At 35.9% G+C, this 71555-nt stretch overlaps 5 protein-coding genes across 6 annotated transcripts in view; 4 read left to right on the forward strand and 1 right to left on the reverse strand.

Moving 5' to 3' along the window:
- The first annotated feature begins 3368 nt into the window (after nucleotides 1-3368).
- LOC143468660 (sialate O-acetylesterase-like) lies at nucleotides 3369-7383 on the forward strand. Its single transcript, XM_076965992.1, has 8 exons — nucleotides 3369-3529; nucleotides 3632-3966; nucleotides 4150-4288; nucleotides 4374-4557; nucleotides 4680-4783; nucleotides 4855-4988; nucleotides 5151-5492; nucleotides 6660-7383. Exons 1-8 carry the CDS (start codon nucleotides 3463-3465, stop codon nucleotides 6909-6911), a joined length of 1557 nt encoding a protein of 518 aa, XP_076822107.1. The 5' UTR covers nucleotides 3369-3462; the 3' UTR covers nucleotides 6912-7383.
- Nucleotides 7384-10960: 3577 nt separating this feature from the next.
- LOC143468659 (nucleoporin NUP188-like) lies at nucleotides 10961-29877 on the forward strand. Of its 2 annotated transcripts, XM_076965991.1 has the most exons (37): nucleotides 10961-11110; nucleotides 11220-11348; nucleotides 11618-11705; nucleotides 11849-12000; nucleotides 12363-12429; nucleotides 12588-12713; nucleotides 15213-15339; nucleotides 15536-15666; nucleotides 15839-15976; nucleotides 16069-16185; nucleotides 16313-16453; nucleotides 16546-16674; nucleotides 16832-16961; nucleotides 17146-17270; nucleotides 18279-18472; nucleotides 18549-18765; nucleotides 18917-19112; nucleotides 19418-19605; nucleotides 21400-21553; nucleotides 21686-21836; nucleotides 21977-22130; nucleotides 22341-22496; nucleotides 23084-23179; nucleotides 23482-23625; nucleotides 24342-24509; nucleotides 24688-24812; nucleotides 24968-25074; nucleotides 25291-25385; nucleotides 25611-25761; nucleotides 25989-26140; nucleotides 26611-26730; nucleotides 26882-27097; nucleotides 27733-27822; nucleotides 27997-28132; nucleotides 28643-28761; nucleotides 28912-29073; nucleotides 29498-29877. In XM_076965991.1, the coding sequence occupies exons 1-37, from the start codon at nucleotides 11073-11075 to the stop codon at nucleotides 29669-29671; spliced, it is 5103 nt and encodes a 1700-aa protein (XP_076822106.1). In that variant the 5' UTR covers nucleotides 10961-11072; the 3' UTR covers nucleotides 29672-29877. The 2 variants fall into 2 exon arrangements, 1 of the variants encoding a protein (XP_076822106.1); XR_013119013.1 differs by lacking the exons at nucleotides 27733-27822; nucleotides 27997-28132; nucleotides 28643-28761; nucleotides 28912-29073; nucleotides 29498-29877 and having other exon boundaries at nucleotides 26501-26730; nucleotides 26882-27020.
- A 1557-nt stretch (nucleotides 29878-31434) lies between these two features.
- On the forward strand, nucleotides 31435-35834 carry LOC143469070 (sperm-associated antigen 6). The gene is made up of 10 exons (XM_076966628.1): nucleotides 31435-31583; nucleotides 31781-31876; nucleotides 32479-32645; nucleotides 33223-33406; nucleotides 33609-33814; nucleotides 33900-34073; nucleotides 34162-34314; nucleotides 34466-34657; nucleotides 34834-34950; nucleotides 35040-35834. The coding sequence occupies exons 1-10, from the start codon at nucleotides 31559-31561 to the stop codon at nucleotides 35250-35252; spliced, it is 1527 nt and encodes a 508-aa protein (XP_076822743.1). The 5' UTR covers nucleotides 31435-31558; the 3' UTR covers nucleotides 35253-35834.
- Nucleotides 35818-52620, reverse strand: LOC143469069 (syndetin-like). Its single transcript, XM_076966627.1, has 22 exons — nucleotides 52476-52620; nucleotides 45949-46119; nucleotides 45728-45853; nucleotides 45575-45645; nucleotides 45032-45185; nucleotides 44775-44879; nucleotides 44160-44279; nucleotides 43820-43954; nucleotides 43583-43706; nucleotides 41811-41979; nucleotides 41456-41672; nucleotides 41119-41298; nucleotides 40182-40282; nucleotides 39938-40009; nucleotides 39738-39852; nucleotides 38953-39063; nucleotides 38738-38841; nucleotides 38564-38660; nucleotides 37604-37803; nucleotides 37357-37437; nucleotides 36731-36829; nucleotides 35818-36610 (listed from the first exon to the last, which is right to left on the reverse strand). The coding sequence occupies exons 1-22, from the start codon at nucleotides 52524-52526 to the stop codon at nucleotides 36382-36384; spliced, it is 2832 nt and encodes a 943-aa protein (XP_076822742.1). The 5' UTR covers nucleotides 52527-52620; the 3' UTR covers nucleotides 35818-36381.
- Nucleotides 52621-66307: 13687 nt separating this feature from the next.
- The window catches only part of LOC143469129 (proliferation-associated protein 2G4-like), a 5284-nt gene continuing 36 nt past the window's right edge, over nucleotides 66308-71555 (forward strand). The window contains exons 1-9 of the mRNA XM_076966703.1: nucleotides 66308-66498; nucleotides 66658-66786; nucleotides 66879-66987; nucleotides 67061-67223; nucleotides 70097-70239; nucleotides 70318-70478; nucleotides 70716-70862; nucleotides 70956-71083; nucleotides 71207-71555. The exon at nucleotides 71207-71555 is cut by the window's right edge and continues 36 nt beyond it. Of these exons, the coding sequence (XP_076822818.1) occupies nucleotides 66405-66498; nucleotides 66658-66786; nucleotides 66879-66987; nucleotides 67061-67223; nucleotides 70097-70239; nucleotides 70318-70478; nucleotides 70716-70862; nucleotides 70956-71083; nucleotides 71207-71323 (1191 nt within the window). The 5' untranslated portion in view covers nucleotides 66308-66404 and the 3' untranslated portion in view covers nucleotides 71324-71555. The remainder of the gene's footprint in view (nucleotides 66499-66657; nucleotides 66787-66878; nucleotides 66988-67060; nucleotides 67224-70096; nucleotides 70240-70317; nucleotides 70479-70715; nucleotides 70863-70955; nucleotides 71084-71206) is intronic.

Raw genomic sequence — 71555 nt, forward strand, 5'->3', positions numbered from 1 at the left:
AATCAAAAGAAATAAAGTATTTGTCACTGCCAGGCCGTCTCACGTTTCAAATAAAGCTAGTTTTGTAAATACATCGTCAAATAAATGTACGTAGCGATTGTAATAATTTATACAATTATACTTGGCGTTTTAGTAAGCGATTATGTGTTTTTTAACTAGAAACGCGCATATTATTAAGACTAAAACTCTCTTTGGTTAATCATGTCATTCAAACGTTTAATTCCTAAACCGACATACTTGACCCAGTTTCCTAATGTTGTAAGTGGCGTCATAAATTTAGAGTGTACGAGTTTAGATGGTAAGCTTAATTGTTATCTTGAATATGGTCGTTTCGTAATAAAGTGACTGCACATGATATTGATCAGATATTGTTACGCTTAATTATTTCGTAAAAATACCATGGTGGCTGATATATTATATAGTAAAATAAAATACAATTCGCAAAAATACGATTATGCTACCTTAGCAATGGTAATTGTAGTAGCATTCGTATAGCTTGCAGCGTTTTTGTGATCCTTAAGTTATAAACAGCTCTCATTTTGCATTTACTGCTACCAATATTATCTGCTAGTTTTTATAGTTATTTTCTGGCAATTTTTTTCCAACTTTAAACCACTTTCTTTAAAAAGTTTCACCAAAGTTACATGGTTGATCATAGTACAGCATAACTTAGCTTGTACAAACTAACCATAACGAAATAAGTAGAATTATGGCCCACAGAGTCCCTTTCTCCGCTATAGGAAAGGTTTGTGACTATATTACTATAAGGGCATATTATAGTGTACAGATAAAATGCAGTGTAGAATTCTTGTTTTCGGAAATCTGCTTTGCGATGCATTGCATTGTTTGTCGATGACTTCCTGTTTTCCGTTTTAAGTCGTAACATAATTGTCGTGCCTGCCTATCCTGCGTGCTTTATTATTATTCACAGTTGTTCAATGCATACAGTTTACTAAGAAAATCGCTGTAACATGGAACACTTTATGCTGTTGCTGTGCCAATGTTTTGTCTAAATGTATTTGTTCAAAGAACTTCAAAATAATCAGTATATACAGTTGTCATTCTTGTGTAATCATTGTTGACTTTGTAATGGAATGATTGGTTATTGTTGTTGAACTTGATTGTTCTAGTCACTCCAATACAATTTGCGATTGTCTGAATGTTTATAGCGCTCGATGATCCATGAGCCTCAAGGTCGTTGATTGCTTTATCAACCCTAGACTCGATTGTTCAGCTAAAAGCTGATTGTCTTGTGAAGCCGACAAGCAAAGTTGTCTAACTTAACACTGAGCTTCTCTTAAATTGTACTCTTCAGTAGTTTGCACAAATATGTTGATTGTATAAACTGATTATATTGTTTCTTCTTTAAACGATTACAAATTGACAGAACATTGGCACATCAACAGCATTTCATTCAACAGTTAATGTTATAGCATTGAGACTTAGCTATATTCAACTGTATTGTGTTACTGGTTGCTGGTAACTTCTAACGCGACTGTACGACTTTTTACAGCAGGCCAAAATACATATGAAAAAAGGCATGACGAAATATGATCGCATAAGTTGCAGCGGCAATCAGGAAACTGTCGTGACGTAGAGTTAAACTTTACTGATACTACACTTAAGGACGACAATTCTATGTTTTACACAATTTTATATTACATTAATTCATAATATTATCACAACTTCAATTTGAAGAAGTTCAGTGTTAAGATAGACAACTTTGTTGTCATCTTCACAAGACAATAATTCGTTAAGGTGAACAATTAAGTCTGAGGGTGAGAAAAGCAGACAACGACCTTATGAGACTCATGTATCATCACCCGCAATAAACAATTCAACAAGTACTTTTAATCGACATGTAGGCTTTATTTATTGTTCGCTTAGCAGGCCTACTCATTACAACTGTTTTTTTCTTTCATCATAGACCTACTGTGTCGTAAACAATTGTAAATATTGATACGTGATTAAATGTCACAAATATTGTCACTTCACTTTATAGCTGCAATTATCAACGAAATGGTAAATCGTGCATTAGTGATTGGATTGTTATAAATATCAGATTTGCAATAAACAAAATTGTCAAGATAGATAAATTTTAGTTTTGATGCCAGAGAATATGCTCTTTGAAATAAGATTTCTATGTCATTGCTCAACTTGTATAAAATATAGTTAATCAGTAGGGCAACCAGTTTTTTGACCTAAAAAGTTTAAATTTTGACCTTATTTTGAAAAACGCTATACTGATAGTCTCTACACTGTCAACAGCAACTTTCTAATCTAAAGCTGCGTTTAAAATTGACAAAACGCTTTTCTAGTGTTGACTTTTTTTCGTTTCTGCATATTAAGATTGACAACTTGCAGTTTCAAATGCAATGCCTTCACATCGTGACGTCACCAGACGCGCTAAAAGGCCTTCCCTCTCTTTGTGGCTTTGGTTCTAAGTATAATTTGGGGCACTGGAATTGTTTGCGGTACAAGAAAAGATAAAAACGGAAGAATAATATTACAAAATGGTTACAAAATTAAAAGTTTAATAGATTTTGACCTAAAACGAAGACCTAAAGAAACAATTTGACCGTATTTTGACCTAACGTAACATTTTGATTTTATTTGACCAAATAACTTCTATACCACACGTCGTACAAAGCTGAAATTTGTTTTGTGCTTGTTTGATAGCATTCTGAGCAGGTTAAAAAAAATTGACCATATTGACTTTTGGTTGCCCCATTAATCAGCTTCTAGCCAACATTCAACGACTTTGCTCATTGACCCGTGAAAAGTGCAAACAACGGTTTAGAGCGGGCAGAAGTCAGAAGTTTACGAGGCCAACGTTGATCGAAGTGAGTTTAAATTTTAGTATTTGTCAGAGAATAGCCTAGGTGAGTAGGTGTGTATAAGTCGGATCTGGCACAGAAGTGTATAGCCAAATGACCTTCACAATTTGGGTAGCAGGGGCCTAGTATATAAATAGGCTACATCATGCGGTTGTGTACTTCTGCAGTAGAACGAATTTTAGATTTGATGGGTATGCGATTTGTGAAGGAAGATTTGTGTTGGATGTTTGAAATCAATTCAACATTTTGCCCGGCTCTGATCATTTTTGTTTGATTAATCACTTCCTTAACTACTTCCTGATATTATGCTTCTCTGAATCAGTTGTCGACAATCAAGGCATTTTTACGAGTACATTTTGTCTTCATCTCAGCAGTTTAGATTTTCAAGTTTAACATAATGAAATTTGAATTATCGATCCGTAGCTATTATTTTTCTCATTGTGTTTGAGAAAAATGAAACCTCAAGTATTTTAGCAGATAAATTAAAACAGTTGTTTTTCCACTAGAAATTTAAATTTTTTGAATTGGCAATGTTAATCCTGTGGAATTAATACTTCTTGTTTTAGTTTAAAGCGAGCATGTAGGACTTAACACACAATAACGAATTATTGCTACCAATAAGAAGATGATTTTCATAAAAGTTTCTTTTGTTTCTTTGCTCTGTTTTGTGCAATCTCATGCATCAAGTCAAGGTGGGTGGAAGTTCTGCGATGGTTTCCACAAAACTTACAATTTCATTTAAGTTGGAATGTTTTTCGTAAACTCATTGAATTCTCATGTATTTCTGGTTTCAGCCAATGGCAATTTCTCATTTGCCTCGTATTTTCAAGAGGATATGATTCTTCAAATGAAGCCACACCAAGCTCAATTGTGGGGGTACGGCACAGTAGGGGCTGTCGTTAATGTTTCTTTGAATCAAGATGTTTACTCAACGAGGGTCAAAGCAGGCCACGATGGACAGGGGGTGTGGTTGGTGGCTATTCGACCACACGATGCCGGTGGACCTGTTACGTTTCAAGCGGTGCAGGACGACCACGGTCTGCTCAGCTGGATACTTCTTAAAAATGTTTTGTTTGGCGACGTTTGGATTTGCGGTGGACAGAGCAACATGCAGTTCACCATGTCAATGGTAAGCATAAACGTCTTATTGTATACCTGCGTGTGTGTTTGACCCTGTCTAATAAAAGCAGTAAAATCTATTGACTGGTTAATCAGTGACAGACACTCCGAGGTCTCTGACGGTTCATTAAACGAGAATTTCCACGTTAATTGCAATGCCATAATAATCATCTAACAAGAATGTTTTGAAAAGGTTATAAACGCGACAAAAGAAATAGCAGCAGCATCAAACTACACCGACATCAGAGTGATGACTCCAGCGCAGGTCGAGTCGGACTCTCCGTTGTATGACTTGAAGTCGATCGAAGAGAGTTGGTCCATTCCCTCATCAGGTCTGTTATGTGGTGACTCTATTTGTTTAAAGTGAACAACAATGTTTAGAGTGGATGCAGTTCGTCAAATTTATCAATTTTGCAGACTCCCTGGGAGCAAAAGCTTGGAGCTATTTCTCGGCAGTTTGTTGGCTCTATGGTCGTTATGTTTATGACGAAATAAAGGTCCCGATTGGGTTAATATCTCCCAACTGGGGGGGTACCCCAGTGGAAACATGGTCGTCACATCGTGCGCTTTCCAAGTGCGGCTTGCAAGATCGATCCGCGAGGTTTGATGTAGCTGAATAAAATGGTTGTGTTGTTAAAAACTTCACAGGAATATTTGCTCAAACTATCAGCATCAGTGGCTGGACCCAACTGATGTGGACATATCACAACTGTTTTTTTCCAGCTTCCGGTTCAATAATAAAGTTCCTACCAGCAACAGTGTTCTTTGGAATGCTATGATTCATCCTCTACTTAACATGACTGTAAAAGGGGCGATATGGTACCAAGGTAATATCATTGTCTAATTGTCCGTCCGGTATTGTACAAGCTGTGAGGATCGAGTGACTTTGTCTTGGTAGGAGAGGCGAACACGTACTACCACAAGGATGTCTACTCGTGCTCCTTCCCAGCCATGATTGAAGATTGGAGAAAGTCATGGCACCAGGGCACCATGGGGCACTCTGACCCCCAATTTCCTTTCGGATTCGTGCAGGTCTGCACATTTATATGCAAATTATAGCGCTGCTGTTACATCTCATTCAATGTATAGGATTAGTTGGTTTCATTTAACACCGCGATACACTGCATAGAAAATCAGTTCATGCATGGCTTAATTGTGACATCACACAGTATATCTTATTGTCTCTATTTCCAGCTGGCAAACGATGAAGGCCCCGACGATGGCTCATTTCCTGTCATTAGGTGGCACCAGACAGCAGATTATGGCTACGTCCCTAACCCTAAGATGCCGAACACCTTCATGGCCGTGGCAATGGACCTGCCTGACAGTGATTCGCCATACGGGGCCATCCACCCCCGCGACAAGCAGGATGTGGCTCGAAGGCTGTCATACGGGGGCCTCAACATCGCATACAAGCGCCCCATCGACCCACAAGGCCCCATTCCAAGCAGTGGGGTTCGAAGTGCAGATGGTCGTGTGGTGCTGACATACCCCAACCATCAACATCTCATTGTCTCCGAGCAGGGAAATTTTCAGGCAAGTGACATTGATCTTATACGGCAGCCCAGGAACCAAACTGGGTTCGCAAGATTTTAGAGCTGGAAATATTCAATCAACAACAAAATTGCTCAAACCCCTTCATCATTATAAATATTATTCCTATTTGCTTATCACGTAATAATGAACCTTATCATACTCGCGTTTTATGACAAAAGAGGATTACGTCATAATGCCAGCTTCGATAATCAGAAAACTTGGTGTAATAGGTTCAACGATCTATTTACCAACAGCACGATAGAGTAGCTGATGGGCCAACAGTCTAAACACAGCAGTGGTTGCCACGCTAAAGCACATGATGTAGCTCAAATTTGAGCGCTGATTGTTGCCATCAGCTATACTCCGTTCCAAGCAGTGTCCCTTTAAGAAAAGTTAACACTGAGCAAATGTTTGTTTATTGGGCTGAACTTTTAAGGTTGAGTTAGCAGAGTTTAAATGGGTCATTAGAATAAGGATAAAATCGAGTCGAAATATGAACAAAGTACACATTTAATTCAAATATCTTCCTTTGTAGTCGTGCTTTTCCAGTGTCTATGCACTTTTTCCAGGTTTATTGCTAAATATTGACAGGTAGCTGATTAATTAATATGATTGATTCCGATTCTTATTCATTATGGGCAAAGAAATCGCCCAACCGTGAAGACACGATACTCAGTGAAGCGTTTCAAGTGGTAAAAGATCCGTGCCCTATGCCCCTGTCTCCCTATGCCCCTGTCTCCCCACGCCCCTGTCTCCCCATGCGCCTGTCTCCCCATGCCCCTGTCTCCCTATGTTCTGTCAAAAAAATGTTGAAGATTTTGTTGAAGTGCGCGGGAATAAGATTTCACTGCACTAATGGCCTGTTGGTGACATAGTTGTGCATCTTTGAGGGAATTTAGGAACAAACCCTGACAACCGACCCTTCTGCTGAGTTGCTGTGTTGTGGCATAATCTGGCAAATCGATTTCTAGCGCATGCTCTTGGCAGCTAGAACTGATTTGTCGACCCCACCCCGTCAATGACGAATAATTAACATAGAAGGCCATAGAAACGTCATAGAAGGCCGCTAAATCTCGTCAACGGGATCTGATTAGAAGAGTTGTCTGGAGCGGTTTTCTTTAAAAATTTGTCTTCACACAAGTCTCAGCCTTATCCTTATTTTTAAAGGTCTGCTGTAACTTTTCCAAGTGCGACCACCAGAAAGCTTCACCAGATCCTGATTGGCTGTGGGCACCTATTACGTCACACACACATCGGAGCGTGACGCTCAGTGCAAAGGTTTGCGTCGAGAAGGGAGGTTACGCTTCAGTGGTTCGATACGCATGGTCGCTCACGCCATGCAAGTTCAAGCAGTGCTCTGTATACAACCACATCGGCTTACCAGCGCCACCTTACGTAATTACGCTCGGAGATATTTGAACCAATGACGTCATATATATCAATGTACAAAAACAATTTTCATTTCTTATGCACTCGCTTATTCCATTGTGAAATAATAAATTATATTTTTTTACATTGCACTTAATTATCACCTGACTTTATTGTTATTATTGTACTAATAATAATATTGTTAATATAACAATATTGTTAATATTGTACTAAGTATTATTGTAATAATACTTGTGGTAAAGAATCGCGGTGACGTAGATTCGTAGAATATGCTCGTTACAATGAAATACTGTTGGATACGTTTCTCGTGATACATAACGGTATCTTTCTCTGATTGGCTGAATATAGCGATATAAAAACTGAGTCTTGGTTCAAATCGCCCTCTTCTTTCCCTTTTCATCATTCAATTCAAGTCGTTAGCTCTATTCGGATTCCAAATGATGTGAAATTGCTTCTGGTGTAATTTAAAGGCAACTACATTTGAAATACAATTCGGACTTTATGAACGTTGTGCTGACATACAGAAACATAGCAATAAACAACAGAGTCAAAAAGTAAATAGACAAAAGGGGTTCTAAACGAACAATTAATGCCTTTGTCTTTATGTCACCAAAAACATCATTATAGCCCCATCATCGCCACAAGTATTCAGATGGGGCTATTTCTGTCAGTGGGCCTGTGCTTGCAACCCCGGCCATAATCCGCTACTGCTCGATTAACGCATGTTTTGCAAAATTGCAGTTCTACTGTAGCGCAACGAAGGACATTACGCTACATACATGCTGTTGAGCTGTTTCTGATCGACGACTGCCGGGCTGCATCTAACTTGACATTATTTCATTGGCAAATAACATGTGTCGAAACACAGGCATAACTTGACGCGAAGAGACACCTCAAGAAAGAATCTATCTTTGTACCTCCTTGTCTTGAAGTTCACTGACTTGAAATAGGAAATGTGAAAGAGGGAAAAATACAATGACCTTTTCGGAAAATAGGATAGGCTATAAGTTATAGCCTAAACACGATATATGGGCCGCTACCTAGCAGACAAGGTGGCGAACGCTACACTAAAGACCTTTTATTGTTTTCAAGCCGTTTCAAGCATTTAAGTGTGAATAAGTACAAGTTAGACGTCATATTTGCAAAAGTTTATGTTTATGTTCTTCAAATCACTACAGATTTGAGAAACATTCGTTTGTTTGTAAAGACATGGTAATATGGTTGCCGTTGTCAAGCCCAATTTGTTCTGGGCATTTTGACCTGTGAGGTGGAGGTTTAACATGAATCAGGGAAAACTTTCCGTTCGAAAACTTCGGATATTGCCCGCGGGCCCAGAATAAAATTATAAAGTTAGAAACTTAACTTACAACTTACAAAAAACAATACGTAGAAACTTACTAAGAATATAAAGGTTTTTGATCGAAAAACTTGCACCAAGCGACATTTTCACGTGACGATTCCCAGAACAAATCTGCCACTATACACTGTCTGTCACAGAGATTGACTTTATTGTATGACGTCATCATCAGCTTTAAAATCTTGTCCACAAGCAATTAAAACCTTCCAAGCGATCCAGATTAAGGTGGTCCAAGCGATCCAAGTGAATCTGTATATTTACCCAAAAATCTGAGGGATCTGAGATACCCAAAAACTTGCGTAAAAGTCAACAATCTGCGCCGGAAAAATCCGGTGTATTGTACAAACTTTACGGTAGGTTCTGTACCACCGCGACGTTTCAGAAATAACGGGCGGTAGATCTGGAATTACAGTTTGGAATTGGATCAAAGTTGTTATAACCTCTGTGGGATTTCTATGGCCTCTGGTTCAATTCAGAAAGGCGCCATTTAAACGATCACAATACAAAGTTTTCTCTGGTTTTTGCTTAGTAAACCATTCAAATTTAAAGAAGAGGCAACTTGTTTTAATCTGGGAAAGTCTGTTTAACAGAGTTCTCTGGCTGATACAAGGCTAGTACTTTTTTATTGGAACGCTGTTGTCGTATTTGTAATTGACATTCCTTGCTCCTCTACACCCCTTCCCCCACCAACCAAAAAAAGAAAATCAATAAATCGCACAAGGGAAATAACCTTTTGTCTAAGGCAAGCGCGCTGAAGTTAAGTGGCGATCGCAAGACTGTAGGTAAGCTAAACCTAGTTTGTAAAAAGGCAAAGTTGAGCGTGCCCAGGTTTTCCTCAATTAACAGTAGAACACAAGATCAGTGAGTCCTATGGAAGACTGATTTATAAAGGCTCTATAGGCTGTTAGAGTAAGTTTATTTTCGCCATTCAAAGTAAACTAAAAAGTATCATAATCTAATTTTAACATAATTGATTGGTGTGGGGCAGCGAAAAGATATCAAGGTCAGCTGCCCCAGATTCCATTGCAAAAGAAAAAAACCATTAAAACGAATAAAAAACTGAAACTCGATTAATTAAAATAATATTATAAAATAGATCCCTTCACTTCGTGCGTGTGCAGCTACGTACAACTTTGTCATCGATCCTAATCGGGCAATCATGACGGCTCAATGGATGAAACCATTTTTGCTAATTTGTCACATATCGATGATTTGAAACATTTTCAGTACTGATGTGATCTTTTCTTTTCTATGATAATACCCTTACTGTGTCCGGTCCTTTCTGTCTTGTTCTTAGCATTGTAGGGATTCGACACACTCGCCACTTGATAAGTTGATAATATCCAAAAAGTTATGACTAACTCACTCCTTCAAACAAACTATACCCATGGTCGAATATATACTTTAATAAGCTACATAAAGATGTTGTTTGTGGTGCCTTTCTTTTACTATACAAGGTCTCGCATTGGTAAGTACCATAAATGCAAAGTTGCGGCATAAGGTTATATACCACTTGAACAGATGGCTGTGTGAGTTAAATTTAAGCTATTAGGCGGCTGTTTAATTTTTTAAGCTTAAGTGTGCAGGTAGTTTGTTTAAAATTTATCTTGGGTGTGCAGCTGCCATAAAATACAGATCGGTTAATGGCTATTGTTTCATCTTGTTGTGTGGGGGATTTTTCAACCAAAAACCACAAACTATCCAGTCCGAAATAACGTAACAGACAATTAGCCAAAATGTCGAAATCATGTGAATGAAGCAAATCGGATATAACTTTTATTTTATTGTTTACCTGAATGGCAACTAGAGTAGTTTTCCCCAAGAAATCATTCATGCATTTTTTTGATTTATTATAAATTAACAGTACAAAAAAAATTTGGTATTCATGTTGATGAATGTCATGCATGCAAGTGTCAAACTTTCCATTATAGATGGATGACATAACCTAATAGGTCCACTATGGTCTCAAAAATTAATAACCACTTTTTGTCTGTGTGAAATATCTTTGCCTTAAACTATTTAACGACTAATCCTTTAAGGCAGCATGTATTTCACCAGCAAGCTAGTTACTGAATTTGGAAAGAGCTACTATGGTAAATGGCTAGCTGGTTAAGCATTTCGTATTTTCTTACTACGGTAAATGGCAGCCAGTGAAGTAGGGACTTATTTTAAAGGTGCCATTTACTGAAGTAGGAAAATACGAATATGGTAAACAGCAATTATGCAAGTCAATAAATTCAAATGCAGGCTAATTTTTAACTGAACAACGAACTAATTTTTCCAAAGTGTAGATTAACCTAAAACTAATCTTCTCTGACGTAAACCCTCACTTTTCTTGAATAAGCTAACCTGCGAATTGAATTGCCCACAAATATAATGCCAAAATTTGCGCCATACTTGTTACGAATTTTATATATCGTAAAACAAAAATTGCCACAAAATATAAATTAGTACCTTAGGAAACTTCATTAAAATATTTATGCTTAAAAAAGTTTACAATGTTTTGTGAGTCACACTCATGGTCTCTTTGGTTAGTCAGTACTTGTTATGTATACAACACTAATCTTAAACGTCAATGGACAGTTGGACACCATATATGATATTATGCTTACTCAAAGAAAACTTAAACTTTAGTTTAGAAATGAATTCATATTAAATTTTGCATCATACAAGACCAGTACTAACTGGGCTTATCTTATTTAAATCTTAATATGCTTCAAGCCTTTAAGGATTCACAAAAGCATAAGTTTGCTAAGTTTAAACTGACTAGGCTAAGGACACAATCTGAGTGAGTATACAGAGTTTTTACAAGTGAATGAAGAGTCAACGAAAGCATGGCTGATGATTTAGTGAGGCCTCCAGTTCAAACAATGTAGGCAATAGTTTTTTAAAGTTTTAAATATAATGTCAATTTTTGGTGGATTTCATAAACGTGATTAAAAACACATAAAACTAATCACTAAAGTATTATCATTTTACAGATGCTATCAAGAACTCTGGAGTGTTGCAATGGGATTTTCATTTGTACAAAGTACAAAAGCCATGGAAAAAGAGCTTCTTTCTTCAGTGAAATATTTAAGGCCAGGCCTGGATTATTTCAAACCATACAAGTAAATTATATTAGTTTTTGTGCAAGAAGATTGTGTAATGTTTTATTTCAAGGCCTGTTAAATTTAACATGATTGTCATGCATTGAAAGCATTTTTATTGGTATCGCTTACTTTTTTCTTGAATTTCTAAAAGACAATTTTTGGACCAGTATCTTGGAAGTGATGGTCTTATTACCCTTCACCATTGGCTTGAAGCTTACCCACAGCGTAAATGTTTTGAAGCTTGCAAAAACACAACTAAAATTTAATATGCAATATTTTCAACATAGTGAGTCGTCAATGAATCAATTAAAAGAAAATGCAGGAAACATACCAGAAAATCAATTGCAATTCGTCTTGAAAGCAGCCAAGCTCTTGGTGAGTGATCATATAGGCCTATATTGGTATGTTAGTCGGTCAGTTTTATTAAACCTCAGGCTATTTATAGCGAGGCAGTGGTCAATAATCGTCCAGTGAATATGTTTTTATGCTATTTAACATATAAAATTTTTTTATGCAAGAACATTGATTGTCGTCAGATGAAAGTGCTTGTAGATCAATTTGCTACATCATATTTTCGTGGATCAAAGGAAAAATTTAACCAGATGCTAAGTGAAGAGAAGGCAGTTAAAATTTTATTAAGTGATGTTTCAAACCATTATTTTGTGGAGAGGTAAGTATTCAAGCAATATGGAAGAACTAGAAGTTTGCTTATACTGTAAAACATTTTTTTCTGGGTAGTTTGAACTTTTGCAACTTTTTTGCAAGTATACTATATCTACCTATCCAGATGTACTGTACTCTGATAACTAAAATAAATTGGTAAAGTAAAATTCTGAAGATGTATGTTAATATACAGTAGCTAGATGCTTCTGCCCTCTTGAACTACGAAGGAAGTTTTTTAGGCATATTTCCTCTTGATTTCATTGCATAAATTTATGCAAACTTTCATTCTGATATCAATTTATTTATCATGTGTATAGGCCATGGTATCATTTGAAACTATCAATTTACTTGGTTTTGGTTTTGAAATAGACTGTATTTATTACGAACGCTCGGTTGTATTGTGGGATATTTTCAAGATGAAGACCATCCTTACCAGGTAAACTTTGTATGTTGGTAAATAAATAGATAGTTAGATGTCGGTTTTATTACCAATACTTTCTTTCCATTTTTTTATTTGTTATACCTTTGCTTATATTGACTTTCCTTCAAATAAAATCTTAAACATTTCTATCACTTTTATTTTGTTTTTCATAGAAAGTATACACAGATGTTTTGGCCAATCTTCCCGATATGATGCAGACTTTACTGGATCAACTGGAAAAATCATTTAAAGTTGATCTTCGCTCATCTACTACCAGGGGTCCCTACTACACTAATGAGGTATACTTGCCATCTCAGGAAACTATTGTTATCATTAGGTGACAATTTGGGTGGTTATCTACAAGTTAACTACATCAGACCTTGCATGTAACGGATTTGAACATAGTGAATAATCGCGTATATCAGACAATATTTCTTGTCAGTTACATACATTAGTTACTTTCCTGCTTGTGCATTACTAAAACACAAAGCAATGGTTATAAAACTTTGGTACCCAGTAACCCATGCATACAAATAAAATTAGTTTTTAAATATGTCATCAAACAAACAGTTGCTTTGCATCTTGATTTCCTGGAAATGGGAAATATAGAAAGACGTCTGTTGAGTGATACTAGCATTTACACTTTTTTAACAAATGTGATTGAATAACAAAGTTAATGTCAGTCACAAAATGTCACAAAACATTTTAGTTATGTCGACTTTCAATAATTTTGTTGAGCAAAACTTTTGTTCCCTCACCGTAGACCGTCTGATTGTTAATATGTTTTGTGCAGCTAAGTCAGGTTAGTTTGCTGCAAGTATTTTGACTGAAGTAGTATGAAAAATTTTACCATGACAAAATTAGGTTTAGCGTATAAGCTCACTGCAATATTTTGAGCTTGTGTTTATGACTCACAGTTCTCGGCGAACTTGCTGCAATTCTTTAAAGTTACCCTGAAGGCAGTCATGTGGTAGCACCCGCTGATGATGCCTTGAGTCTGATGATTAGATACATGCTGATAGATTATCTAAACAAAATATTTGCGAGCTGCAGCAATGAAGGGCCTGTTACGTTTCGAAAAGCACAAACTGAAAACGAACTTACAAGGTTAAAAGGCAACATCTTATTTCACTACCTTTATATATTTACGTAGGCAAGCCACGAATTTCAGACTAATAATATGTTCGTTTTATTTGAAACACCAGACATAAGTAGCGTCCCGAAAGACTTCGAAGTGAACATGGCAAAAACAAGAAACTAGGAAGAACTAACCTAACTGAGGTCCAAAGAAACCATAAGTCGCCAAGAACAAAAAAACAGTGATCAGCAACAAAACACAAACTCAACCACGACCAGAATTTGAAGAACTTTACATCAAACAATATGAAGAAAGAAGGTCAAAAAAGAATTGAGTTACAACTCTACCGAAGGCAGCACTACTCCATCATATCAATGTTTGAAACAAACTCCATATAAAAATGAAGCAATTACTGAGCCGTCATTCGACGATGACTACTTCTGCAGATGCACATGTGGAATTATAGTTCCAGAACTGGACTCTAATTTGATAGAATATTGTCTGACTTGTGATATAGTTTTATATAAATGCAATTGCAAATGTTTTTTTATACATTGGTTGTCTGACATCGAAAGCATAAATATAAGTAGTGTAGTTTGGTTTATATTCCGTATCATTTGATTTTGATTGTTAATTCACCATCTAAACCAGATGACCTGTTAACTTCTCCTGGTTCTATAAATATCGTCTGAGATATCCAGATCCTGTCTTGTTTGAAGTAAGTTCAATTGTGTTGAAATTCAATGTTTTGTCTGTATATATGGACATGTTTTATCTTTAACTTTTTTTTTGTTGGATTTATTGTGAATTATGATATATGCAATAATAATATTAAAACACTTGACTTAACATAAAATTTGTGGTTTAAAACAAAAGCTTTTGTCAGTCCTTAAACCAACTAATTACCTCACCAAGGAAGTTATGTTTTTATGATCATTTGTTTTGCCACATTACTTGAATTCCTACTATCTAAACTTTTATCAAATTTTCTCTATAGCTTTGTTTTTTTTAAGGAAAAGTGGTTAAATTCTAGGTTAGATAAACCTACCAAGGCCCATGTTATGGAGAAAAGAGCAATCCCAGGCCATATTTGATTTCCCACCTTGTGAGACATTAGAACGGGAATGATAAGTAACAATAGAACATAAATTATATATATATTTCAGTAGTTTTCCTAGCTGTTAAATACACCGCAGCAAAGAAGTATCAGCCTAATATACTGCATTGATGTGCTTGTATACAAACTCTTCAAAACAGGCAAAACACTATAGGCCATAGTTGACTGTAGACTAAGTAATTGGTGAGTATGAATATACAGAAGTGACTATTTATGTTTTTCATCAAAATTGGACTGAATGTGTTGTTGTTAAGAATGACACATTTGTTTGGATATCGATCTTCGAGCACTGACTACCGGTACACTTAATAATTGTGTTAGATTTTCTTATATTATCTTCTTACATTGGGTTAAGTGAATGATCCAAGGCAAACATTGAAATACCGTTATGGCATGATTTGCAGTAAAACATTTGTCATGAAAAAATGAGTTATGACGTAGGAGTATTCTGCAGCCTTTGCGAAAAGATGTACTCTCGGTGGTTTTTTAGTATTGTTGTGGCATGATATTTTTAAGAAAATAAGTATAAATTATTTATTCATTCTCAATTGTTCTTACAAAAGCACATCGTTTTTATTCAATACCCTTGTTGTCTGTTTATAGATGGTAACTAGATTTTGCCTTCAAAAAGTCAAAGAAGAGTGTGAGATTTTGGAATTGATAATCCTATATCATTCTCAGTATCCGATGTCCACAGCCACGTTGGTTAAGTTACTGAAACTTTTTAAAGGTATTGTCTTAATATCTTGCTGTGTTTATGAATATCTTATGAGATCTGACAACCAGATACCAACTTTGTTACAGGCTTATCTGTGGCACAGTGAAGCAGATCATAGTTTAGTGACCGCTGCTGTAGGGTAACAATACTATTATTTTGACGAGACAAGTAAACTAAAATTGGCTTGTTTCTTTGATTTATATTCCAGAACATGGATTTGGTCTCAACTATTGTCTGTCTGATGTTCATGACAATGATCGTTTGACCCAACATCTTTCATGCATGAGTGCCCTCGAACAAACGATTATAATTGAAGGTTTTGATGTGGAATTGCTACAGGTGAGACACTGCAAAATTATAGATGAAAGTATGAGAATTTTTTTCTTGTCACTGTTATGGTCAGCATAATTTGTCTAATGTCTAGACATAATCTGAGCACTAGAGCTGTAATTCCAGTATCTTTAATATTCACAGTCGGATGAATTGTAAACTATATTTTGAAATCATTCAGGAATCTGATGCCATAGAGGAACATGCCTTAGCAAAGAATAAAGAGGCTTTTAATCAAATTGATACCACAATTAAGTCATTGTCAGATCAACAAGAGCTCTCTCCACTTCTTTTGTGCTGGGCAACTATTCGCTACTTGGTAAGTATAACTTTCGGCACAGTTTATTTGAAAGGCTTGCATATTGACTTACTTTTAATTGCAACTTTGATTTTGTAAATGTATTTGTTAAGTTGATGACTGACCAAGGTGGTGTGGAGACTCACAAACTTGGAGACAGAGCAGTTGCAAATAAAGTGTGGAGACATGTCATTCAGTTACTTCACATCTACCCTTTCAACAGTGATTCGGTATTTAAATGCTATGATATTCATGACCAAATTTAATTTAATTTTGTTCTAGTGACTTTTTGTTCTCCTCTTTCAATAATAGCATTGAATGTTATTTTACTATGTAAAAATTTCACTTGAATTTCAGAAAGTAGCATCAGTTTCAAAACGAGTCATACGTGAAGTGCTTTCATGTGTAACACGTACATTTCATGAAGATTCTCTTGGTGATTATTCTGACTTAATCTACTTGGCCACTATGTTGCTTGGCAACACCCCAAAACATGGTGTAAGTTTTTGAGTTGATTTATTCTCAGGATTTAAAAATTGTAGACGTGAAAATGAAAGTAAAACTTTATGTAAAACTATTTTACTTCTTAGCATGAAGGTATTTCAAACTGTGGTTTGGAAGCTCTCTTGTCGTCGGCAGTAGGTTATTTTCCATTAAATATTGAGCCCATGCTGATGCTTCTGTCAAGCATGACAAAGACACAAAGTGATTCCTTGCAGGTGAGACTGATGATTTCTGAGAAAAATCGCATGTTTTTGAAATTTCATTTATAGCGTCGTTGTTTCTTTTCGTTTTTTTTTTCAGAATAGAAGGCACCAAAACATTTTCAAGTCTTTTAACAAGTATTGTTTTAATTACTGTTTGAAATGCTATTAGATCCATGCTTATATATCAAATCTTCCTGTGTTTGCTGAGTTCATAACAACTTGTGCTCGTGATGAGGTGGAGAGTTTAGAAGATGGTGCTGTATGGAGGTTAATAAATTCTAAACCAATCAGAACTGCAGGTAGATATAAAGTTCATTGACGTTACAGTTGCATAATTTGTCATAAATTGTCATATTTGTGTATAAGTAAATGAATATGAAATGAATTTAAACATATATAAAATGAAATAAAAATCTACAAAAAGTAATGTACTGCAAGTCGTGCTTGATAAAGCACAGAACTTACTCAAGTATTTCTTTGAAGGTGGCATGCACACTGTACGAATTCCTCATGGGACTGTGGGACAGCTGGTGGACAGCCATTGTGGTGCCATGGTGCAATGGCAACATCAAGTGGATGGTTGGAAATTTTTTCTTGCTGAAATTCAGGTGATGCAGATCCCCAACTGGCAATCTTTTTCCCTTCATCTGAATGCTTCATAAACTTACTAACTAAGGAGGGCACTAGCACACCCTCTTTTTTCGTGGCATCTCGAGAAAGGCATTTTTTTCAACGAAGGAACGGAATCACGAGTGTGCTTCTTTTTAAGGGTTATTTGCTCGTTGCTCTTTTTTTGCACAAACAATACTGTGAACACACGAAATGAATATAAATGGTTGGTTAAGAAAATCTAGGCTTTCACATTGCCATAAGACTTACATTCTATGAAATGATTATAAAATGACTGTTTTGAAACTAATTCCGCGCACAGTTTTCCTTCAAAAAGTTAATGGTGGAAAATAAACAATACAATACGGAAAACTAAGCAAGGCAGAAGCATTGTATTGGGGTTCGTTATAACCTCTTCGTTTTTAAAGCTAACAACAATGGGTCAAGTTTTCATCATGGTGTCGTAATTTGCTTCATGTTTCCATTATTTTTATAACTTAACCGATATATGCTTTGAAAGTGAAGAATATTAAATTGTTGGTCGTCGGCATAGACAATTCTAGAAGGTTGTTAATACTCTCTTCGTCTATTGATCAACTGTGGCAAGTGTGACCAAAACAAAACTCTTCAGCATGGGATTCCATGAGCTTTGCTATAACATTTACAACAAATAATGACAAGCAGTAACATTTGTAGTTAGACACACGTTTTATAATGCAAATTTGCAACATGCGAATGTGATTGGTGTTCGAAAATGCAGAATGAAAAATGAAGAACGTGCTCAAAAATGAACAACAGAAGCATGAGCGATGCTTTTTTTTTCATTAATGAGTGTGAGCGACACTTTTAATCAGAGTACTCTGCTTACTTAGCACAACATAAACTACACTACTGAAGCAATAACTAAATAAACTGCACTTAGTGCACTACTATAGCAGTAACTAAACTGCAATAAAGTACTTCATAAATTTTCATGTTATTGTAACAAGGAAATGTGATGTTTTCAGAGTGTTCTTGAATATAAAGGACCAAGTTCTGACTTGGAACTTCTGGGATATTTCAAAAAGACACAGCTAATCCTACATTTGGTAGAAAACCTATTAATCTCAATGCAGACAAAATCCAGCTGTGATACAGGCTGCATGGCCATGTTGGAGACTATGCACCAATTTGTTGACAAACTCCATCAAATTTTGCAAAAGTGAGAACTAAATAGTTTTATGAGTCAAAAGTTGTATGATTGCTGTTAATTTATCTTCTTTTTTCTGCGTTTTCAGAATAGTACAAACTCCCATACCACCAATAAAGCTGGTTGAAACTTGTCTTCGCTGTGCTATGGCTTGGATAGATGTCAATCCTAAATCACATGCGAATAAAACTGTATCGCAATTCTCACAAATAAGATATTTTCCCTCAAAAGATGAAATTGGTTTTAATTTGTCATCAACAAGCTCAAAATATCATCCTGGGGTATATGGGGCTTTATTGACTGAAGTAAGCCAAAGTATTTTGCATTATAACCACAATAGTTAAGCAATGAAAACAAATATTTGTAATTTGTAATGCATTAGTTTTGCAGAATATTGCAAAGTAAAGCTTTAATGAAAAACTGAGAAATCATCTGAATCGTTTGTAATATTTTTAGTGTGAAAAGGTAAATGGTTCCTTCGATATCACGGTGGCAACAATTGATTTTATGATAATACTGCTCGAATATTCACTCAACCATGACGAGAAGATGTCTTCATATTTATCGATTAGTGTTGAATTTATTTTGACTGAGGTGTTTGGCTCATATCAAATGTGGCATAGTAACGACTCAACTTCATGGGGAAATATTGGTTAGTCTCCATTTTTTTATCTATAAGCTGGCATTCTGTGCAATTGTTTGATCCATTGCCAAATATTTTCAATCTTTACTTTGTTTATGTATACAGTATTTCATCTTCTGTTCTGTTTGTTTCATTTATCATATCTGTCTGCATTTATCAGACAATATAAACTTGCATTTTATGCAAGTCAGCTTACTAAAAATGATATACGATATTTATAGTTATCACTGTGAATTTGTGCTTTGTGTCATGTTTTAGAATTTGTTTATTTTTTTCTGCTTTAGTTCTATTTACATGAAGTTGTATTTCTCTAGGGGTTCGATGTCTAGAACTTTGTCATCTAATTCTGTGCTCATCAACCAATATGGATGTGGTGCCAGATACTAACTTGAAATTACAGAAAACAGTTGTTAATCTTCTATCTCATGGAAATATTGCCGATGTCCTGCTTAACTTGGCTTGTGTCAGCGTGGATACCCTACATTCTTTGTTAGCAAATAAGGTAGTACCTCAGTAAATTAAAACTGAACATGAAACACTTTAAAGCAGCGGTTCCCAAACTTTTCTAAAAATTTTGTCTGGCGGACCCTTTGCAATTATATTGATATTTCGCGGCCCTATAAAAATCAAAGAATGCTATAGGAAAAAATGCAAAAACCACACCAATGAAAGAAAAAGCAAAAACTATCAAATACGGTAAGCGTTTAAAGGGAAGGGTGCACTTGTTTTGCTGCAATTAACTCATCAATGTTTGGTTTGGTTTTGGATAGCACAATTCTCATGTCGTGTACTACATCCACCCTCTGAAACTGCTTTAAAGCTTTAAAGACTAATTCTCATTGCGGACCCTTTGAAACTGCTTAACGGACCCCAGTTGGTCCGCTGACCCCAGTTTGGGAACCGCTGCTTTAAAAGCTTATTTTATTTTTTAATTATTTTTAAGGGATGTGTTCAAAAAATGTCTGACTGTTTTTTTCCTATCACAAGTAATGCCAAGCAAGTGAATTGTTTTCGTTACGAGTTGACTTCATTTGCTTACGTATGGAAAGTTTCGAGCCAGTCAACCTCATATTTTTTCATTTGTTCTTTGGGTTTAGACGTGTAGTATGTCATCAGCAGATTTTTGTTTTATGCAATATGATGAAATGCATCGAACAGAGATAACGCATGGTCCGTCGAGATGCTAAGCAACAGTTCACTGAGCATAGTCTTAGCTATTATCGTTAACCTAGTCCAGTACCAATAACTACCATTAAGACACGAATGCTTTAATAGCACATGTACTATCACTTGACAGTTCTATGCTAAAAATAAGCATCACCTACCTGGCAGTTTTATTTCATGCAAAACACATTAGCTGACCTATATCACAACTAATATAATTAATTCAAACACTAGTCATCAAATAATTATCATGATTTCTTACTGGAGGTTGTAAGCGCCTCCGCTACCAGCAAATTTGCAATACATTTTCAGCTATAACTTCTTAAAAAAGGTAGGTGATAATAAAGGTCAACTTTTGCAACACTTGGTCCCCCACTTAAAGTAAACAAGCAGATTTAGCAGAACTTTATGACAATGTCTATTATAACTTGTGTTGAGACATGGTTCTGGGCCAGAATGCCAGTTTTAGTCCTTCCATTGAAAGTTTTTGACAGCAACAAGCCTCGATAGTGCACAAAAGTCTCCCAACAATGTGAAAGTAATGCTAAGTTGTCTTTTTCACCCTTGTGGTTCTGTTGATTATGTATACACATCATGATGCTGAACAATCCAAACATATCTGAACGTTTTACACTACCATTATGAAACTGCATGCATATCACAAGCACTCAAATGTGTAATGGTGAAGATTTGACAAGTTTAGCACAATAACGCACTCTCACTCATATAATTTACTGTTGCATAGTCCGAACTTGTCGTTCTCTCGATTGGGCAGTGCTTAAGAAATGGTTCTTTTCTAAAATAAAAACCAATATAAAGTTGAGTTTCAGAAGGAAGTTATGAGAAAAATGACAGCAGAGCTTTTCAGATGTGTTGTTAGCAATGGTAGAACCGCTAGGAGAAGTGAGGTAACTCCCAAGGTAGGGAAGGATTTTGAAGGCAAAAAAATAAAATGACTTATGTTTCAAAGGATACTTTTTGAAGAGACCTCATAAGTAAACAATTTTGGTTGCTGCACCTGTATCATTCATGCCGATATTTTACTGATTGGTCGAGAAGTGTAGTACAGTATGTATTGTGTAATTTTAGTTTGAGATTTTTAGATCATATGTATTTCTCTTCATTGTTGCAGCCATTTTCACCACCTGTGCTTTCGATAATTGATGCTCTTCGATTAAGCTTCTCCATTTTAAACAACTTACTTAGAATTGAATCTGCAATTGTGCCCAGTGATGAACTTGAGTCTTCTTACCTACATAATATCCTCACAACACCCAGCGTTGGAGGTATGTTAACATAACCTGCATAAAGCTATCAGTATTTTGGTCTTGTTGTGGTCAGTCTTATGCTTTGCGGAATTACATTTCTTCTACAGGATATAAGTGCCCCTTTTTATTATGGTCAACTATTTTATGTAGACAACAACCTTATTTCGGTCATCGCTGGATATTTATATCATCGTCAGAATGTTGCATTACCTCGTCTTGCTGTCTCCCTCTTACGACGAATTTCATTAATTGCTCCAATGTCACTTCATGCCTGTCTCGGGCCTAATGTCGCTGCAATCAGGTACAAAACATTGCACCTCATTGTATTGGATTTAATTTGCTACATTGCATTGGCTACTTCATTTTATGACTATAAATATGAAAAAGAAAATCTTAATAAACCACAAAACATGGAAGTTTATGCTTTAACATATTTTTCAGAGATATACTTCTTGTGAGATTACAGTCTCGAGCTGATGATAAGTCTTTGAAAATTGGAATTCTAGAACTTTTTGTAGTCTCGGTGCAGACACAGCCTGGAGTGCTCGAGTTGTTTCTGGATCTTGAACAAGTTGAACAGGACAAACCTGAGCTGGTAAATACGAATTTCTAACTGGAAGTAGTTTAACTAATTGCAGTGGGTTTTTCGTTCAATACAATTCAGTTACGTTGTTATTTATATTTATTATTTTTGGTATTAATTTTTTCATTTTGATATCGGATGGCATCCATATGCCCTTGATTGATGTGCCTTTAAGACTTTTGTGGTTCCCGTTTATAGCAAACAATATTTGGTTCCATTCAGGGTCTTACACTTGGTAAATGGAGCTGTTTGAATGCTGTGCTTGAAATGTTGAAGCCAGCTAATCAGGGCACAGAGAATTTACCACCAAGGTTACATGCAGCATCAGTCAAACTTCTAAATGCTTTGTGGGTCGATAGGAGACACTCAGCTCTACAAGTATGTCTTAGTCAACCTAAATTGCTTTCTCTTTGTAAGAAGGCACAGGTATAGCTCTACAATCTACACTAGGAGTGCCCAACCAGTCGATCGTGGTTTACCAGTGGTCCGCGGACAGAAGCCAAGTCGACCGCGAGGCCATTGGAAAAAATAAAGTTTTTTATGTGTAACAGTTTGTTTTATTGTGACTTGCGACAACTATACGCTTACCAAATAATCGAGTAAGACTTGTTTTACTCAGTATTTAATAGTCGTTGTGGACTAGTGTTACATTACGTTACTATTGACTGGGACTTAACGTTTGAAATTAGCAAGTAAAAACACCGGAAATTGTGTGTGTGGATTTGCGATGTTCACACTGGATTGGTAAACCACTGGAGGTTGGCTACTTGAAAAGTAGACCTTGGGTTAACAAAGTGTAAACGTAATGTAATAAAGTGTAATAGTAATAACACCCCTGATCTACACAATCAATTTATATTAGATTTTAATAAATGGATGTTGAAAAGTATTTGTACAGCAAGTTTTGATTAGTATGTAGCAAGAACGCAGAAAACCATTAACAAACGCATGCTGTTGAATTTAAGGCGATAAAGTTTGCGTCGTCAAATAGAGGTCTTGGATTCTGGAGTTCACTCCTCTATCCACTCTTCAGTGAAAATCATCCTAAAGACATTGCGATGGTAAAACACAATAGTTTTGTAGTGTTGCTTATGAATGAAATACTTATAGATCACTTATGTTAGAAAATGTCAAATAAAAGCCCGGCCTTTTATATTGTAGCCATAATATCTTTAATAATATAAATAATATAGTTTTATTTCCAAAAATAATGTCCTTTGACTATAGTATATACTATATAAGATAGGCAAACTAGGCTTTTTCGGGCATTTTTCTGGTTAAAAAGTTGTGCACTGTTTACCTTATGTTGAAATGTCCACAATACATTAATTCAATAATAAAAACACGCCAACTTACTTTTTAGAATGAACTGCTGGAAACATGTGCCCATGTCTTCAACATTGTCGCGCTTGAACAGTTTTACACAAATCATGGTGATCTCGACAAATCACTAGCCAAAGTGATGAAGGAATTTTCTGAAAAAAAGAGATTTGAGCATTGGTCAAAAGTATGTTAGAATGTTTATACTTAGCTAAAAGACTGTCTAGTGCAGGGGTTCTTAACCTGTGGTCCATGAATCTCTAAGGGGTCTGAGAAGATGCTTTAATGGATCCATAAACGAAACCCAAATATTACGAAAATCCATTTATTTTTATCTGTCCATAAGGTTGTTGTTCCACTTGGTCAAACCACAGCTGTAGTCAGACATGCACCTCGACTAGTTTAGACAATTGCAAAACCGCCTTTGTGGTGTAGTGATACACAATGGCTAAACAATAGTAAACGTGTTAAAGTAAACGGGTAGAGAACGTACTGCTTGCTGCTCGTTTCATTGCTTGGTTTTTCACTGGTCACTGGTGGTTTTTCTATTGTTGTACAGTTTAATTAGTTGTGCATTGGGTGTATCTTATTTGTTTGCCGTCTTTTCGACTACTACCCTGTTGATTAGAATCTAATTTCGACTTTTACAGTGCGTTTATTGCAAAGTTGTCTATAGCTTTTTAAAGAATGTTATAGGGGTTTATGACACCAAAAAAAGTTAAGAAACACTGGTCTAGTGAGTTATGCCTAATTACTGGACACAATCTTAGGTTGCACTTGTGCTGCATGTACGTTTATATACGATAGCACCTAATCTGTTTTATCTCATGGTTTTTAACGGTTTATTCATTTCAAATGCTCTTAGATACGTTGCCAAGTTGATAGTATATTTTATGATCACAGGTGCTTTTGTGCGTTTCCAAGACTGTATTAACATCAAATCCCTTTGAACGACGATATCATCAAATGTTTGCATCAGCATGGAAAAGTTTTCTTTCAACCATGAAATTAATTGATGGAACTTTGATAAAAATCATCATGGAAGATTTAATTGAAGCAATTGAGTTCCTGGTACATACCTGAACATTGTCGAAGCTATGACAGTTCATAGGACTGTTTTCATATACTTTTCTATGCATAGTTGGAAATATTTAAAATTGCTAGTGCCCACAAAAAGAGTTTCAAGTAACATAACAAAACAAATGCATAGTGAATTGACCCACAATTGTTTTGTAAATTAAACATTCAGGTAAATGTGATAGATTCCTGTGCCGAGGTTACGACCCTTCTTAATCTGATGACAAGCCTTCTTTTACATTTAGTCTACAAGCAAATGAAGTCAAAAAAATACTTAGAAATGGGTTTACTGCCAAGGTTTGATTTGAGTATAGTAGATAGCGGAGTATTAAATGATAATATTGTCTAAACAATACAAATACTGGTACTTGAAATCTTCTTACACAATTAATTTCATTAACATTTATGGTAATTAACCTGCACTTTTACCAATTACGTTTCATGCATATTAGAATAGTATTTTGTCTTCAAACGTTTGAATCATCACAAGAACGCAATGAAGCATCAAGTCATTTTTATGCAATCGCTCTCCACCTTGTGAAGTATTCACCCTCAAATGGTAATTTTTATTTCTAGATCAGTAATATGCAATAATGAAGGTAGATTTAAAATGTATCCTTGATATGAGTTACCTTGGGTACTCTATAGTATGTACTATGTAATCTGTGTAACTTATCCGTTGCTTGCCGGTATTAGACTACCCTTTTAATTCTATAACTTGGATGCTGATTCAATTAATACTATGCTATATTTTGACTATGTTTCTTCGTTTCAGAAAGTGACCGTTCTAGTAAAACAGATCTTGTTCAGTTGACATGTCAGCATTTAAATTTTATACTGCAAGACGACGAAAAATCAGACAACACAGAGGTATGCGTTATAGAATTACATCGACAGGAATTGTCTTAACGAATTAAAGTGAATCAGATTAAGTTAGAACTTTGAGATGAACTTTGAGATTAAGTTGAACTTAGAGATAGGTTTTTTATTCAGTGACGTAGCACATTTTTCAGTTTCGTTGCGGAAAAAGCTTTGCCTTTTTCAAAATCATTTTCAAGAAAAACTGCATTATACTTAATTCGTACAATTTTGCAGATGACGCTGTTATTGATCCGAATGTTAGAGGCATTATTTGAAGTAAAAAATGAAATAAACCATTCATGGCTTTCATCAGTGTCACATGAATCGTCTATTCATCTACTCATGACATCTCTTGTGAAAAAGCTCACATGTCATGATCATGCAGGTAGTATTTCTTCAATATAAGAATTGAATTATATCACCAACCAAACGTTTTTTGTGAATGGTATGTCTTTTACAGTAGCTAATGTGTTTTTGATTTTGCTGAGTTACTAGTACTAAAGATTAATTATTCTCTAAGTCTGGTATTGGTATTTTGGTCTGGTATCTGTGAGTTTGACCTTGATAAACAAAAGTTCTACAGTATTAACATTTATAGTGTTTTTTGTACAGTTACTAGTGTGAGTTTTCCAATTGCGGTGATGCAGTTTCTGTCGCATATCGCCACCCACGAGAATAGTGCACGTATTATTCAAAGAACTGGTCAAATATCAGAACTTTGTTTGAGCATCGCCAACACTTACAGCAACAAAGCAAACAAAAAGGTTGTTTTTACCTTAGGATATTATTTTATTGTGGTTATATAATTATTTTTTACACCTTTTTATCTGCTTGTAAAATGAGCAATGGTTTGTAAGAATGTTGTGTTTGGGCACCGGTGCAAACAATTAAATGTTGAACAAACTCTTCCCAAAAATTTGCGTTTTGTATTTTTACCTATATAAGCTTGAACAACATGCAAGAAATGTTATTCTTTCCAAATGAACTTATTATTCAAAGAGAAATGTGTAATTTTAATGAATATATACTACAAACTATGGAAGAAACCATGCAATTGCGTTCAGTCAAAACTCCTGCATTTAGATTTTTTATTATAAATTTTGTAATTTACATTGATCTTGTAGACTGTAGAGGGTTGGCGGTGGACGCTCTCATTCTTAGAACGAGATCTTAGTGGATCAAAAGTACTGCTATTAACAAATGCAATTTTGAATTTTTCTAATTTAACACGTAGTGGCTGGAAGTATATCACCTGAGTATTGTATTGATGACACGCATGCTTGGTTCCCTGTCATATGACTTTGTTGATGACATGCTTGACTTCCTTGGTGTTCACCAAGAAAGAATTTATCAGGTTTGTTCTTAATTGACAGAAAGAGCATTTAAACACAAACATAGAAAGTACTGGAGTTACAAAGGTTAATTATTACAAGTGGAAGTTATTTTCCATTTCTGAACAGGTTTCACTAGAACTATTTTATTTTTAATTTCTGTCCATTTTTTAGTGCCTCACCGCGCTTCGATTAAACCCAAATTCCTCCTTACTCCGGGAAACAAACCACACAATGGCGATGTTAGCAGCACTGTCAAAGAGGTTTCTTCATCAGTGGAAGTTCAAACTTCGTGCTTCCTTCGACATGGCGTTGTATCAGGTTGTCATCACTTGCCACAGCTGTGTTGCCATGCTTTTACATCCACGGCTACTGAAAGAAACAGCTAAGGTTGTTACGGTTTAACAATTAATATGCAGAAAAAACAAAAGATCCAAAACTGTAGGAAATATATTTATTTATTAGCAGAAGTTTTGATCAATACTGCAACCTTTATCAAACAGCAAAGCAATGGAGAACATGTAAAGCGAAAAATAATTGCTTCAATGTAATGAGTTAGAAATAAAACAGCCTAGTAGTAAGATTGGCAAAAAAACAAGACATTGGCAGTAAAGCGTTGAAAGGTAAAGGAGAAACGCCTACCTTGAGGGATGGCCACACATTGTAGATCTGTAACGGCGTTTTTTATTTTGAAGTTTTCTAAGTTGACAAGCGGTCGGTAATTTAGATTTTCTGTTATTTCTATTTGTAGTTGACAGTAACTCGCTTTTTTTCGATCTTACCCGATCCATTGAAAATAAACTTTGCTGTACTGTTTCTCCATTGCGTTGGTAATAGTCGCAGTGTTGACCGAACCGTCTACTAATGAACGTGTTTTCTATCGTTTTAGCTCTTTTTTGAAGGTATAACCTGGTTACTTTTTAGGTGTTTATCAATTTTCTTCATGATGCTGTTTTTTGAATTTTGATAGTTTTTCAAACTATTTTTTGCTAAAATGAATTGGTAAGATTGCCAACTTTATTTAGTTGAAAGAAAAGCGGGAAGGTTATGTTAAGGTCATTTCCACACCAGCTCGTTCACTGTCGGCACATCAAGCTTCCTTCAAGTCATATGCGGTAAGTCTGGTTTGAACAGAGAACCTCAAAAATTTGTTCTTGATCTTTTATTTTGGGACTTTTGTTTTGCAACATGAAATATGTTTATATATTAAAATGATAGCGGTGGTAAAGTCAATAATGCTATTACTTGCCCAGTTAATTTATCAACATTGGTTATGAAACTTTACCCAGGACGATGAAACCGTACCGCAAGATGTTACAGCGGTACAACAACGATTGGTTTCCATTCTGGGAAATTCCCTTGACTTCTTGAACAACATATCGCCGAATATTTGTCAGATAATGTTCGACCAAGCAGTCGACTCAGGTTAGTGTTGAAATTTGTGTAATATTTTCAGTACACGTGTCATATTCCTTAATGGGACGATATAAAATGGCAGTACTAGAAAGGGGCGGTACGGAAATTGATGGCACTGGAAAATGACGGTAATCAGTGTTTCTTTTTAAAAATTTAATATATGTAAACCAGTGATTCAAAATCTTTTTCTGATCTTGAAACAATTTTATCTTTGACGTCTGCATCATTCAACCGTTGCGAAACTTTGAAACCATTGAAAAACTTTGATGTTAATTTTTATACTTCTTTCAAAGGTAGTTGCGTTAGTAATATACTTTATACAGAGTTGAAACCTAAGAATTTCGAATGGCGATACTAACAAATGAGCGCTAGCAAACTGAACTTCGATCTCAAAATTCGTATATTTTAAACTTTTGAACGGAAACACTGATCGTGGTCATTTTCTTGTACTACAATTTTTCTCGTCCCAAATTTGATTTTGCCGTATGTGACGAAATATTACTGTTAATAACATCACAGAAGAATACACACCATTGCTGACAGTAAATTTTGGGTCGCCGTCGATAGAGCAAGATGTGGAAGCTTCGTTTGGAACAATAATAAGTGCCGCTAATTTTTCACTTTCAGCTCTACATAAGGTTCGAACATTTTTTGTTACATACAGAAATTTTAAACGACTTTCGCTTTCATCGAAAATCACTTGGCGTTAAGCTATTGCAAACTGGAAGTTAACTTAGTGGTCTGTATTTCTAAAGAAAAGTCCTATTTAACTATTTACAATGTTGCAGCTTGAAAATTTGAATCGTTTTCAATCTTATCACGATTCGCTCAGCTTTGTCGCTGACGCAGCCTTGACCCTTGTGATGTCACAATGCTTGTTGTTGCTGAAACAAACAAATATATCGAATAGAACGAAGCAATTTCTGAGAAGAGAGCTGGCAGATGAGCTGGTAACATACATTTATTTTTACCATTGCGTTTGCTTTGGATTCAAACCAGATTTCGTACGCCCGAGTAATCTCAACCATGAATCAATCATACTGGTACTGTAATTACCGTATGTTAAAGTTAAACCTGAATTAACTCGCAAAAATACCCTGCTATAACGAAAATGTTGTCAAATGTCGATTTTTATGATTTTATATTTGGTATAGTGGGATTTTTCGGTTGTAGACATTTGTTTGCGTCCAGTGCATTTTTTAACTGGTAGAAATAACCAAAGCGGTGGTTATTATGACATTAGGGTGAAGTCTTCACGCTGGTTTTTATTTTGTATGTTGCAAATATTATGCATCCAAACCTGTTCAACAATGCGATGTTATGACTGGTCTTCTTAATTCCACCAACTCATCTGACGTTGTGTTTTGGTTTTAGAATTCGTGTGCGAGGAATGCAAGTCGCCATCTACGTCACTCATCGAGCTCTATTTCGCCGCAATCGAGTCCCATGAAACCACTTCAGTCCGGTTCAAGCCGGTCACCAGCCGTCACCACGAGCAAGACTATTCTAGATTTGGTCGGAGCGTTTGTCAAACAAATAATGCCTTGACGGATACACAATATGTTTAGAAAAAACTGAAAATGATTTTATCTTAAAGTGGTGGCTCCTTTACCACTTCAAAACCCTGCTGACACTGCCGTTTTTTCTAATCATTCTAGTTGATTTTGATGTATAGAGATCCTTTGTAATGTGATGTTGTTTGCATCGTTTTCGTTTTGAATTCTCCTGAAACAAAGCGATTCCCCTTAATGTTGTACACCAAGTTTAGTTGCCGAATAAGTACTAGACAAGTTCACTTGGCTGCTTTCAAAAGCAGCATTAGAGCGGTGACTTTTTTTCATCACCATCGTGTTAATGCAATCAATTATCGGCTTTGTGCAGTCGCGCAGAGAGTTAGATTTGCAAACTGGCGTATTATATGGTTACGATGAAAATGTGTAAAAAAGTTGCCAATTGTTAAAGGGAAATAATTCCAAATTAAAACCTCTTCAGGTCATGATTAACCTCTATCCAGTCCTCCTTTTACCGAGTGTATTGGCGTACTGGAAAACGTGTTGGTTGTACAATAATGTAGGCTATGTCGCTATGAAAGTACCTATTTCTAACTCCGTTGCTGAGCATACAATTTATATGGCGGTTTGGCGACTCATTATACCGGCTCTGCCCTATCCGTACGTATGAGTCCATTGTATTAATTGCGCGTGCATGGCTTTATTTGTCATCCTTTATTGGAAGCGTTTTAGGCGAAATCTGAAGAAAATGTGACCAAGTTGATCCGTTCTAAGATCAACGACTGATCTGTTCAGTTTTTTAGTTTATCCAGTCTATAACTACACCATAACGGCCAACCGTAGCACCGATATGGACTGGACCACTTCTTCAGGAGCACGAGGGCCCCCCTTAGCGATAAGCCTTATCTGCTCAAAGAATATCGATTGGCTACCTAAACGTATAGTTTCGTAAGCATTTGTACTTGGCACAACGGTTTAAAAGAGACGTGCTATTAAGAAACAAACTACACCCAAAGCTTTCATGACAATAGTAGGAAAATCTTTTGCTGGATTGCAAAGATATTATACAATACATGTTTTTGCTTCAAAAGCATGTAAACTGAAAATTGATCAACAGGAAATTAACTATTTTGCTGCAACTATTTATTTCTGGAATTGACCAAATATGTCTAATACGCTCTGCAGTACTCATCTATAAGATATAGCGTAAGTATAAAGAAAGGATTTACTGATACTTTTTCCTATTTTCTCCGACAATGTTACGCAGGCATTTATCTGTGTGTCTTACAGAAATAGGGGTTTGAAGATGCGCCGATAATGAGGATGATACTAAACTATGTAGGCTATTGTAAACGAACTAACACGCTCAAAACTTGATTTTCTTTGCGATTGTTATTATGTCAGTTTACATAAACTTTGCGACAAAAAACGTAATGTTTTTTACAAAATAACATTTTTAATAGCACAACATTCTTAGAAACACTTACATTCAACGATGTTTATAACTTCAAAATTAATCGATGAAACAAAATTTGCAGCCAATTTTGATACATGTTTAACAAATCTTGCCCGTGGCCGCATGTGTTTTGTAATAACTGAACAAAGTATCAAATCAATAAACAAATAAGTAATTTAAATTCCATTTGCTATAATTTATCATGGTATTTATGATCCCCTTTAACTTGGGCTAGTGGAATCCTGGTCGAGACCTTTCATGTTTGATTTCTATGTCATTTAAATATATAAATATTGGAAAACACACTTTAACAGCTGTTGCTGAGCAACCAAACAAAGCACAACTTGGGAAACGTCAGTGAGTGAGTTATTCCTGTGATGAGTAGGTTTGATTTGTAGGCTGAGTCATGAAATTTTTCTAATTGAGTTTTAAAAAAGTTTTGCACAAACATATTGGAGAAGTACAAAAATGAGTCAACGCCAAGTTTTACAAGGTAAGACTTAGACTACATAGCCTGTAGAAGTAACTAACCAGATACCGACATGGTACTGTGGCCGCGACATCAGCATAGGCTGTTGCAGGCAGAATACGTATGCATAGGCTAGATTTATCACTTATCTTACAGTTCAAACATCACACACACTTACCTATGACAAAATATCATTTAAAATACCTGAAACTTTTGTATAGTTTTTGAGCAGTACCAGAAAGCTCGTACTCAGTTTGTTCAAACCATCGCTGAGTTGTCTACAAGGCCACAGAATATTGAAACTCTTCAAAATGCTGGCAAGTACTTTTTCTCATAGCTTAAATAGAGTAGACTGCTTATTGTCTTTCTTCTGGTCAAAATTATCATACAACATTTTATTCTGAAACAGTTATTGTAGCCTATAGCCTATGCTGTAATCCAAATACTGACAAAGTATCGAACAATACAAGATAATACATTATTAGATATATATCGATAAGATAATACAGCATACGTTTGAGCTACTTACTGTTCTAAGATTACATTAAGATGTTAGGTAGAAAAGATAAGTTTCAAGTCACACAAAGAGTCACCTTTTTTAGGCTGCCACTATTTCACCGGAAAAAATGTGCATTCAGAGCTATTTTTCACAGTTTCTTGTAAATTTAACTTCAATAAAACCTAAAATAGTTGAAATGAACTTTTTGCATTGCCTTTTTTCTTACCTAAGCGCCTATCTTTAGCAAAAGGCTGTGTCACATACTTTTGTTGAAATGGTCACTCTCCTTTTCTGATATCATGGTCATACCAGTGTACTATTCAAAACTTCTTTCAATCATTTATCCATTTATAAACATAGTACTAAATTTTTCATTGTTGTTTATTATTTTGTAAGTTATTTTTTAACAATTTTTTAAAGGTGTTATGTCCCTATTGAGACCCCTCCTTCTTGATGTTGTCCCCACGGTGCAACAGACTGCAGCACTTGCGCTTGGACGCCTTGCCAATTATAATGATGATTTAGCTGAGGCTGTAGTAAAAGGCGATATCTTACCTCAACTTGTGTACTCGCTGGCAGAACAAAATGTTAGTGTATATTCTGTTTTTTTTGTTTTTCTTTTAGCTATTTAGATTTGGCAATATACTGACAATTTACATATTATCATGCAATTGAATCTACTTAAGGCATCTTTGAGTAAAAAAGATTCAGCTGCGAATATCATTCAAATTACATTGAGATAAAACTTTTGCATGAAAGTTATTGACTCCAGACTCTGCTGTAAAAATTTATTTGCAAACTTAATCAAAAGAATGGGTCTTACTGTGCAAAAAATACCTTTTGTGAATAGATAACTACATAATAACATATTGTTGCTGATTTAAAACTGTTTCAATTCGATTCAATTATAAACAAAAAACAGTCTTCTCTGAAATAACAATCTTATTTATTGCAAGCCTAAATTTCATGTCAGCATTTGGCCCAGATAGAATATATGCTTACCAGTTTGCCAGATAAGATTTGCAAACAAGCCACCATGGTTCACTATATACTCATAATTATGTTGATGATTGTTATCACATTTAAATATACCCAAAAATGTTTGTTTGCACAATAAAAGTATGGATTTTTTTGAAATTAAAGTACTTCTTAATTTTAATTCAGAGATTTTACAAAAAAGCTGCTGCTTTTGTCCTGCGAGCAGTCGCTAAGCATTCACCACAGCTTGCTCAAGCAGTTGTTGATTGTGGTGCACTTGATGCACTTGTGATATGTCTTGAAGAGTTTGATCCAGGAGTAAAAGAAGCTGCTGCATGGGCGCTTGGTTATATTGCCCGGCATAATGCAGGTTTAGTAACGGCCATGTACTATTTTTTAATAATTTCTTGTTTTTTTAAAGATAATATACCATTTTGTGTACCATAGTTTACTATAATATAGTTATGTGTCTTTTCAATCCCAGAGTTCCTAATTTTACAAAATTCTTTAGGATATGTGAAATCACTGTTTAAAACTGCGGTATTTACTGTGAAAACGTGTATGTTTGGTAGAGCTTTCTCAAGCAGTAGTAGATGCTGGGGCAGTTCCATTGCTTGTCCTCTGCATTCAGGAGCCAGAGCTTTCTTTGAAGCGCATTTCTGCATCTGCATTAAGCGATATTTGTAAACATAGCCCTGAACTGGCTCAGACTGTTGTGGATGCTGGTGCTATTGCTCATCTTGCACAGATGATACTCAATCCAGATGCAAGGCTAAAGGTATCAAAGAATTTTTTAAAGAAAAAAAAGCTAGGAAACAATGATATTTAAATCCTTTGACTACATTATTTTACATGCATTACAGAGGCAAGTTTTCTCAGCACTAAGTCAAATATCGAAACACTCTGTCGATTTAGCAGAAATGGTGGTAGAAGCAGAGATATTTCCTGCTGTATTGACCTGTCTACGAGATCCTGATGAATACGTTCGAAAGAATGTTGCCACTCTTGTTAGAGAAATTGCCAAACACACCCCAGAGGTATTAGTGCTGTGTTTTATTATTGCAGATAAAATTATGTACAAATATAGTCAGTTATCGAACTTCAAAAAATTAACATTTTTTACAGCTTGCACAGTTGATAGTGAACGCTGGTGGAGTGGCAGCAATTGTAGACTATGTCGGTGAATCTAAAGGCAACGTAAGACTGCCAGGTGTTATGACACTTGGTTTCATTGGTGCCCATTCTGAAAACTTGGCAATGGCTGTTATTGTGTCTAAGGTATATCCATTTTTCTTCAAATAAGCGTACTACTTCTAATTGATATCTAGTGTTTAAATTGGCGTAGACAGTGATAGGTTTGTGAAATTTTCGTATATATGTAATCTTTTTTTGTTAAAATATTTTTTTATATGTTCAATGTTAAATTTAGGGCGTCAATCAACTAGCAATCACTTTGGCAGAAGAAACAGAAGATCATATTAAGGCTGGTGTAGCATGGGCTCTTGGACAAATTGGCAGGCATACTCCCGAGCATGCCAAAGCTGTGGCAGTTGCAAATGTTCTTCCACGTCTCTTGCAGCTTTACCTTGCTGCAAGTAGCTCAGAAGACTTGCAAATAAAAGTATGATTTTTGTTACAATCTCATTTATGTAATGCACCTTGAAATGGATTATATCAGTTCAAACATTTGAAATGATTGATTCAAAAATTTGAATTTTTTGAATTTGCTGGTATTTACTCCAGAACTCTATTTCTATACCAGCAAGCAAATTGACAGTTGTATTGGTTTATTTTCAGTCTAAGAAAGCTTTAAAAAACATACTCCAGAAATGTGTTCATCTTCCTGCTTTGGAACCACTTCTGCATGATGCCCCGCCAAATGTACTTAAGCACATTGTAGGACAGTACAGCAAAGTAAGTTTTTGTATTCTAGTTGGTACTATATTTACTATTTAGTTGTCATACCAGTTTTAACTTTATTGCATAAACTGTATTTCTACTAGGTTCTACCACATGATAGCAAGGCCCGCCGTCTGTTTGTCACCACTGGTGGCTTGAAGAAAGTCCAAGAAATAAAAGCAGAGCCAGGATCTGCTTTACACGAGTATGTTACCTCTATCAACAATTGTTTTCCAGAAGAAATTGTTAGATATTATAGTCCTGGCTACTCTGAGGTGCTTTTGGAAAGGGTGGAAAAGTTTATGCCCACAGCTTAAAAACTTATGAAATACAGTACATAATGTCATAGACAACTAATTTGTTGCTATTAGATTTGCACTAAATTGTGTTCTAATACTTCCACTTTAATGTGTTAAGCGCTTACAACCTAATGGATGAATAGGCAAGTCCTGTTTAACTTCATACAGTCCAAAACATAGAAATTAAAGAATTTTCTATATTAATATGTTTGTTAAATAATATAGATTGTTTATGTTAGTATCTGATGCTCTTATTTTGTTTATTTTATATAAAAAGCAACACTTTGAAGAAGTTTGGTAATGTTATACTAGTACAATTGGTTGCTACCAACATTGAATGCATTGGGAAACATAGATAGATACATTTGATATTACCTTCACAAAACAAAGTTTGGCAAGTCAGCTGTAGTCTTCATAGTGTGCCAGTTAACAAATTGTTATTTCCTTTGTCTGTTCTGAAATAAGAGTGACTTATAGAGTGTCAAGAAAAAGATATAAAGTGTATGGAGGAATAATACCTCCAAAAATTTCCCAGGAAATGCCCTAATCCAAACCTCACTAATTGAAACAAACCATACAGAAATGTACAATGGCTATTTTATATTGCACATTACAGCTGATTCAACTTAGCTAAAAATTGAAATAGAGGCTGACACTATACAAAAACTACAGTAATGAGCAAAAAAATAGTTGAGCATTTTCCAAATTTCCATAATCATTTCAATCTTCTCTTCTGACAAAATTTAAGTTATTTAATTTAGTTTAAGAAATGACCCATGAAGATTTTCAAATACCTAAGTCATTTTGCAAGTTTTCATATTTACGGCCACAACATTTACACCACAATAATTAATAGATCAACTCAAAGCTAATAAGGTGTTACCGATATTTTAGGACTTTTGTGAATAACCCCATAAAATGTGTTTGCTAGTTAAAATTTTTTTAATAAAAAAAAAACAATACAATTCTATTTGAACAATGTTTGATTTGGTACATAGGTGGTCTGGAATAATTACAGTATCTCATGTTTACAATTGTATAAAGACACAGCTCGTCAGTGTACAAAAAACATGATTAAAATAACTCTCCATTGATCAGCAATGGTTAAACTATTTCAAATGAGACATATAACTGCAACATTGAATTACTATTTTCTCATGGTTAATTCTTCTATTAATGACATCATTCGCTGTTTTGCGTTACGATTGGTTGATGCAGCTGTGCTACTGGAGTATGAAGTAGCAGAACAATTGACCAAAGAAGAAAGTTGCTTTGGAGTGTACTCAATATGTGTTCTCATCCAATTTTCTAAATCATTCTCAGTGAGGTAATAGGCCTTTATATACGCCTCCACATACTCACGATTTGGAATTGGCCTGTATACAATGCGTAAAACAACAAAGTATTATACACAACGGTTTAAATTAACTTTACTAGAAATTTCATCTTAACATATAGAACAAGTATTCATATTACATACAAATACAAACATTTACCTGATATTAGCAAGTTTTTCAAATTTCATCAAAAACTGTTGGTAGTCTAGCTGCATAAGTGCTCTTCCTTCATTGCTGCATTTTTTCACATTGGAGAATCTGCAGAAAAATTCATTGCAATACAGCAGAAGCTTAACAAGCTTTGCTTGATCTTTTAGATAACTCCAATCAATTACACCAGTCCGGGACCTATTAAAATGGATTTCAACTAACATAACTTTGGTTAACTTGGGCATAAATAGTACTCGTTATCTCCAAATTATGAGAAAAACTATTTATTGTAATGCAAACAACATGGTGAGTTGCTTCTTCAATGAGTGGCTATATGCTAAAAACATGAATTGCGCATTAATTGATTATTGAAAATGTATCTATTAATTATTATCCTTCCATCATGTTTTCATGGCCATGTGCTCATAATTTTACCAACTTTGGGTCAGTTGAAACTTTGGATAACTTGAACTAATTTCATTGGTGCTTTCAACGTTGAGTTAAAAAGCTTCCACTGAAATTTCGAAATTATAACTTATTTTCTAAAAGATTCACGCTAAAAAGTTATTCTTTACATTTAGTATTTAACAAAATTTTAATCAAATTCACAGTCTTCATAACTTTATTTTTTATACCCTTCAACAAAAACTTGGTTGGAGATTCGAATGCAGTGATTCCATATCACTTTGCTTACTGCTTCTGGCATTTGGACCGATCTAAGCAATTTAAAAAGTTCATTCAAATTGCATACAGCATATCTTAATCTTTACTTGTTTGTTTTCTAAAAAGTAGCACTATACAACTTCTACCAATTTAACCAAATCCCTGTAGCAACGCGTATAACACTGTGTATTACGAATACAGCTTTAAAAAGAAAGTTACCGCACTGACTGCTGCAATCTTGACTTGAAAGTACCCAGTTCTTTCAGAAGCTGATCCACATAAGCATTATGTTGTGACATAATATCTTTTATATCCCAGTTAACTAAGAACATTTTTTCTATTGTGGACGTCATATTAATGCAGCGTGATGAAAATTCCCAATAAGAAGTCCATCTTACATCTGCCGAAGATCTAACAGTCTGTAAAACAACAATGATTATTACTTACCAAAAACAAGTTTTTTTTACTAAACCGTGAATCGAAAAATAAGGGGCTAATTTGTACGCGTGATATTTTGTCTACTCTAAACTTTATAACTGGTACAATACATGGAAACACAATAGCAAGTAATAATGGAACATAAAGTTTGCACTAGAGTTAATGTCTGTAATTACTTAGGTTTAGTAAACATCACTAACTACCATTTTTATACCATGTACAAGTGCATATTTTTAACTACCATAATTTGCATTTTATCTCTTTTGTATAACAGTGACAGTAACAGCTGTGCACAAAGTTTTATAAGATATGTAAATGAACTAATAATTAATTCTTTGAGATCAAGTCAACTATAAATAAGCTATGTTAGTGTTGCAAGACATTCGTTCATTTATTTATTAAATACACACATGGTACAAAAGGTGCTTCGGACTAACGCACAAATATGCCAACTTTGTTTCATGAGATCGCTATGCTTTCTATCTTGTAGAATTTTTGCTTTATTGGTTACTGGTCAACACCTTTACCGTATATTGTTTTCCCAGTAGGTAAAAAATACAATACAAGTACAAGAAAAAAATCTTTGTCATTTTAAATCTATCTAAATTTTAATCTTTTTCTTTATGATTGTGTGGATAACAGCACAAAAACTCAAATGCAAACTCATGCAATAGTCAACGGCAGAGGTTGGATAGTAAAATACCCAAATCTGAATGTCAAAAATGACATAAATCTACATACTTGTGAATAAAACTGGTGCAAAAATGCTTTCTTTGACTGTGGTATCATAAGTTCCAAATACTTTTGCAAGGATTGAAATTGTTCAGACAAACAGATTCTGTTGAAACAAGAGTATGGCTTTTACAGTTATGCAGTTTATATAGTATAACATATTATAATTAAGAATACACGTACAAAGATTCTGTTGCAACTATTCTTTCCATTATCCCATAATTATTTTCATTCTTATTGAGATCAACAACAGGTGAAAGTGTAGGTCGAGCAATTTTTTCAGAACTCTGCAAAATGAAAAACTATCTGAATAGTTGTTACTGTGTTATTGTTGTATTTCATATTAAACATACACATACAGAGATATTTGCAATTCAAATTTCTCATTATTTTGTTACCGGAGGCAAAGTTGCTTCATTTTCTGCATTAGTTGAAATAGGAAGAAATAAAGATTCCTCCATTCTTTTAATTGTTGATGTAAGTCTTTCATAACGATACTTCTCCTTTTCCTGAGAGTAAATACATTTCTTATCCTATGTATGCTTATTGTTCAATGATAGTGATGGTTGTTCATTTTACTGCCATTTAGGCAATGGACAATTGAGCATACACAGTAGACTCCGCGTAGTATGATCACTTTTGGACCAGATTATTTTGGATAAAATATCTGAATGCTTATAATAATCCAAATTACAGTACCATTTAACCACACCAAGATTGATACAATTAGGCACAAAATGACATAAAAATATTGAATTCATCACATATTTCATTAATGTTAAGCAGCAACATTAACGTGAATGTCAGCAGGTGAATTGAGAATACACATGGCACAACTGTCATTGTCACTGTCAAAGTCCATAACTGACACGAAAAATTGATAGAAAAATTTGAAAAAGATGAAAAAATGGCCATCATATCCGAAGACTGGTCACAGTAAAAGGAATATTTTTAATGACAAAATTCGGGAACGCACTAAAATGGTCATGTTATCTGTGGTCATATGAAGCTAATTTTACTGTATTTAAAATTGAAGCAGGTAATTACAGGTAATGGTCGTTATACATTTCTTTTTAGTAATATTAAATATCTGCTGTGGTAACCTACACTAATATTTTGGTGGTACTGGTTATATTTTTATTTTAATATTGAAAAATTACTTACTTACTTCTACCTTACTTACATGGCTGGTTGAGAAAAATTCAAATACTGCATAAAAATACAGGTCAAATAGTTGAGTCATGCAGACTACCACATCAATGGCAATTGGTTTCAAAACATCACACATTTTCAAGTAACTGAGAAAAATAAAAAAAATTAAGATTTCTGTCTGTAAGCCATTGAAATATAAGTTTATTTATAGTTTTATAAAACAAAAAACACCTTCCACATAAACGCAAAACGTGAAGTGCAGTGTTGGTCATGATTGGCCCATGAAGTACTTTAGATGCATTGCTAAATGAAAATGAGGAGTTAAAATGAAATAACATAAACACGTCCTAAAATATAAACATCTGTAATGTAGTAGGAGAGTGTATATCAGGGAGCACTGATGTAAGTAATTGCTCCATCAGAGCACCATAATTATCACTTATGTAATACAAACAAATAGCAGTGTATGTCTTACTCAGACACAGGTGATTCTCCAGTTCTTTCATCAATGTACTCCTGGTGCAGCTCATCGTCCATATCATCTTCATCACTAGCCTCATATGAATCATATCTAACCTGAAATTACATGCAACACCTCTGTTTCAACATAGCCTCTAGTCGAATATGGTATAGTAACAGATTTAATTTACAGCTACCAAGGACCAATTCCCCTAAAAGTGGGCATTGCCATGGTACTGTAATATCGAATTAGTGTACCGCAGTAATGTACCTCTTCGGTACTGATACCATCAGTACATTTGGAAAAAAGTATTGAATCCCTGTACTAAATTGCTTTTCTCAAAAAAGTTTAGTTAATCCGGGTACACAATACTTCTAAAGAGATTATTTTAAGGTTTCGAAAAATACATTTTTCAAAATGCCAATTTTAGTGTTCACGGGTCTTTCTTCTTTCTCAATCTACAAATGTCTAATAAAGTTGCAATGAGTGAAGTTACATACGTTTTGACAAGAAGTTATTAGTAGCAGGGCCAAAATAGGGGCAAAAATTGCACTTGCAGCAGGATTCGCTAAACAAGAAGTACCGGTAGAGAGTACTGACAAAGTGTAGGAATATGATGATATCACAAAGTTTCAAAAAAGTGCCATAAAACTGTTCCAACTGCTGGTACTATAGTTCACCATACTGGTGAGTGCTTTACCGGTACTGTCAGTACTTTGAAAATACTGACTTCCCATCTTATGTGCATGCATTTTCCGATGCATTTTTTTTCATTTTTATTTTGTCTTGCGCAAATTTAAGACTGTTTACCAGAACCACTGAATATGCATGAGCAATTCAAGCATACTTGGTACCTTTCCGATGGGCTTCACAAAGAATAGTGCCAAGGAGCATAATATCGGATTACAGAATTGTGAATTAGAAACTACACCACTGAACAGAATAGCTTTACCTGCCGTATGTCATTACTATTTGCTTTTTGGCTCATCTTTTCAAGATCAGCAAATGGGTGACTTTCATTCGTATATGGATCAAAGTATTTTATGCCAGGCAAATTTGAAGCAAAATTTTCTTGATTATTATCAAAAAGATTATCATCATCAACGTCAAGCTGTCTAAGAAATTTAAATTCCTGCAAAAGGCAATAAATTTATTCTTGCACAACCACTTTCCATCACAATGATTTCTATATATCTTATTAAATGATCACTATTATTAAGAACGTGTTGCAATAGCTTCTGTATTTAGACGAAGTGGAAAGACATTAGTACTCATCAACATCTTTGTACCTGCATGTTTAGGACTTCAAACGATGATTTAACAGGACAGGGTTGCCATGCTTCATTATCTAAAAACATGAGCAATTCTTCCAATCTAGATTTATGGTGATTGTAAAAATAGGAAAGAGTTTGTTTCCTTAGTGGTTCATTCAGGTTGTCCGTTGTTGTTTGGGGCTCTGTTTCATCAATGGTGTTACGGCAAAAATCAACACCAACTAATATAAATCTAGCAAAAAATAATACCGAAGATTAACATTTGAAGTGTGTAGAAACTCACAAGCAAAGTTATATTGTCTTCACCAAAATACTTTCATCCCTACAGGTGTACTTTCTTCATTAATATAAAGCATTGTTTTTTTTGTACCTTTTCACAATATCAAGAACTGTGATGAAGTCATCGTATTTAAAAACGCTTAAATCACATGACAAAATATAAGTTCTAATTCTGGATTGGACATCTGCCCAAATGCGATGGCGTCCATGCGACAATTTGCGATTGATATATTCTTCTGTTTCCACTTCTTCTGCTACATCTAAAATTCCATTGTAAATGTATTGTAGTTATTTTTCATATGCTGTTATATTTTAAGCTGTACTCATATATTATATGCAACTCAAAGACCATAATGGGCTATGTTGGGTATTCTGCTGATTATTTCGTTTCAATATTCAACTATTTATGAAAATCATTAAGCTTCCATACTTTGATGAAATTGTACAGTAAGAGGAGTGAATAAAAACTTTTTTGAAATTAAACACATTTAACGCAAAGGTGACAAATGAAACAAAACTAGCTTTAAGCAAATTTTTTGTAATAAGCTCCAATATTACACCCCTATCACCCAGTGTACGCCCTCATTAAACATAGAATGCAATCTCAACTGCACTCTGGAAACATCATGTGGCCAACTGTGTACAGCGCAATGTGTTGTGTTACTATAGTAAGGTTATTAGAAAATCATTATAACAGAATGAATTTGGAAAAAAGCTAATATGATTACATAATAACTCATTGGGTGGGTCATTCCATTTATAACTACATAATCAAAGACATGTTGTAACAACTGGAAAGGAATTTTATTTGTTTTTGTATATGTGATAGAGATTGAACAATTATAAACATAGCAAAAATTTTTTTGAAATACCTATACTAGTGGCCGAGATACAGTATAGATACAATTTTGGCCACTAGTAGGATTTTAGGTGGTGAGTGCAACCATTTTTTCACTTTACATGTTCATTTTTGGTTGTAACTCAGTGCCTTGAAGGATTTTTACCGTGAAAATATGTATTTTACCATTTTTGGACCCAAAGAATTCATCTTTGAGGTTAAAATAATGACAAAACAAAAATTTGTATGAGAAATAAGTGTTTGAATATTTTTTTCATATTGTTTTAATGCCCCGACTTTGGGGTAATATTTCGGGGCGTTGGCAAAAAGCTACAAAACTAATTGCCAAATTTTCAAAATACTGTATCTCGGCCCCTAGTGGAGATATTTTAAAAAATTTTTTGCTATTTTCATAATTATTCAATCTCTATAACATATAAAAAAAAACAAACAAAATCCCTTTCCAGGGGTTACAACATTTAAAAAAATTGATAATTATAAATGGAATGACCCGGGTATAAGTTTGTAAGTTTGATATTATTTGCTCTCTTGGATTGCTGTTGAATCGCTCTTCGGATTCCGTTCAATCTCTATTCTGATAAATCGGTGTGTTTCAATCATTCAATTTATCTTCAATGAATCGAGTTCAAGTCAAATCGTGTTTGTGTTAATATAAGGTATATTATATTGAATTTATTATGTTACTCAGAGATTATTTTGGTGATGTGTTAATAACTACTAGCTAGTAGCTACGAGAGCAATTCTCAGACACAGATGTTTGTGCAGCAACCAATAGTTGAGTCCTTATTAGCATGTAGTGTATTCTTCTGATAATGTAATTATGACAAATTAGATAATACTGTACAGTTGCCAAACTGGGTATCAGGAAGCATTTTCTGTGAAACTTTGGCATTGCTAGACGCTGTCATTGCAAAGCCTTTCCAGAAAGTGACTCACTGATAGACGGACTGAATAAATCAGATATATTCATATAGATAGGATTATGTAACAACAAAATATCTCACCAAGACCATTAGCAGAAATACAGTTCTTGTGCCAGACTGAAGTTTTATGATAACAGTGCATTATGCTCCACAATGCTTTGCACATCTCCATCAGACAAGGTATGTAGATTTCTCCTGAGATGTGCTGCAAATTAATAACTAGCTTTAAGTTTGAGACAAGCTTCTTAGGCAAGCATGTCTCATCTAAACTAGATAGTATTACAAATACACACTAAATAACCAATGTCGAAAAATTACAGTGCAAAGGTCTTTGTATTGCTTCTTATGTAAGTTATTTTTAGAGCTTCCAAGTTCAGCAAAACCAAGAACAACATGAAAAGCCGTGTTGTGGATGCAGGTGGTATAATGCATTAAAAGTTGGTCCATAGCAGACTATAAAAAAAGAATTGAACAATGAAGCAGTAAATGGAAAAATCAAGGAATAAAATCTAGTGTCCAGCGCATTTAGTAAGGTAAATACCCAAAAGATCTAGTCTCCACCATGTCACAAACTAATTGTTTGTTCAACAAGTGTTTCGCCAAACAATTCATATCAAATAATTTCTGATTGTTCAAACTTTGGGACTTATCCACATACCTGTGTCTTTCCTAGCAACTGGTAAGCAATTTTAAGCTTTGCATAGACATTTTCATCAAAAGTTTTGCAAGTCTTAGACAGTGCTACATCCATTTGCTCCTCTATTTGTTCCAAAGTGTCCTAACATAATGTAACTTTTGTAATTTATATATTTTACATTTATGTTGCATCTTAAAGCATGTATATAAAACAAACAATTACAAAACGGTATTGGAGCTAAAGATAACACAATATTACAATAACAGAAGAGATTAAACATATATCTAAAAAGATTATCTTGATAAACATGTGTCACATGACATAAACTTTTGAGTGAGTGAGTATTTGTAACTATTTGAATAATACAACATGGGATGAATATACATGTCATATTGCTGTTGTCAAGCATATACATAATACCATTAGGAATACATGTACACAATTGCCATCAAAAATTGCATAGCAATTACTTACTGGAATACTAAACAGTGGTGATATCAAAATACTAATAATCAGGTTAAGGAAAGTCTCTTAGCTGTGTTCCAAACTTTTGTGTTCATTTTCTGTTGAACACATTTTTATTTTTTTTCTATTTGATGCCCGAATTGGCTAATATTCACATAACAAATCACGCACTTGTAGTTTGGAACTGAGATCTTTAATACAGTGGTAATGGCGATAAGTAGAGGCTGCTTTTTGGCATTCAAGACAAAGTTGTATTGCGCCATCATAGTCTTCCTCCTAAGCATTAAATAAAGGGGAATTTATTAATCGTCCTAGAGAAATATACAGTACTACAAAAGTAAACCATAAATTAAAAAAGGAAAATATACTGATATACAACATGGCAATGTGCTTTGTAGACTAGCAAGTAACAGAATGAAAACATTCACCTCCAACATCTCACGAAGTCGTATATCAGTATGCTGAAGCGTTCTGATTGTTTCAAGAGCAGTACACAGCGCCAACAAGTTATGCCTTTTTTGCTGACTGGCAAGCAACTTCAGTCCAGCTGTAGTTGAACGTGTGCTTACAGACATGAGAAATCTATCATTCACATAGATCAATTTAATAATCGATAAAAACTATTAATACCATTACTCTAATTTCTGTCCGAAATGTGCAATGGTCCTTAAGGATCATTACAACACTTTGTTTTGTGTCAGGGTAACACATTTCTGTTTTCACTTGTGCATTTTTTCAGCTATAACCGCATTCATTTTTTCGAACACTTGTAAACGTATTTTATAGTGAACAATGCTAAGAAGAACCACACTGCAATAAAAAGTTAAAGTAAGTTATTCTGTTTAATCCAAACCAAGCCAAGTTATAAATTAAACTAGAATGCATTACAAAAATTATGTCAAAATATAAAATTTATCAGCAAGCATATATTTCTTATACAAAATGCAAATTCATGGCTACAAATATATTACCTTCTGCCGTTGCTACATATAATAAAAGCATTATGTAGGCTTCTTTGCAGTTCTTGAACATCTTTTAACTCCTGTAAAACCATGAAATTGTCTAATAAAAAACTTAGTGTCACTTCACTAAACCGAACATGAATTCAAATATGTGCACTTTACTTTTGTGTAGGATGGTTGATTTTCCAAAATAACGTCGGAAAGTTTCTTTGAAATCGCATTTACTTGTTGGCGTAACTTTTCTCGACGAACTTCAACATCACCCAGTGATAAAGCTTCTGGAAGATTCTAAATCATAAATGAAATAAGCACACAATGTTTATAGCAGGTTTTGGCCAAAGTCTTCCAATTACTTGCAGTAGCAAAACATGACAAACACTAACATCTAATTCGTAAGGATTTATGGCCTCTTGATCCCCATAAAAAACTTTATCTATACTCTCGATCGCTTCTCGATCTGCTTGAGGATTTGTTGTAAATCTCCTTGCTTCATCCTTATAAGCATACTTAGGGGCACCTATATTAATGTCATCAGTGTGTTGATGTTTAATTACCTGCAAAACACAGTTCAACACAAACTGAGTTTGGAATGTGAAAAACACAAAAATGTAAACATTACCTGCAAAGAATATTCAGGGTTTTATAAATAATTTAATGTATATACAGTAATTACAAGAAAGCCAGTAACTAAAATAAAGTCAAATTAATTTCTCAGACATGTTAAAACGAGGCCAAAATTTTACTGAATTTTTTTAACTTGAGTATGTTATTTAAATTTCTTAACTTCAGCCACTTTAAACGTTTTTAATCTTTAAAATGACACATTTTTGTTGTCATCTTTGATGCACCAATATAAAATTCCTACTAAAATGGACTAATAGTGGAAAAACAAAATCTAGTCACAACTTTCATCCACACTTCATTTGAAAAGCATTGTGACCTCAGGCTGATGTCATAATTTTATTGGCCTATATGGGTTGTTTTTTTTAACACTTAACCAGTAAAACTAATTCCATATTATTCAATATATGCATTCTACTTAACTCAACCAGCTGTTTATTTAATGCATAGTGGCTTAATGAATCAGTATAATTAGGTCTCAAGGTCAAGGTCTCAATTAGGTCTCAAGGGGTAGTACCTTTCAACAGATGAAACAATAGCCTCTCTGTACACTGGTCCCCCCATCCCAGGTTGCCTTTTGGCAACAAGACCGTCCCAGAACCTACACGTGGTGAGGCTGTTTTTGCTAATCTGGGCGGATCTAGAGGGGCGAACCTCAATAAAAACACGTAGACACTCTGAACTGAACAGACAGTTGTAAATAATCGTATCCTTTAATTGCACAGCTTTAAGAGACAAAAACTAAACTAAGCTGCAACACAACAAGTAAAATTAAACAAAAGCATAAAAAGGAAACTGGTAATCTTAGAATGGTGAATCGTAATCACGCAACTGAAAAGAACTGAGGAGCTGAACTGAGACCATCATAGGCGTGATTACGAGGTATGCGACGAAGCTACAAGGGGCGTTGATTAAGGACCGCGAGGAGCGTTGCATTAATCATTACACACTCCAAGCTGTCTTTAGGCGGATGAGTATTTTACATACCAACGGCATGCTTGGTTGGCGCCAAGAAGGGCATTCGGCCATAAAATTATGCACCAAAGTTTTATGTTATTTAATGCAGCGACAATTTTATCGTCATGGTTTCCAACTGTGGGCCCCCCGCACAATTGGAGCTAATAGTACTACGGGGAAGGAGATGTCTGTGTCGGTTAGTAAGGGAGATCTAATGACGGACCCTGGGAAAACCTCTAGGGAAACCAGGATTCCTGACGCGGCTTCACGAAAACTGAAGCAGACCCTCAGATTTGCTACAGCTAATGTGGGATCACTGACGGGAAGGAGTGCAGAAGTGGTAGACATGTTGTATAGAAGGAAAGTGGATGTTGCTGGTTTGCAGGAAGTGAGGTACAAAAATCATGGTACAAGGACAGTGAAAGGGGGTGAAGGAACCTACAAGTTGTTCTGGAGTGGCAACTCCACAGCTCATGGTGGAGTTGGAGTAATGGTTACTTTAAATCTGGTGAAACATGTGGTTGAGGTCAGGCGGGTCAATGCAAGGGTGATAGTAGTGGAAATTGCAATCGGAAACGAAGTGGTTACCTTTTTGTCTGTATATGCTCCCCATTGTGGTTGTAGCACTGAAGAAAAGGAAACTTTCTATGATAAATTGAGTGAGGAAATGCTGAAAGCACAGGGGAAATGCGTGGTTCTAGGAGACTTTAATTGTCATGTCGGAAAAGATAGCGATGGATATGATGGTGTGCATGGGGGATTTGGTCACGGCCTCAGGAATGTTGATGGAGAGAGAATGTTGGACTTTGCAGATAGTTTTGGATTGAAAATTGTCAATACATGGTTTAAAAAAGATGTGGAGAAACTGATACCTTACGAATCTGGCGGACACAGAACTATGATTGATTATATTTTGGTAAGAAAGGAGGAGAAGGTGAAAAATGTGAAGACAATCCCAGGAGAAGCGGTTATGATGCAACATCGTTTAATAGTAATGGATGTTCTGCTCAAGAAAACATTTTATGGGCGAAAGGTAAAGGTAAACAAGATCAAGACATGGAAGTTAAAGGAGACAAACATTCAAAAGGCAGTGAAGGAAAAGGCAAGACATGTACTCACTGAAGACTTGGAATGGGATGAGGTCAATAACAGAGTGGCAAAGATTGTAAAAGAGGTATGTGAAGTGTCCAAGGGTGCTGGCCGAAAAGAAACTTGGTGGTGGAACAATGGTGCTGTCAAAAGGGCTCTGAGAGAGAAAAAGGAAAGTTACAAAAAATGGAGAAATGAAAGAAGTGAAGGGGCAAGAGCAGAGTATGTAAAATATAGAAACAAAGCTAAGAGGGAGGTTTCAAAAGCAATGCATGAAGAGGCAAGAAACGGGGCACAAAGGATTGAGGAAATGAGAATGGAAGAAAGGATGAGGCACATCTATCGCATGGCAAGAACAAAGGCAATGTGTAAAAGAGATATTGTTGGTAACCCTTGCATGAGAAGTCAAGATGGACAGTTACAGATGCAGCTGGCAGATAAGTTGAGGTTGTGGAAGGAATATTGCGAAAAGTTACTGAATGAAGAAAACCTGTGGGATAACACACTAGAATCTAAGGAAAATGTTGGACCCGTGAAGGAAATCACAGTTCAGGAGGTTGGGAGAGCGATGTACAAAATGAAAATAGGTAAAGCAGCTGGTCCAAGTTGTGTGCCAATAGAAGCAATTCGGCTATGTAATGTGGAGAGCGTCCTAGCAAAGATTGGTAATGGTATGATGAATGGGGAGGGAATGCCTGCAAGTTGGAGAAAGAGTGTGTTGGTTCCTTTGTACAAAGGGAAGGGAGATGTGAAGGAATGTACCAGTTATAGAAGCTTGAAAATGCTTGAACATGCAATGAAGGTTTTGGAAAGAGTTTTCGAGGAGCGAATTCGTGAGAGAGTTGAAATTAGTGAGATCCAAATGGGTTTTATGCCAGGAAAAGGTACAGTGGATGCCATGTTTGCTGTGAGACAATTGATAGAGAAATACGAAAAGGTTGGGAAGGAGCTGTATTTCGTGTTTGTTGATCTGGAGAAGGCCTTTGACCGTGTTCCCAGAGAAGTGATTTGGTGGGCTTTGAGGAAGAAAGGTGTGATGGAACCAGAAGTTAGAGCGGTGATGGAGATGTATAAGGAAGCTGAGACATCTGTGAAACTCGAAGGCGAAATGTCAGAATGGTTTAAGGTAGAAGTGGGGGTCCACCAGGGTTCAGTGCTAAGCCCATTGCTTTTCGTAATTGTTATGGATGCTCTGACACATGATTTGGAAACAACAATGGAAGAGTTCTTGTATGCTGACGATTTAGTTCTCGTAGGAGATAGCTGGAAAGAGGTGGAGGAGAAGTTTGTTAGATGGAAAAGCGCACTGGAAAGCAAAGGTTTGAAGGTGAACATCAATAAAACCAAAGCGATGAGAATTGGTAGAAAATCGTCGAAGGGAGTAGTCAGTACTGTTGATCCATGCGCAATTTGTGGGAAGAGAGTAGGGAGAAATTCCATTCAATGCAGAAAGTGCAAGTATTGGGTGCATAAGAGATGTTCAGGTATCAATGGAAGGCTGACGAGTGGAACGAATTACGAATGTGGCAGATGTAAAGGTTGTATTAGTGATGAAGAAGAGGAGAAATATGTGAAATTGGGAAGTGATGAGATCGAGCTTGTTAAGGAGTTTCGTTATTTGGGGGATATGATAGGGGAAAATGACAGTACTGGCAGGGCAGTGACGGCAAGAATACGCGCTAGTTGGAAAAAGTTTAAGGAATTGTCTGGTACACTCTGTGGCAGACTACTCTCTACCAACATGAAAGGAAGGCTGTATAAAGCATGTGTAAGAAGTGTGATGTGTTATGGAGCTGAATGCTGGGCGATGAAGAAGGCTGATATCAGGCGAATGCAGACGACAGAAATGAGGATGATTCGAATGATGTGTGGTAAGACAGTACGAGATGGGATTACCAATGATGTGATAAGAAGGTGGACAGGTGTGGAAGATATTGAAGAACATCTGAGAGGACATCGTCTGAGATGGTTGGGGCACGTTGAGCGAATGAATGAGGAGAGCTTAATAAGAAGATTGAACATAAGATGACAACATAAGATGACAACATACAACATAAGATGATTGAAGGAAAGGTGAAAAGGGGAAGACCAAAGAAAACATGGGAAGAGACGGTGAAGGATGATATGAGAAGGAGAGGTTTGAAAATCGAGGATGCCATCGACAGGGGAAAGTGGAGGCATCGCTGCAGACAACTGGTTGACCCTGAATTTGTTTCGGGATGAAGACCAGGCCTGAACACCAGGCGAATGGAAGATGATGATGATGATGATGGCTTAATGAATCAATAACTCGCCTTCTGGTAATGCATCAGTTCTGCTTTACCAAATACTGGAAATGCACAGCGAGATTGCATTCGGTAAATGAAGAGTAATCCCACATTGAGTGTTGGTAAAAAAGCATGACAGCATCATACAATGTTGGGAAAAAACACTTGGCAAAATGAGTCAGTGCTACCATTGTAACACTTTGTTTTGAAATTTGGCTTATCCTGATTTAATTAAAGGTATGAGCATGAACCTTGCAAAGATGTGCATTGGCACTGAGCTATGCCCTTTTCTCGCCTGAGAAGAGATCGCATTATAGAGTGCGAGTGCAAAGAGGGCTCTGTTTGATCTTTTGTTAATCTTACACAATGCGTAGCCATACAGTCTTCTTTTCTTTTTTGTTAATGCAAAATCGAAGCTGCAGTAAGTGTAAATCAAAGCTAACAAAATTTGTCAATCAGGTTAAGCATGTTGCAGATTTAGCTATAACTAAACTATATATATATGCTAAAGTGGAGTACAGTGGAACCCCGGTTAACAACCACCCCGAAACACACAACCACTTTGTTATTAGCACCACTGCAACGCGGCATAGAATATCCTGCTATTGCAATGTATAAAATTCTATTTCACCGAAAACACCACTCCGGTATCTATACCGTGATCGCAATGAAGTTGGTATGAAACAACTGAACTCTGCCAAACACAACCATTAATCCACTATTACAGAAAAATTAGCAAACTTTTTAACTCGCAATTGTTATATCATAACTATTAACTGCAGCAACGTCGCAAGCATCGTGGACTATAATTTGCCGATTGCTTGCCTGTGAGCGCACACAGGTTGGTGCAGTTGTTCTAACCATTTCATGGTTCATGGCCTTTCAAAATCCATGGCTCGCTGCTCATCAGTAAAAAATAGATTGTTGGTTGCAAAACACTTTTTACTTCACTACTGCGTGGGCCACTAATTTTGCACAGCAAGCGCAAAAATGTGAGAAACTTGTGTCCCGCTTTGCCCAGTCTTTTCCTACAAGTACACTCTAGCTCACTAGTGAGGCATTTGCTCGTGACCCTTGTAGAACGTCCCATGGCCCCCGTTGAGAAACCTCGGGTTAGTACAAATAATAAAAAATAAAGTTCATAATTATAGCATAGTATGTATAGTACTACTCCTAACTTAATTATACGAAAAACAATTAAAGGAAATCCCCAAAATATGCCCTGTCATTCGGCACCTAAAGTGCTACTGTTATATTGCCTTTGAGCAAGGTTTTAACAACACTTGCTCCTGCTCAGCGGGGATCCTGGTGAATAGTACCAAATTTGGGCACTACAATAATGTATTTATTTACTTTTATATAAATTTATAAAAAATTAAATACTCAACTAAAAAAGATAAGTGTACCTTTCAAAAATAAACTAGCTCAGTAACTAGGTCTTGAGCAATGATGAATCGTCGCTGAGATTAATTTGCATAAACCCTTTTACTTAGCGGTCAACCCTAGAACCATAGCGTAATGTGTGACGCTTGCACATGTGAGATTCATCAATGTGCATGCCGAACATTTTTATCTTTACGACAACTTATAATAAATAAACAAAGAATTGAAGCTTCAGTGCTCGTCATCTTGCCAAACTTTGCATATATGCACGCACTAGTTCTCATCGAAAACTGCCGTACTTGCTAGTCGGGCCAGATAATATTAAAGATGATCATACTATAATACCAAACAGTGGGTTCAGTAGACAATTTCTGGGTCTAGTGCAAAAGTGCACAAACGCGTAATGCATCTGTACACTAGGCCCCTGCTACCCAAATTGTGACGTCATTTAGTTGTGCAATTTTGCACTAGACACCAATTTAATAACACTACTTAATATGTCAATATCATTACAAGTAGGCTACTGCACAATGCAGTCTGCATTACAACTACTCCTCTATTAGTAAATGGTTTAAAGAGTGAAATTTACTTACAGATGTTGAATGCTTTCCAACGTTGTCAAATAAACCACGGATTTTCTTCATTCTTAGGTTTTTCCAGTGCTATAGCCTAGGTATATATAGGCTGGCAGGCCTACTGATAAATAAAGTTGTTAAAAGTTTATACCGTTAGAGTACAATGATATAAAACCTTAATTCCTTATTCTTTTGACAATTTTTAAACAGGTCGTAAATACCGTATACAAGAGGTTGTTACGAGTAAAGAAAGTAAGAGTAACCAATCTACAGTTTATCGTGATTTAGCCTAAACATAACAAGAATCAAACCCTTTGCAGCTAGCTACTGTAGGCCTATAATAACTTTTCAACTGTGGGGAATCACCTTTTTTGAATCTTTGCATTGTTTTTACACAGCGATCATTTTATTCAAATCTCTTCGAGTTTTCGTACAGAAAGTCTGTAAATTCACGATTTCATAATAATAGAACAGAAGGTAATTTATTTTAATTCTATTCACAATAGGTAATTATCGCTTCATATCAGCAAAACGTAGACGAATATGTTTTTGATATACAGTATATTTTGTCAGAGTTTATGTTAATCTAATGATGGGGAGTTGCACAAAGCTGGCAAAACACCGCACTCTGCTGAAATCAAATTGTAACTCGTAATCAACATTTGCCATTAGTCAGTATGATATGACACATGTTGTAACACAATTACTTTGTTATAATTTACTCAGTTATTCCCTTCCCTTCCATTCAAGTGTTACTTCACAGAGGTTAGTTCAGTGGTTCTTAATCTTTTTCATCTGTTTTCCTATTTACGTCAACTACCAAACCCATATTTTCCCTGTTCAGTTTTTAACAGTTTTTTGGCTAGAGCTTAAGTAAACTTCACTTCTAAACATGGTTGAACGAAACCAACCAAACACTTCAATTTAACGAATCTGTTGTAATCAAGTCATTACATTTCTGATACGTACCACAAATGCGAAGTCTACGCAGCTTAATAATATATAATACTCGAATTGCCTTAGTTAACATTAATTTAAATGCAAATTAGCCATACCTCTTTTGGTGTATGAGACGATTCGATTCTTTCAAAACAATACAATAACTTCATCATGTCCGGCCGTGGTAAAGGAGGTAAAGGTCTTGGAAAGGCGTAGATTTATGACTGCTGAAAAGTGAAGAAAGGTGCAGAAAAAAAGCGAAGATTAGATCTCTGGAAAGCATAGGTGAAGGATGGCCGAGACCTTCACATACGCCAGGCATGTGCAACCTTTTTCACTGGACGGCCAAATACAAAATTTTGAATGACAACGCGGGCCACATGATTTTTTCAGAAAAAATTAGTATCGTAAAACGACTTTCCTATGCAGTTTATGTAGTTAAGAAATAGATTTAATGCAGTCTACGACACACTTGTGCGACAATTTATTGAAAAACTGTGAATAATTGTCGATGGAAGATGAGGAAACTAAATTCAGTCAATGTAGTCACATCTATGTAGCACCAGCAACTCCATCAAGTATGAACTGCGGTACTGTACAATGCCACAGAGCTTTTTCAAAGTGCTAATCTCGCATTGCGAAATTATGCAACGCAGCATTGTTGCATCACAAAAGGCAATATTTCTATACACAGCGTGCGAAAATTTCCATTGCTTTGATGTAAACTGCATGAAATAGTGATGGCTAGTATGAAGTTCTAACATTTTGCTGAGCACCACGCGGGCCGCACGGAACAACCTGGCGGGCCGCAGTGCGGCCCGCGGGCCACTGGTTGCACATGTCTGACATACGCAGACAGAGTCAAAAGACAATGGAATAATGACGTGGCTGCAGAATACAGCAACCATCGCGAAGTAACCATCCAATTGACCAATGACAACAAGAGGGAAGACATCTACAGGATGCTAAAAGAAATTAAGACACCGATAGAGTACATCGAAGGAATCATACAGAAACCTGGAGACATGGTAAATATTACTGTAGACAGGAAAAACAATGCTATAAGACTTGCAGACTTACTCCGCAAGAGGCCGGAAGTAAAGTCTGCCATAGCTCACGGAGACGAGAGAATAGACCTCACGATCAGATGGGTACCGATCGACTACCCACAGAGACACCTCGATGAAATCCTTGCGAAGTTCGACATCAAAGGCCCCGCCCAGCTGGGTGTCGACAAATATGGCATAAAAGACGGAAGAAGGGTATACAAAGTCAACAAGAAGACGATGGAACGACACCAACTCCCATCGTATCTATACCTAGGAAAAATAAGATGTGCGGTAAGTTACAACGGGCAAATCTCAACATGTTCTTACTGCACCGAACAGGGACACAAATTTAAAGAATGCCCAAAGAGATTCCTGGAAAATACCAACAATCCGGTTGGACAAGATCTTCCGATGACGACTGCTCGAAATTTGGAATCGGACGAGGAGGGATCATCACCATCCCCCAGCGAAAATCACAAAGAGGTTTCTGCTCATGCAGAAACAGATGAGCCTCGACGAGCAAAAGAAAGGAGCGGATGGCGCGTGGAGAGGAGCCGAGCAAAAATGGAGCTCCCATCGGAGGAAAGCCCGGAGCCCGACTCTGATGGACGACCCTCGGAACGGGAGGAGAGCGAGAGCCGAGGAAACAAACGAAAGAACATTAGCGGAGACTCAAACGAAGACAAAGAAGAAACTGAAATACGACGACATTGGAACCGAAACCGCAAATTCGACTTTTCCAGTTGGGCACTCAGGACATCGGGCGACCTCGCATGCCCCTGTGGAAACTCCCTCCGAATCAAAAGAAACAAGGACTCACGAAATTCACTCCCAGACTTTAAACATCCGATTTACTGTGCAGGTTGTACAGCAGTTATTGTACGATGTAACTGTACCAAATTTTCCATCCTACATCTGAATGACAGACTTAAGCCGTTCCAAGCGGAACATGCGAATATACATACGAACCAAATCCCGACGATCTTAACTCAACTGTAAATTAAGAGTGTAACCTCTATGATCCTTCCTGGTTTGTAACGTGGCCTAGGCCAAAATTACGAAAAAGCATTACGTCGTCATACTTTGTGTCTATTCCGAATTTTGAAGTACTCTGTGTTTTTCCCGAAATTTATACGATCATTTTTTTATTTTTTCTTATTAAGCGTGCCTTAACACTGTTTTAAGAACGTTTAATAAACAAAAACAATGGTGTATGAGACGATTGGGCAGTGGCCACGATGCAAAAAGCGAATTAAACAGTAAGCCGTAGCGTATAACATGTGCTTATTTACAACAAATTTCTTTCGTGAGTAGGATTTTGGTGTATAAAAGATATATTTATATACGGTAGGTGTTAATTATTTCCCCACCTGTGAAGAACCACTGGTTTAAGATGAGGTTTCATATTTGTCGTCCAACAAATAAACCCTATTTAATCTTTGAGTCAGATAAGTTCCGAAAACTTCTCTACAAAAACTGAAACATAAGTAACTCTTTGTTGAAAGCCTTCACAAACTGTTTAATGAGACCTAGCTCTATGTGCAATGGAGACAGTATAATTTTCTGTTATAGAACCAATGGTAAATTGTCTATGTTGTGCTGATCAGGCTGTGATACCTATCTAGGAGGCCACTGCTTTCTGGTGTAATGTTCACTGCGAGCGCTTGAGTCCCATAAGCACAAAAAGCAGCAGTAGGCTATTTGGTATGAACCAGATGAAACCCTGTAAGGAATGCTACAACTTTTAAGTCAACGCACACAAACCATTTATGTACATGTTAACGGATTCTTTCCAACATAATTTGAAGGTTATTGGTGATTTGTTTCATCGTTTTTGAATGGGTAATTGGAACTGCAGGCAAGATATTTCCGATATAGGCTACAACAGCACAGCTTTAATACTTTTCTTGGATAAGTCAGTAAAGATTCTCCAGTCATCAGGGTTATACTTAACATCCAATATAGAAATCAATTTGGGAATATTAATCAATACCAATTGCAATAGTTTTACATGCTTACGTACTGGTTTTGCTACATGCAGCAAAGCTCTCCATCTTCTGAATATAACTCAGGCAGCTGTTCAGATCTTCGACGAGAGAATGCCACTTTTGTTTCAGGCGTAAGCAAGCAAACCAGTATGTAAGCGTGTATAACTTATACAATAACATGTTAACATGCATGTAATAAGCCGAAAAACGTGAAATTTGATTTTTCAGAAAATATGAATCTGATGCGAAAACACTAACCTCAGATTTGTGTCTAGCGACCTCAAAATACCCCAAAATGCATCAATTCGCTTTTGAATTTTTTTGTGTTGAACACTTGGGCAGTGTTATAAGTTTATAACTATAACTATATAGTTCGAAGCAAAAACAGAAAAGTATCACACCATTCATTTCAAATAAATCGTCGGCGCCGATGACGCAGTAGTAGGCAGAGGCATAGCTAGGGTGGTGGCAAGGGGGGACATCCGTCTCAGAGTGCAGCCATAAGGAGACGCCAAATAAGGTCAGAGTTTTTCATAATGCTCACAAAAATTAAATGCGTTGATAATGATGACGTGTAGTTCTCTAGTATATGGTATAATAACTGAGTCAGCAAACTCAGAAAACATAGCCTACCTCGGACGGTAAAATCCATTATAGCTCGCATCTTTAGTGTATGCACTTTTCATTTATTTTGAAAAGTGGGGGCGCAAAAACTGCTTCCGTACCTGGGCACTAAACAGTAAACACCTTAGCTACGCTTCTGGTGGTTAGCTAAAGTACACCGATTTGCTGTTTCTACCTGGGATTCCTATTTCCTAGTGTGCCCTTGAGCAAGGCACTTAGTCTAGAGCTCTGCAGCCTTCGTCAGCTCGCGCTGTTTCACGTAAGCGAATGTACAGAACAAGTCTCTGCAAGGCTGCGAGAAGTGCAGGATATCTTGGGCAAGCGTTCGACTCGAATAAATTGTCCAAGGGCTGGGATATGCAAGCAGTATTACTGTTAATGAGTAAGTTACTTCATATTTGTGATATGTTTGCTCAAATGTGCTGTGCGCTTGTCGCCCACTTAGCGTGTGAGGCTAGAATAATATATCCTACTCCTTGCAATGCCCCGGTTACTAAATCTTATCCAAACCGTCATAGTAGTGATATATACGAGAAGAAGAATGGAAGGCAGTAAAATTTTCTTAATATAAAGATTACTATCAAAACCCGTCAATCAAAACTGGAGAAAAAACTGGTTGAAATTCGGCTAAATTCAGGCCCGTAGCCAGACAGGGACACGGCCCCCGTACATCCTTTTCTGCCCCTTCTTGCCAAAATCCCGATTCATTGTAGTAAGCTACATCTTATCAGATGGTTAGTTGGATGGCATCCTTTATACCGGTTCAACAGAATTTTGTATTTTGCCACCATTAGGGTATTTAAGGGGCTATTGGGTAAAAATCGCTGTATACGGCGTTTCAAAAGTGTACAACTTAAATTGGCAACTAGTGTAAATAGCTATGTAAATATGAGAACACGTTTCATTTGAAAGCGTTTTAAAGCAGTTTATGTGATGTAAAGCACAAAATTTTGCGTTTCACGCATTTTGAGCGGGATGGGCAAACACAGGAATTTAGACCAAAACTTTTTAAAACCATTTGGTCTCCTCTCTACGTAATCCTAAATACACGTAACTTATGACTGATGCGAAGATAGAACCTGAGTTCTTCTACTGTATTTCTTTACGTTGGAAAAGGGAAATCGATTAAGCACAAACTTAACATAGCTTTTTCAAAATTTTGAAAACTTCTAGTTTTACCAAAACCTAGAGCTAGATGAAAAGCTATTGTTATTGCAAATGTAGTAACATATATGTTGTACATGCATACAACATACATGTACCTGCCTTAGCCAGTGGTGGGACTCAGCCGGTTCATGGAAATTTAATGACCTCCGCGAACCGGTTGTTAACAAGTGTATGTATAGGCCTATGTGTATATCCACCGGGTCAATATGGCATGCTGCTAGTGAGAGAACTGGATGTTAAAATATTTGAATCTCACCACTGGCCTTAGCCCATTTCTCTCCTCCTTAATGTTGCATATTACGTTACCAAGTTGGCGTTTTTAATATTACTTCTTCAGGTATTTTATTCGAGTTTCCCACTGCTATATTCATGTTGGCAAATGTTCCATACAGACGATATATGGAGATTGGCGAATCTTTTCAGCTTGGCTTCGTACCAATCCATCTCTATTGCATTGTGAATGTTATGTATCTTTCTTTGTTTTGACTAACTGATCTTTATGGTCCTGCACAGATTCGGTCGCAACGTATAATGCATGCTAATATTCTGAACAGAAAGAAGGCATTTTACGTCATGAGTTCACAAAGTAACAGACCACAATGATGGTCGAAGTAACCATCGCTCAAAGTTGTAAGAAACAACTGGCTAAATTTACAACTGTGCAAGTTATACTCTGTTGTAGGATGACAACAAAATTTAAGAGAGAAAATTAATATTTCCAAACTAAACCCTTATTTATACTTTTACTGTTCTACTCTTTTGACCGTTCTTCCTAAATTAACTTTATTTGCTTGCTTCGCTTTTGTAACGCTTAAAAAAGGCTGCCACTATTTCAGCGGAAAAAAAACACTTCGTAAAACGATTGTCTGTCGGATGTATCTTTTATCGAAAATCACGACCCAAAATGAAAGAAAGTGACTATTTCACCGTAAGTAGAATGTACGGTAATTTCATCGCAGTAATTTTACTGTGGTAATTTCATCACATGGTAATAACATCTTGTTCATATTCATCGCATTGTGATTACATCGCAATCTATCACATCGTCGGTAATTTTATCGTTGAATTTCTGTTAAGAGTCGTGCAAGAGTTCATACAGATGAAGACTCTATTACGAAACGTGTTGAAGAACACTATCATGAAGGCGATATTGCTCATGTTGAAGTTGCTAAAGTGATTAGCTTAACTAAAGAAAAAGCAATCACAACTCAAGAATAAACACATTGCATGGCAACAAATGCGTACGTTGGAGTATCCCAAGCACTAGCTGGTCAGCTACCAACACCTCAGTACCTAAAAAGGAATATATACGAAATCCTAGAAATGTAACAGCACAAATTCCTGCAAATTCAGTGTGCTTACTCGAGTTAAGCATTCCTCCTGCATATGGCCGGGTAACCCATTCAAATCAACCCTTTCTTCTGTTCGACATTGACGGTGGATCAGACAGGATTATTTTATTTTCGACTCCGGGAAATCTGCAGGTCTTATCCAGTGCAAGTAACTGGTATGCAGGTGGAACTTTCAAAACAGTACCCCCTTTATTTAGTCAGCTATGCACAATACATGGTATCATGAATGGCGACGTTTTGCCACTTGTTTATGTTTTGTGGTTCTAAGACGAACAATGCCTGTGAAGGATGGCATCGCTCATTTAGTGAATTAACTGGGCCATCTCATCCTATACCATCTGGAAGTTTTTAGAAATTTTGAAGAACGAACAAGCGAGAAATGAAGCAACAATGGAACAATATACAGCAGGTGCATCAATTCCCTGCAAGAAAAAGAAATATACGGATGCTGCATTTAGAATTCAAAGAATAAGCTTAGTCAACGATTTCGAAAATCGCGAAAAACTGGATTTTTAAGAGGAATTGCACATAGCTTGTCATTGTGATTAAAACCAACTGTCTTGCATATATTTTTTGATGAGTTATTTCATATTAATTTGCTAAAAAAACAACTTTTGTTGTTGAATGATTAGTTTTTTCTTAAATGCTGTTTTGCACTGTTTTGTATTCAATGTGTTTTACTTTCTTCATTACGCCCTTTGCAACTTTTTCAAATAAAAAAATACATGCTCAAAGACAATTATGAAAAGCAACAAACTTGCAAAAATCAATGAAATTTGAAAAATCAAGACGATGAAATTACCGACGATGTGATAGATTACGATGTAATTACAATGCGATGAAAATGAACAAGATGTAATTACCATGTGATGAAATTACCACGATGAAATTACAGTGAATCCATAAGTATAGGTCACGCAGCCCGTTGTTGAAAATAGGCGGTTTGTAGATTTAGATTACTTTTGTGACAAAATAAATTTGTCAGCTATTGCCAGGTCGTAGCGATAACGGTTGCCACACCAACCGGACTGACTCAATTATGGCTCACACAAATTGCCCGGACGTTTTTTATATTGAAAAGCAGCAACACATAAACCAAATCAAAACTAGCTGGGGGTTCACTAAAGGTACCTAATTCTCAGTAAAAAGATAAAACAGTTACTGCCCCCGAGCCGGCCAAGTGTACACTGACTCGTAACTCAAACAAAAACTCACCATGACTTTTGCAATTATCACGCCACTTCGCGAAACACGAAATCACTATGGACCAGAGGGGAAATAAACAACTGGAACGAGGGGAAGCCTTACTGTCAAACAAATGGAAAGAGTGGAGAAAAAATAACACAACACACTATTTAAATGCAGTGAAAACGTTCTTTACGAAATAAAAGGTGAAAATCGTCAGAAACCAAGGCAATAAACGTTAACGCAAAAAGTATTCTATTGTGAGTAATTTAAATAAATAAAGTGAAATAATTTAACTGAAAAATTATGTAACACTATGTTATAACATTTAAGTTAGGTTAATAAGAAATTGTGAACTGCTTTGAATGCATGACTTTTCCGGTGAAATAGTGGCAGCCAAAATAAAATATGGAATCTTGTTGTGACAAGCATAGGCTATATCGCATCGTTTATCCTTGAACTGAACAAAGTCTTTGCACAGTTCAAACTTGGCGATGATTTCTCGGTAATCGAACTCCGTTTCCAAAGCTTATCTGTGTATGTTCTGATGTAAGCGTTTCATTTGGTCTATATATTTCGTTTTTTCTGGAAATTGGAGGTCCTGTCAGTTTTAGTCTGCAGCGGTCTGGGTAGTATTTTCTAATGCCATTACATGAATTCTTGCAAAAGTGTTTTCTAGTTATTGATTGAAGTTTATGAAACTTTTTTTGATAAAGATTTAAACTGTCGATTGACATTTGGAAATTTGTTCTGAATAACTTCGTGTGAACACTCGTTTTAGCAGATTCCAAAGTTGTTTTCCAGCACCTATTGTGATAAGAAGTTTTTATCTGAAATGCCTGCTTCTTAACCTTAACACTGTTTATTCATCCATGTCTCAATGTGTAAGCTTTGGCTATATGTAGCCTATCTCCCATTGTCAAAACATATTTTACCCGTTGCACCTGCTACAACTGGCAGCGTTTTTCATGTCGAACATTTTAACTCCCTTCACCTTGACGTTATTTCAGCTCACACTTCTACCAGCAAGCAGAGTTAGCCGGAATGAATCACCAAAACCAACAGGATGGATGAGTTGTCTAAGCAAGACATGGTGATTGCAACTTCATAGACATCTTACAAACGGTAGTAGTGTTTACGTTTTTGGTTATTCGTATTATTGAGATAGTGTATAGCACATATAATAAATACCCTTTCTTGTAATCTATTTCTGTGCTAATGCTAATCTTAGGAATAAATTGTGATGCAATAAAATTAACTTGAACAGTTTTGCACCCCTGCACAAGAGACTATAGTATATTATCTATCTATTTCTCTATTATCTCTACTATATATTGCTCTATAGTAGGATAGATAGAGCAATAGACGAAGAAAGCAACCAATAAATGTCAATTTCTCAGAATGTAAGTTCACCATAAATTACGTAGGCGATTCAGTAGATAATATAAGTCATTTCGAAAAATACCCCGCGGGCCACGGGTTGGACACTCCTGGCTTACACTCTCACAGGTTGGGAAGCACTGTGGTAGAACCTTTTACTCACCATTCAGAATATGAAAGGGAAAATGGTTATGCTAGAGTGATTTTGAACTCCACAGTTTTGAAAAAGAGATGTGATCCTCTCTTTAGGCTTAGCCTTAGAGAGATCTGATGCAAAGGCTTTACGAACAAACCGGTATTGTGGTGGCTGCCTTGTCAACACAAAAACATCGTTGTGGGGAAAAATCCTTAAATCGATTTCTAGGTGGAAAAAGTGGCCAAAAGTAAAATTCAATGGAGTTATGTTGTGGTGGTTGGTTAACTGGTTTCTTTATTTGAATTCCATCACTGCCTATAGAGATTTTGATTTACGCGAATTAATGACCGAAATCTAAATGAAATGTCTGAAAGAAGGCAAGGAAAAATAGTACTTTTAATCATTATTGAAAATTTTGAAACATTTTAATATCGTTTTTTGCTATGTTATCAATTTTGAATAATTATCTTATTTTATTACCTATGATATCCGCATCCGCGGCTCATTGCAAAAATAGTTGTGGTGTCCGTCTTTTGCGGCAGCCTGAATGGATTTGGGAAAATGGGAAAAGAGGTTAACACACGTGGTGCTCAAGTTCCTGTGTTGGAGAAGGTTAGTATTAGTATAGCGCCATAGAGTCATAGTTCATAATTTCGATTGATTACAACTTACATTTGTGGAAGCCTGTTGCAAGATTAAAATGCTTAATGGCAGTAGACAGAACTTAGGCTAGCTGTAAAATTTGCAGGCCACACTAAAAGGCTGAAATTGAAATCGGTGTATTCCAGCAGGCCTAGACCTATTCTCTTCGTTTCAGGCTTTTAGTGAGATCCGAATTTGCTACGGTACATGCTGACATGTGTATACTGTTGCAGTAACCTGGTAATTCTACTAGCATTAAACACACCAACCAACAGAAAAAACAAAAAAAGTTTTCATATTAATTTGTAACCAAGCTGAGATAACCTATAAAAATCACTAAAAATAACTTACCACTTGTACGATAATGGAGTGTGGTAATAAGAAAACCACATTTTTCAGACACAGCTTTAAACGTAACTTTTCCGTTTGCACCTTTACTAGAGCCTAGAGCAGTGGTTTCCAACCTTTTTTGGTGTCGGGGCCGAATTTCAAACTTCAGAGTATGTATGGAGCCGCATGAAAACACTCAAGTAACTATAACGAAAATTTTAAAGCATGAAAGCATGTACCAACGAATAGCAACACTAACAAGAAAAATAACACAAATCAATTTAATGTCCAATTTGACTCCAACCCCAACTGACAAGTCAAAAAATAATCGCCCTAATTATTATAACTAGATTTTCTATATTTTTTGTGGGATTTTCAGGGGTCAATGAGAGCCGCAAGAAGGCTAGCTTGGAGCCGCGGTTGGGAATCACTGGCCTAGAGGATGTTTCACCAGAAAGCTCTCTGAGAGCTGACTTCAAATCGTCTTCGGTATACTTTGTTTTCCTTTTTGTAAGGTGGCCAGGCATCCTTCACAGATATCAAAGAAACGTCTTGAAATTTTCAAGTAGCTTAGAAGAACGTTTGTTGAAAATTTTCCACCAAAAATGTACAGAGCAATGTGACACACCTACACCAGTTCACTGAAACGAACCATGTGTGACTCAAAGGATTTACAGTTCTATGAAATTACCTTCGCATATTGGTTACCTCACCAAAGTTGGACCAATGTAGAAAAAGTGATTAAAAACGAAAGTTAAAGATAAAAAAGCTCCACGAAAATTTAAAGACAGTTAGAGGAGGAACTGTTGCGCAAGTGTGCGAAAAAAGCTCTCTAGCTCTTACTATTCTCAAAAAATTAAAAGGTTTGTACAGGGCCCGATTTCTTGCCTCAGCAAGAAATTTAGCTTTTTTTGAGTACGTTGTGTTTCTCTTGATACAAAACAAGGATAATACGGTATGTAGGTAGAAACTTGAAAATTTGAATGTTAACAGAGAAGGGCTTTAAACTGTTGCACATGAAATTTCATTTCAAAATGTACAGAACTTAAAATTTGATCAACGATTTTTTGTAAAATTTCACTTACTGGATATTTTTGCATATTGGCTAGCCTACCCTATTAGCTCGATATTTGGAAAGTTTTCGTTTACACGCTTACTTTGTACCTATTGGTGATGAATCACACTTGTATGATATCTTATAGCTAAATATATTTGTCCATAGTAAGGTTTTTGAAAATCATCCACTAACTACAACGTAATTTTAAAAATGCCATGCGCCGATTTCCTTAATAAAGACAATCAACAATCCTCAATGTAAATTGCTCTTAATTATGTCGACTTAGCCAACACGCTTCGCTAAGCATGTAGTAGTTGAGTTAATAAAGATTGAAAGTACCACAGACTGATGAATGACAGAACTTTGATGTTTGTTATTAGAAATAGTTACGTATTCTATTTGTAGAGCAGAAAATACGATAAATCAAATGTATCTAATCACAGTCAGAAAAAGACGAACAGAAATGAGAAAAAAGGTCACCTATGCAGGCCAACAAATACCTTGTTTTACCAAGATAACAAAAAAATAATTTACTATATTCTAATCTGTTGGTTAGTGTTTTCAATGCTAGTAGAAATACCAGGTTACTGCCACTAATATCAATGGAAAATAACAAACAAACAAATTAAAGCTTGTAATGCACACTAAATATTAAAGAAAGATTTCATACATTATTAACTGCCAACAGCCGATAACCATGCACAAGCACGCATCACAACACTCGTCAGACTAATCTATATGACCTGCGTACCATAACCCCTTGACCTCTAGTCATGTAGGCATTGAAGGCATGGGCTGTTGCTTTGCACTAAATGGGAATTTTTTCATGTGACTGAAGGTTAAGGCTTCCCTTGGGGAAATGACATCATAACTCACATGGTTGCGAATGATACCAAACTTCAGTCAGCTTTCCCAAAACATGATATTGAGCAAAAATCAGTGACCTGGAAAAATAACGTTATTTTAGAAGGCGAGAGCACACGTAGTTGTCTTATCTTTATAAAATACCTAGCAGATTGGTAGGGAAATAAATAGGCATGGACGAAACTTGAAAATTTTTTGTTTCTTATTTAAAATTAGCGATGGGCCTTTTTTCCCCTCAAACTCAACTGCGCCTACTATAACTGACTTCACTGTACATTGTGGTTAGTGGTTGCTTTTCAAAAACCTTGCTACGGATAAATACAGTTAGGTATAAGATATCATACAAATAATGACTCATTGCCAGTAGGTTCAAAGGCAAGCATGTAATTGGAACGTTTCCAAAATTTCAGCGTAATACACCCCACTTGGCTATACATACAAAAGTATATGTGGACTTCTTTATATCGTTTTTATTTTGTACATTTACGTTTTTTTACTAAGATCTGTGATGTTACCTAATTTCCTGGTTTGTGATGTAACGATCGCTTTTCAGATAACATTATCCAGGCATTGTTAAGAAATGTTTTTCATTTTTTGTAAAAGTATTAATGGCCAGCGAGCATTGTACTTAACGAGTGGGTTATTCCTGGTCACCAACAACCCTAACAGATTTATATGTAGTCTTATACTTTCAATAATAAAAGCGCAAATATTTTTAGCTCACTAACCTATACACTTTGGATAGAGATATGAAACCAAGTAAAGTAGCAGCAAAATTCTCGTTTCTTGGAGAATCCCCGTTTTCAAAACTTGTGATGAATGGAACACCCCCTCAGACATTTTCTAAATCCGCCCTTGGCCTGAAGTTGTATTTTTTACAGTATTAAATAGTTTTTGTGGTTAAATTAAATTAAATAGTTATTGAAAATGTAAGAAAGTCTAACTCCCTTTTACATGCCCACTTTCAGGACCAGTGACTTTTTGTTGTATAGTGGTTCTAAGCTAACATGCCACTTTAAAATATATCGTAGTTTAGCCCATCAAACGATTTATAAACTTTATTATTGACAACAGTGTAATGTTTAAAGTTTTTATTGGTTACTGCTTTTAAGGTGATTGTTACCTTTAATTTAATAATAATATTGTTGACATTTTCAAGGTAGTACGATAAGTAGTTGGATTAATTACCATTTTGTGCTTTGCCTCTTTCTGTGATAATCCGGTGCTTTAGAAAATGGCAGATTCTGGATCCGATTCTGAGCCTGAACCAACTATTGCTGAAGATGTTGTTGTCACGAAGTACAAGATGGCTGGCGGCATGGCAAACAGTAAATTTAATGTTTTGATGGAAAGAAGATTTATTCATAATATATGCAATTATACATATACAATTGGGCATGGATTTAAGAGAGAGAATGTAAAATTGCAGTTTGTTAAACCAAACTTCTGTTGGTTGTGAAACATGTTTATGTTGTAATTTGCATTAGATGTTATGAAAATTTTGATTACAAAATGTGTGGATGGCGCAAATACTCTTGAACTTTCCAAGTTTGGTGATGATATGATCATTAAGGAAACATCCGTTGTATTTAAAAAGGAGAAGAATATGCTGAAAGGTATATGCACATATGTTTTCCAAGTTTTTATGGTTTTACCAACCCTTGCTATGATTTCAACTGACTTTTTTGCGCAATTGCTTTTGTAATAGGAGTGGGTTTTCCTACTTGTATATCTGTCAACAATTGTGTTTGTCATTACTCACCACTTGATTCAGAAAAGGACATAATAGTAATGAAGAAAGGCGACGTTGTAAAAATGTAAGGATCTTTGTATTTTCTTTATGGTGTGCGATGTGTGCGCATTTCATTTTGTCATGTATTTTCTTTACAGTGATCTTGCTGTACATATTGATGGCTTTATTGCGGCAATAGCGCACACATTGGTTGTGGGTTGCTCTGCAAGTGATCCTGTGACAGATCGCCGTGCTGATGTTATTAATGCAGCTCATCTTTGTTCCGAAGCAGCTCTTCGGTTAGTCAAAGCAGGAAATAAGGTAATTACAGAATGTTTAGTCATGATGTTCACTTAGCAAGGAAACTGAGTCATTGGATAATGCACTACTGATGTATGATTGTATGAACAATTCATATGGTTAATATAGTATACATTTTCTTACAGAGCAGTGAAAATTTATAACACTTTTTTGGTGAAAATTGGTTTACTAGGCTAGTTAATTAGTAAGACACTAACATTGCGTTTGATAATACTGGGCTACTGGCCAAAGTACATGAAAGCAGGCTTGATTAAAAAAACGTCTAGTGCTCTTTAAGCACTTGTGTCTACCACGCGATCATGTGTGTGCATTTCAAGATTGACATTCAGCTTTTATTTTTAATAGTTTTAGCGTGGGTATAATATTTTCTTATTTTTGAATTTAGCATCCCTTTCTGTAAGTGCAGCCCCCATCTACTCATAATTTTCGTTTTGCCACCCACAGTCCAAATAAGGTTGGAGAACCATAGTTTAATTCAAGTATTTCACTCTTGGATCTTGTGCGGCCTGCGACATGTTCTTGCCACAAATTGCATTCAATGCTATTTCAAAAGTTGTTGGCCGGATCTCACTTTTACAATGCTTGCAGGTTTTGAATCATTCCTTTGGACGTTGTCAACTTGCTGCTTAAAACAAAGCTTAATTATGCAGTTGCCAATCTACACAACATATCTGTTGCACCGGCCGTTATTGTTAACCCTAGAACAGGGGTTCTTAAACTTTTTGGCACACGCCCCCCTTGACGGTACTTAAAAAATCCGCGCCCCACCTCATTGCAAAATAAAAAGCATTAAACAAAACAACAATTTATTTTCAATTAACTTTCATTAATGTGAAGGATGCAGTTGTTTTATATTCATGAAGATGACGCTGCAAACGACTTGGTCTCAAAGCGTCGTTGCTTAGCTTTTCTAAGCATATCACACATTGCGGTACGACTTTTCTGTTCACTGTGGTATCTATAAAGCCATACTTCAGATAATTTTGGTCATACTTTCTCTTTTTTCCACTCATTTTGCGTCAATACAATTAGTTTAATTACTAAAATACCTGGTTATTAAATAAATACTAAATTTAAGTTTCACTTCATTTTACGGTTTGAATATTGGCTGATGTTGGTTTTACCCTATTTAAACCAGGTGCGCGACATTACTATTTTTATTATGTGTGGCCGACACTGCACACAAATTTTCATTCGTTAATGACTCGAAAATTATACGTCGTAAACTGATCGGATATTTACAGCTTAGTAGCAAAAACATCTGGTTTCCTGTATACATCATAATTGTAAAACTAAAGAAAACGCATTTAGTGTAGTTTTAGTATTTCTACAAGTGATACATTTGTAGAAGTTTCTTTTGTTACGCCGCCCGCCCCCCGTTGTGAGAAAAAAACAGGTCACCGCAAAATAAGAACAATTAGTGGAGCTAGGAGTGCGTGAATGAGTAAACGAAAACAATACGCTTCAATGCGGAGAGACAGCAAATATTATGACGTAAAAATTGACGTATTTCATTATCCAAATTTCAAAAATACAATTGCCATCGTGACACACTTTAAAATTTTAGTAAAAATGAACCTATAGCGAAAGTCAAGAAAGTATGTTTAGACATAGCTCATGTAATAGACAGTTTGTTATCTCTCGCGCCCCCCTTATGAATCTTACACGCCCCCCAGTTTAAGAACCACTGCCCTAGAACTACCGGAAAATCGTTATACCTAGAACGAATGGATCGGTCAATTGACCGGTAGATAAAGATAGCGGTGTTTGCAGGTTTTGCTAAGATAATTTAGCTCATTTGTGATTTATAAGCAAGCTAATGTCAAAGATGTGATCAACTGAGTTTGATTATTTTCTACGGCCGTATAAGAAAAAGTGCAGAATTGGCGTTTTCTCTTCATCTGTTCACCTTGCTGTTTTGTTTTTATTGGTCGACGAACGAAACGTGTAGCTAAGCCACATTGACTGTTCTTGTTCTATACAATCGTCCCTTTTGCCAACCTTTTTCTGAAATTTTCTTTCTTCTCAAATTTTTATGTGTAAACATTAAGGTTTGCAGGAAAATTTTAGCCGTTATTTTCATTTACCAGTTAATTGACCGGTGTGGTTTTTCTAGGTATATTTACGATTTTTTCGAAGGTTTTTGGGTACAACGCAATTATCTTTATAGAGCACGTAGTTCATACCTAACTCGAGGATTAGCCGTAATATCGGCCGAATATATGCTCATTTGCGGAAAATATTGTTTTAAAAAAATGCCCTACTGGTCAATTGACCGACATGGTAGTTCCAGGGTCAAGGGGAATCTCCTCAGGCAAAACCACCATGGTGCAATTTCAATGATTTAAAATGTCAAATTCAATTTTGGTTGTCCAATAAAGCAACAGAAACATTTTTAGCATCTCATAATCTTGTATACCAACCATTGGTGTCAGCTTAACAAAATAACTGGGAGTGCGGCATGACGTCATCACGTTCTGTTACGTAAGTAACTTACCCCACACGCAAAGCAGAGCATGTTAAGTTTTGCGGTTAATAATACATTTGATTACTTTGAAACAACAAAACCTTGTATAAAATGACAAGAAATAAATGATACATCTAAGGTTCGAACTGAAAGTGCCTATATTTAATTTGACTTCTTTTTATGGAAGTGCCTTGCGCTGAGAACAAAACGCTCGCCAAAGATCCTGCTTGCAAGTTTGAAATTTGTGAAAATAACAAAATTGGTTGATATCCATAATACTGGGGCTCTGCCCTGACCAACATTCTTGTGGAGTTATATGTGACCAAACAGTAAGGGCCCCAGCTTTTACTTCGTAGGTAGAGCCTGATGTAAAATGGGTTTATTTCATTTATTTATTTTATTTCAGACTGAGCAAGTTACAAATGCAATTGCAAAGGTTGCAGAATCTTTTAACTGCAAACCTGTGGAAGGCATGCTCTCCCACCAGCTGAGGCATAATTGCATAGATGGAGAAAAAACAATCATTCAGAATCCAACGGAGAAACAAAAGTTGGTAAACTAGTCATCTTTATCATTCATCATTGAACCTCCATGTGTTATAAATTTTGCTAACTGTTCATCTGACAGGCAAGATCATGAAGAATCTGAATTTGAGTGCCATGAGGTATATGCAGTAGATTGTTTGGTAAGTACTGGAGATGGTCACCCCAGAAGTCAAGATACCAGAACTACCATCTACAAAAGAAATCCAGAGATTATTTATCAACTGAAGATGAAAGCTTCAAGAGGTAATTTATAACTTGTATTTGCAAGATAAAACCTTTTGGTTTTAACTCATGCATTGAAAAATGTCTGAAACTTCCCAATCAGCAGTTTTCCTGGTGAATAGTGTAATGCCAATATTTAAATTAAAAGTTTAATTTTCCATCTACATTTGATACTATAATCTGGCCGACTTACTTGCAGAAATGCTTGAACATTGTGAAACCCTTAATAACCTAACACAAAGATTTTTTGTACTTTAGCCGTATTTAGTGAAGTTGAAAAAAAATTCAACACTATGTGCTTTACAATTCGATCACTGGAAGATGAAAAGAAAGCTAAGATGGGAATTGTAGAGTGCACCAAGCACGACCTTTGCACTCCTTTTCCTGTACTATGGGAAAAAGAGGGTTAGTTGTTCACACAATTTTTTCTCTTCAAGGATAAATAAAAAGTGTGTACTATTTTAGTATTAAGTTATTCTGTTTTAATCTTTGGATCAGGTGAACTTGTTGCTCAGTTCAAGTTTACTGTGCTGTTGATGCCAAACATGCCACTGCGTATCACTGACAGTTTCTTTGAGTCGGAAAACTATAAAAGCTCATTAAAAATAAATGATCCAGAAATACAGGTGAGTAACCACAAAGCAACAACACGTTAGATGGCTTGAAAATCATACACTGCAGTCTTGAATTAGTTCTTTCAAATAGAGCTATGCCACTGAGTCATGTGTAACCCTTGTATCCCTTGCCAGAATCTGCTTAATAGTTCCACCAGTCGAAGAACAGCAAAAAAGAAGAAAAAGAAGGCAGCTTCGAAGGCCGTGGCCGACTCTGGCGAGCCAGCTGCACCTGAGCAAGCAGCCCAATAGTGGTCTCTCAACATCGTTTGTATTTGTTGTTTGGGTTAACAATGTGGCTTGCGATTACCCATGGCTATGGGCATCGGTTTTGGCGATTTTTATGTTTTTCTCTTCTGAAGGCTCCAGAGCGTTATACACTGAAAGCCGACCAAAGGGCGCGTTGGATCAATATGGTATTACGTAAAACTCTTTTGGAAATAAATGTGAAAAATAATTTTTACTGCTGAAATATTTTGCTGAC

The sequence above is a fragment of the Clavelina lepadiformis genome, chromosome 8 (genome assembly GCF_947623445.1).
Source record: "Clavelina lepadiformis chromosome 8, kaClaLepa1.1, whole genome shotgun sequence".
NCBI lineage: Eukaryota > Metazoa > Chordata > Ascidiacea > Aplousobranchia > Clavelinidae > Clavelina > Clavelina lepadiformis.

Bases quoted from the DNA above. Each gene is read 5' to 3' on its own strand.
- LOC143468660 (XM_076965992.1), top strand. From the start codon at position 3,463: ATGATTTTCATAAAAGTTTCTTTTGTTTCTTTGCTCTGTTTTGTGCAA. The intron at 4,989-5,150 runs GTCTGCACATTT...CTCTATTTCCAG, and splicing joins TTCCTTTCGGATTCGTGCAG to CTGGCAAACGATGAAGGCCC. The intron at 5,493-6,659 runs GCAAGTGACATT...TTATTTTTAAAG, and splicing joins CCGAGCAGGGAAATTTTCAG to GTCTGCTGTAACTTTTCCAA.
- LOC143468659 (XM_076965991.1), top strand. From the start codon at position 11,073: ATGGCTGATGATTTAGTGAGGCCTCCAGTTCAAACAAT. The intron at 17,271-18,278 runs GTGATGCAGATC...TGATGTTTTCAG, and splicing joins TTTTTCTTGCTGAAATTCAG to AGTGTTCTTGAATATAAAGG. The intron at 24,510-24,687 runs GTACATACCTGA...TTAAACATTCAG, and splicing joins TTGAAGCAATTGAGTTCCTG to GTAAATGTGATAGATTCCTG.
- LOC143469069 (XM_076966627.1), bottom strand. From the start codon at position 52,526: ATGAAGAAAATCCGTGGTTTATTTGACAACGTTGGAAAGCATTCAACA. The intron at 40,283-41,118 runs GTAAAGCTATTC...ATGTAATTTCAG, and splicing joins ATAGTAATGACATACGGCAG to GTTAGATATGATTCATATGA. The intron at 37,438-37,603 runs GTAACTTTCTTT...TAAATTGCTTAG, and splicing joins AGATTGCAGCAGTCAGTGCG to ATCGGTCCAAATGCCAGAAG.
- LOC143469070 (XM_076966628.1), top strand. From the start codon at position 31,559: ATGAGTCAACGCCAAGTTTTACAAG. The intron at 33,407-33,608 runs GTTTAGTAACGG...TATGTTTGGTAG, and splicing joins TATTGCCCGGCATAATGCAG to AGCTTTCTCAAGCAGTAGTA. The intron at 34,315-34,465 runs GTATATCCATTT...TGTTAAATTTAG, and splicing joins TGGCTGTTATTGTGTCTAAG to GGCGTCAATCAACTAGCAAT.